This window comes from Phocoena phocoena, chromosome 1, assembly GCF_963924675.1.
Source record: "Phocoena phocoena chromosome 1, mPhoPho1.1, whole genome shotgun sequence".
Classification (NCBI taxonomy): Eukaryota; Metazoa; Chordata; class Mammalia; order Artiodactyla; family Phocoenidae; genus Phocoena; species Phocoena phocoena.
The window spans coordinates 5,908,289-5,979,696 of record NC_089219.1 but is presented as its reverse complement, the minus strand read 5'-3'; the positions used below and the strand labels follow the sequence as shown (position 1 = coordinate 5,979,696).

The window sequence follows — 71,408 nt, the reverse complement described above, 5'->3', positions numbered from 1 at the left end:
GTTGTGATCTAAATACTTTTATGTACACAGTATCATTTATCTACCCTATGGAGCAGGACGTACTGTTATCCCCAGCTCACTAGGTGTTGAGAGGTTAGGAGCGTGCCTGAGTCATACAGCTAGTGATAGAATTGGATTCAAACCCAAATCCTCTGAATGCAGACCCTAAGCTCTTCATCCCTACACCATTTTCCTTCTTCTTCTTTTATCCGGAAGAAAAGAAAATATCTGCTACCAAGGGACTAATTTGGTAGAATGATACCAAGTTATTTTAGAACTAAATCCAAAGAAAGAAGCATCTCTGTTTTCTTGTTTTAATATAACAATTTAACTTTCCATATATGTTGTGTTTGCTGAACTATTCGCTTGTGTCTATGTAAACATACCTCACCTGTGTCAATGGCAATGAAGGAGTGAAATATATTTCTGAAATCTCTTAATGAAGAGTTGACCTTAATATTTTTAATTAATTAATTAATTTGACAAGGGACTAGAGCACACCCTACTGGCCAGCTAGTGGGAAATACAGCATTTACTTGGAAGAAAATGTCATGTTAAAATCTGAAGATAAAAATCAGATTAGTGTTTCAAAGAAATTTGAAAAAATTGTCTCGTAAACATCTATATATTAAATTAGTGTATCTATAGGACACTAAAAAATTTCTAAAGGTTATAAGTTCTAGAAACGGGATAAAACTAGAAATAGATTAACAGCCAATAGCATCAAATGTTGGTTAAGGGAGCATTAAGTAAATGAAAAAGTGGCTCAGTTAAAAACAAACTATACAAATAGCCCTCCAAAACTCATACTAAGCAAAATCAGGTAAGCCCTGGCCCTAACACTTAAACTAGTAGATGGATAAGTTAAAACCAGCCTCTTCAGTCTTTTCCCGGGCTGAGCATACTCCATGTATTTTTTTCTTTCTTTTCTGTTTTCTGTTGTTTATTTTTTTTAGGGGAAAAGCTAAGAAGGGGGAGTAATATCCCTAATTAATATCCCTGGGGAAAATGGAAGTTGTGAAGAAATCTTTTTCTGTGCAACTTTTCAAATGGCTGCTAAATTTGAAAACTCCATGGAGACTTTGATTTGATGAGGCAATTCCCATGGGTGAATCTCGGCTCATATCAGTGCGAGAGTTTAAAGTAATCCACAAAGTTTATTGGAAATACTGTGTAAATATGTGTGTGTGTGTGTACGCCCAGATGTCTCCAAAATATAAAGTGACAATTAAACCAATGATCTTGGTGAAATGCAATTCTTCCATTCTCATGTATTTTTTTATTGCATGCATCTATAAATTGGTTTTTTTAAAAGTGCATAACTACATATACTGTGAATAGAAAAGGCTCTAGGACTAAGAGAGTAATGCAGAAAGTGTCTCACTTTAAAATATGTCTCTATAAACAGAGCCCAAACACAAAAACATCTATAATCAATATGAATAAACACCAAGTTGCGATCCTCTACTACAGTATTCGCATAATATCCAAATAGAAATTTGGAAGTGTCATAAGGCCCTGTCCAGCACATGTGTGCTTACACATGACTTGCAGGGATACTGGGGGAGGACAGAAAGAAACAATGTCCTTAGGAAAGCAGAGACTGTGATCCTAAGGTTTCTGAGCCAGAACCTCCCCCTGTTCTCACTCCAAGTACAGCCTCTTCTTACTCTGAACGAAGGGCAAGTGCAAAGTGACAATCTGGGTCAATGTGAAGTAAGTCTAACATTTCAAATGTTACATTTAGGGTTTTTTAATATTAAATAACAATCAGCCAATATAAATTCCTCGGGAGGTGGCCTCAAAATTAGATGAATTGGGGAGATGTAAAAAAAAACATTGTCTGACTTTAACTTTCTTCCTTACTGGAGATAATTTAAAACATGCTAGATTCAGTACAAAGAGGGTATTTTTTCCCTAAACCTCTAGACTAGTGTTCTAATCTGTTAAAAGTCATGCAATGATCATTTGATAAACACAAAATGCTCATTTGAAGTTGCCTAGCATTTTCCTTTTAAACTGTTCCGCAAATACTCCACAATATTATTGACATGTCAGTGTTATTACAAACTATCATTAGTAGAGTCTTAGATAAAAGATATGTGGGGTATACGTGTTCTCATGTAATTCATCCACAGCTGAGAAAGCCACATTGTATGAGTATTATTGTAAGCAAACTTCAGTAAGCCATCAGCTCTAACTGGTTTTTCCCCCAAAATGAATACATCAAGATGTTTATTTTCCAGGGCCGGGGGGTGGGGTGGGGCGGAAATTTAGGAGTTTGGGATTAAAATATACACGCTAGTGTATATAAAATAGATAACCAACAAGGACCTACTGTATAGCACAGGGAACTACACTCAATATCTTGTAACAAGCCATAATGCAAGAGGACAGAAAAAGAATATATATATTCATATAGATATGTATAACTGAATCACTTAGCTGTCCACCTGAAATTGATACATCATAAATCAACTATATTTCAATAAAATTTTTTAAGATGTTTACTTTGCAAGTTTTAAATAGATCAGAAGAAAAAATCAGATTCATCAAGAATGACTCACGTGATTTTGTGATTTTTTTTTGATAATTTACCGAAACATTAGCCATCATACAGCTCTCAACCCTATACTGAGTATTCTGTTGATCTTCTTTCTCTAAAGAAGGGGTGTGTTTGATGGTTGCTCTGGTGATTATCACTGTTTAATGAATAGGAGAATGTAAAACATGCCAATAAGGCCAAAGCACAAATTACAGCTGTATTGTGGTTACTTGAAATCGTGCAACCAGGGTGCCTTTTGGATGAAACTTGAGCTTGGCTAGGTCCCCATTCAGTAAATGCTGGACTGTGAGGTCTGAAAAGATGTTCTCTGGCAAGTTCTCAGGCTGATCCTTTTTTTTTATACTGATAGTGTATGGGTAAGCCGTAAACATAAATGAAACCAAAATGGGGAAAAAAAAATCTGGATAGATTGTCTGTGAATAAAAAACCTAGTTAATTTGGTAAGAAAATTAGCGATTAGTTGTGACTAATTTTCATCATCCTAAAATACTACTCCATGAATGGCAGTAAGTAAGAAAAGTTAACAGAAAGATGGAATAACTGAGTTCTTAAGTAGCAGAGCAATGAAAATGACCCAAGAAGCCCTGTAGTCCAGAAGGAGCCCATCAGAATGAGGGATAGAGCTCTCTCTGCTAAATGTTTGTTTATCTTGCAAATAAAAGAGAGTTTTGTTTTGTTTTGTTTTTAGTTTGGGTTCCTAAGGCCTTGAATTCAAAATTAAGCCTTTGAATTAAATTTAAAAGAATGTAAGTAAATAATAGGGGAGAAAAGGCAAATCACTTCATGGAGTGTAAAGTTAATAGTTAACCTGATAATGAGGTCGGGAATCTCATTCCATATGTTAAACTACCCCAATTAGGTAGTGCTAAATGTCTAACTATTGGGCATTACTGCTGAAATGCAAGAAGGGCCTCTGAGGAGACCAAAGAGGTCAGCAAGAGGTCTCTGGCCTCTACTCAATAGAGTACCATTCAGGGGATTTCTTCTAGCTAAAACTGGAGGGTTTCTGTCTGTTTGCTTTTTTTCTTACTTTAGTTACTCTTGGTTTGTTATCATTTGTATTATTTATTTTACGGTTAAACTATAAGCCTAAGTTGCATCACCGGCGCCTCGAGAAACCTCCTCCTGCCGGCTTGCTAGTGTTTTGTCCTTGGGCATCAGTGGCTGCCCTGATGCCAAGAGATGTTGAGGTCTGCCTGGGTCTATTAAGTAAACACGAGGTTGGGAAGTCAAGCGGACGCCGTGTTGGGGTGAGGGGGGGCTTCTGGAAGCCCGTGGGCGGCCCTATCCGGGTCAACTGCCACCAGGGCCTGGCCTCCGTTGGCAAACGTGTGGTCAAAGGTGAGGTTGCCGGGCACCCTGCCAGGAAAGGCCCTCACCAATGTGACCTCGCTGCCCCTCGCTGTCTCACACGGTCCCACTCTGCCCTACGCTGTCCCTCAAGGTTCCGATGCCCCACTCTGTCCTTCCTTGTCTTGAGCTGTCCTTGATGTCCCACACTGTCCCACCCTGTCCCGCGCTGTCCCTCCCACGCCGCGGCCCGCGGGCCTCGTGGTGAGCGCGTGGCTGCAAACTGCAGACGCGCCCCCCCACCCTCAGGCCGGCCCAGCAGAAGTTCCGCTTGCCTCCCCTCGGTGCCCTCAGCCCACCCACGCGGCGGCGGCCCGCGGACAGGGGAAGACAAAACCCTCCCTGGGGCTGGAAACGGTGGAAACCCCGCGCGAGGCGCGGTGCCGCCTTTGGGTCGGGCAGGAACCGTGGCCGAGGCCGGGCGGCCCGCACACTTCAGAGGAAGATTCCCTGGAGGGGGTTCTCGGAGCTGGGCAGCGGCCACCCGGATCCGGCAGAGGGGAGGCGCCCTGACCGCGGCGGCCCAGAAACACGGCCCTCGGGAGACAAAGTCTGCGTCCCAGCGGGGCCGCGCGACACTGGCGAACCCCACGCGAGCGCCTGCGGACCCCACGCGAGCGCCTCCGGACCCCACGCGAGCGCCTCCGCCGCGATATCGCCCCTTTAAGCGGCTCGCGCCCGGAATTGGCTGCGCGGGGGAGGTGGGGCGGCGAGCGGCGACGTCACGGCCCCGCCCACTCGCTATATAGTGAGGCGGCGACGGCGGCCGAGTGCGAGTGGGAAACGCTAGTGGGAAACGCTAGTGGGAGCGGGTGGCCGGCGAGCGGCGAGGCGCCTGCGCGGTGTCCGGGCCCCTGAGCCCGCGGCGCTGAGACAGCCGGGACGGACATGCGCGGGAGGGCGCCGTGGGGCAGCCGCGGCTTCGCTGGGGTAAGGGGCCTGCGGGCGGGGGGGGACGGCGCCGCGTCCCTCAGGGCTCCGGGCGGCTCACTACGCGGGGCGGGTCTCCGGGGCGCGGAGAGGGTCGCCTGGCGCAGAGTCTCCAGGGACGGAGGGAGGGGCCGGCCCGGGGCGCCGGGGACGCAGCTCCGGGAGCGGCGAGCCGAGGTCCTGCGTCCGCGGGCTGGCGGCGGCCTCGGGGTCTTTCCTCCTCCCGCTGGGGGCTGCGCTAGTCTGGTCCGCACCGCGCGCCCGCAAGCTCTGTCCTGGGAGCTGCGGGGGGCCGGGATCGGCGCCGGTTCTGACCCGCGGTTCTTATGCCTAGTCTCGGCGACGACGGTCATCCCCAGTCGGTGTTCTTAATTCATCCGAGCAGCCCCGCGCCCTCCCCCCCCCCTCCTCCCAGGAACGTGCTTCTTTGCTGTGAAGGTCCTAAATGCAGCCTCAGATGGAAGGAACTGCAGAATTCTGTGTTCGAAACGACAACAACTTATTGGCCAGTTCTTGTGTGTGTACGTGTGTGTTTATATGTATATCATAGTCTTATACAAATTAGATGACTCCTTTACCAGGATTGATACTGGATTGGTGCTTGCGAAGTCTATATTAAGATTTCGTCATTGCTCGAAAGAAACCAGTGTCTTACCTGATAAAAAAATATGAGTAGAGTGTTAGTCATAAACGTAAGTGCAATCAGAATAGAGACTGTAGCTTTAAAAGAGATGTGTTGGTGACTTTAGGTGCACCTGCAACACAGGTAGGGCAGGACTGGTTTCTAGGCAACTGTCGGGGGTGAAGAAAGGTGAGGTTAAATGCCTTTCCCCCCCACTTCTGGAGAACAAGTGTTCTACAAAGTTTCAGGCTTTTATAAATCTGTTAAGAATGCAACGGGGATACGTTTGTTCAGGAGACTGAAGCATCTAAATAAGTTCACCATATCTAGTTTTGCCTTCTTTTTTTAACTGCATTTCTTTCGTTTTCTTTTTTTTTAAAATCTTTACTGGAATTATATAGTTGTAAGTGAAGTTTTCCTTAAACAAAGGCATTTTGGTACTCATTTCAGAAAATGACCAAATTTTGCTAAGACCAAAATAAAAGAAGTCGGTTCCTTGTTAACAGGCCGACTATGATTGGTTATCAGTATGTTATCAATCAAGCTTTTTTCCAGGTATTAGCAAATTTGAAGAGAAATACATATGGGTTTTAGCATGGAGTTCAGACACTGTTCATCATTGCCTTCACTTCATACAGAGGTTTCCTTTTCAGCTGTGTGTTCTTGTGGACACTCACTGGTAGGTGGGAGAGGTCTGGGAGTAATAATTTATAACCTAACAGATGTTAGACTGTAAACTCCTTAAGGGTAGGAACCCTGCCTTGCACAACTTCTGTCTTATGCAGCTTTGCACATAGTTGATGACTGATAAATAATTGCAGGAAAGCATATTTTACATTTTAAAGCTCAGCAGGATAGGACCAGTCGCTGATAAAGTTCGGGAAGCAAATCTGTTGTTGTTGGTTTTTAATGGCCGTTATGAAATGTCTGAATTATTCATATTTTGGGCAGATAGGGAAAACCACTGTCGTGATGCACTGGGTTTCCTACTTTCGGTTCACAGTCGATTCTAGTTGCTCTTTCTGTGAGATTTAATTATACTGTAGACTTGAGTTTTTGTGTGAAAATAACTGCTGCTCCTCAGAGGAGCCAGATAATATTTCCTTTCTGCTAATAGTAATGGTAGCTTTCAAAAGCAAGTCACCTGGGACTTCCCTGGTGGTCCAGTGGTTAAGACTCCGCACTCCCAATGCAGGGGGCCCGGGTTCTATCCCTGGTCAGGGAGCTAGATCCCGCGTGCATGCTGCAACTAAGAAGCCCGCATGTTGCAACTAAAGATCCCACGTGCCGCAGCTAAGAGCTGGCACAGCCAAAAAAAAAAATCAAGTCACCTAAATTACAGGTGCAATCTAACATGCTTGAAACTGACCTGAATGTCTACATACCGTGAGGTTGCTTTCAAAAGGTGACCAGAGGAGGGGAAAGGTGGTGCCAGGGGTAATTCCAGGAATTGGAATGTCACAGACTCCCGCCACGGAGGGAGTCTGCTCTTAAGCTAAATGCATTTGAGTGGGTACCTCATCATCAGGATTTCTGTAGCATCCTTTGGTGCTGGTGTTTGGCCATGCGTTATAAAAGCTGATCGGGATAACTCACCAGGTAAACGAAATCCAGTTGTGGCATTCTGGCATTATTCGCACAGTATAAACATGCTTTGTAAAGAGAGGTAAAACTGGTGAGTTTTGGGGTTCTGAACATACGTTACTAGCTTAAATACAGAAGTTCGTTTTAAGGTAGGGGGAAGTTAATGTGGGATTCAGATTTCAGAAAAGGAAAAAGGATTCTGTGATTTGGAGTCCTCGTTGATACTTGAATCCAATTCTTGATACCATAAAATTGGGCAGTATTACCGAAAGGCCATTGAATATATTTTTTAAATGTGGGGCTCTGGCTACACGACGTAGCCCTTTTCAACTCCAAAGTGCCGTGATTCAACAAAAGATTACAGTTTAACAGAGGAAACAGTAGGAAGGTCAGGATGAGAAGACATTGTCCAAAAGCTCTTGTTAAAGACCCCCAGAATATGAAACTCGATGAGTCACAGATTGGGATTTGAAAATACTGTTCCTCTCTGCACGGAATGCTCTTCTCCTGACCCTTCTCATGGCTGCCTTTTGTTTCATCGTTTAGATTCAAATTTGAAAAGTCACCTGAGAGAAGCCTTCCCTAGCCACCTGTGTGAACAGGTTCTCCTGCCTCCTTGCCCTCTCCTGTTCTCCGCTCATTCCCTTGGAAGTGACCACAATCGGAAATAGTGCGCTTACCTCTTACCTCTCTCCTCGCTAGACTGAACCTTAGTCAGCACCACCTAGCGTCGTACGTAGTCCAGGATAAGCATCCATCCGATAACTATTCGTGAAAATAATGAAGCCCTGCCCTCTAAAAACCAGTGAGCCAAACGCATGAGCTGAGTTCAGTCTTCTCTGCGCAGCTGACCAGCGCTTGGGTCCTGTCCTTTGTGTCAGTTTCTCCATCTGTAACCAGGAATGTCAGGAGGAGAAACGTGGCTGTCGCCTGAAATGAAGACACTCTAGAAAGGAGAGGTGGTGAAAGTGTACTGGGGAAAATGCTAGATTACAGGGCAGAAGAGCCGCGATGGCCCTTTGCCAACAGGAAGATGCGTAACCTCACTTCATTTCCTCCTCTGCAAAATGGCGACTATAATCCCTGCCTCCTCTTACAGGGATGCCTTGGGGATCAAGTGAGATAACATGTTAGAAAGTGTTTTGTCATCTGTGGACCGCTTTCCAAATACAAGATATTTTATCATTAAATTCTGGATTTTACAATAGAGCCTGATGATCACGCCCCACAGGGATCCATGCTGGGAGTGGATTAAAATGAGGCCCCTTGGGTATACGTAGGGACCCCTTTTTACGGGTGGAGACAGACCCGCGTATATCAAATACCATCTTGTAACGGGTTATATGATGGTGGGGCATCCACGTGTCACTGAAGGTTGATGGTTTCAAAGAACTGTTTGAAGTGGTCACAGAATATCAGACTGATAACCCACCCTTTCCAGAGGATACATAGGACAGACCTGCAAGTAATAACCTGTACAGGAGAAGTTGAGGGAGTTGAAGTATAATAGGAACTTTCATAGGCTAAAGGTTGCCCAAGAAAAAACTATTACCAGGCAGCGAAGCCCCAGGACAGTCTGTCTGAGCCACCCTGAAACCTTGAGCATCGTAGTGGGTCAGATCTTCCCCCGGTTTAATTAAGAGCTTGGAGAGCCGTGTGGTGTGTGGGAAGAGCCTGGCTCAAGTCTGGGCCCCAAGTTCCTTAGCTCTGTGCTTCTGGTTCCTGGGCTGTAAATGAGGGTGGTAATAGGCACCCACCTCCCAGGGTTGTGGAGAGGATTAAATTAGTTAATACACATAAAGCACTTGGAGCAATGCCTGTCAGATAAGTGTCCAGCGAACTAGTTATTATCCTTTCTGGGTTTCTGTTCACTGTAACAACCTCGAATTACCCATTGGGTGACTTAAACGCTCATTAATTAAATTTGAAGTTTTAGACTTGCTTCCTATCATTAGACTATTGTGCTCATTGTCCTTAAAATTTGAATAGAAATCACGTATCTTTCACAATTAGAAATCTACCGTGTGTATGTCTAAAAGGAATAATGTTTTTCCATCCAGTGCGTCTTTGTGTTCAGCTGATGCTAGTGCTGTGTAGGAAGAGGACAAAGGACAAAAGAATCCATTCCTGCTGTGGGGCGTTTCTGCTCTGTCACCAAAGCTGTGTAGGAGACTGAGGGAATCCAGAGGCTGTCGGTGACCACGGTAGTGGAGGAATACGTTTTCTGTTGGCTTGCCATTTCTTAAAATACTTAGCTGGAGAATATTCTGAATTATTTCAGAGCTTAGGTCACCTAGCTTTGACCGCCACAGTGTGAAGATCAAACATTTTCCTGGTTGCCGTGGTTTTTCCCACCTACAAATGGGCCATCATGGGCCAGGTGCAGGGCTGCAGGAGGACAAAACGTCCATCCCCACCACACTGGGCCACATGCACATCTTCACTGAAACCACTGAGTTTAGTTACGTGTTACTAACTTCAGATAACACACTTTTAAGCCATCTGGGCATTTAACGCAGCGGCTGTCGATGCTTCCACAGTAGCGGGGCACTCTCCTACCTTGCTGCCCCTCCTCCCTTCCCCCAGATCATGCCTATTAAAGTGAAATCCGAGAAAAACCCTGAATTAGGGCCTGTGATTTTTGAAGAATCTTCTGCTTTTAGTAAATCGGCTCAGGCCACACAACACTGTAGCGATCATAAACACTGAATGTGTTAGGTGAATGTCAAATAAGTTTTCTCCTTTTATTAACGGAAATTAAAATCCTATAAAAGAGCTAACCTGAGCGTTCAGTGCAGATCGCTTGGCCACCAGTGCTGTAGACACTAATCACAGTAAAAATAGTGAGGTGTGGTTTTGTTTTCTTTGCTTTTTCATTTTCCCGAAGGTGATTATTTTAGGCATCTTCAAAATGAAAGATGAGTTGGTTTACTTGGGGAGGGTCTAAAATCATGGTATTTGTCATGGTCTTAAGTCAGTTTCTTTTCGCAAATTTTGGCTGTGAATATAGTTACCTTATATCTCCCTGGGTATGGAAATAGGTAGGTAGGTAATTGTTATATGCAGCTGAGAAGACCATTTATCACCCTGAATAAACAGAAATCAGGTTCTTAAACCAGATTGAAAGAAGGAAATTACATCACACTTTTAAATAAGGAAGCACTGGGCAGAACTGGATGAGTTGTGTGACAAAAATGTGCCCCTCCCCCTCTCATGGATTGCCTCTGAGATTTATTAATGAGATCTGTAGCCAGGTAAGCCTATCTAGGTTATTGTCTCAAGGTAGCCTGGTTTTTAAAGAATAGTCTCAAAGAGGCTATCCTCAAGCAAAAGGCATGTGGTTTCACCTATTTGATAAAGAATGTGCAACGTGCTTTCGGGTGTAACCCTTTTTTTTTTTTTTTTTTTAAGGAAAATGACCTTAAATTTAGCAGCAAAAACACAGGAGGTGCGTTACCATCCAGAAGAGAGGAGAAGGTGAAGTTCACTGTTTCTAGAAAGCATCCCCTGATTGCTTTAAGTAGACATTTAGTAACAGATGCCAGTTGGTAAGGTTACATTGTTAACCATTTAAGCTTCTAATTTTTTTACCCAGTCTCAAACTGTGCACTTTGGATTTTGGAAATGAATTGAGTGAAAATTCCTTGCTGGCTACCTGTCCTAGGCTTGTTCTGTTATAATTGGGCAATGTCAGCAAATGTTAAGTTTATCCCTTATAACACACCTGTGTTCTTCCCCTTCTTCACTGGTTTGTATTCTAAATTACATAAATCTTTCATGTAATTACTTTTTAAAAAATGAGATGAATATTTTCTCAAAATCCACTTACTAAGTATGTGTCAGAAATGAATGAGGTCAGGATCTGTTGGGGCGGTGGGAGTGCTGTCCTAGAAAGTTAGGCTGATAGAAGGGGACCAGGGGCACAGAATAACCCGAGCCCTGGACATCCTCCTCTGGCTTCTCCCAAGGGAGCGGGTTCATGGAGAGGGTGGCCCTGAAGCAACTGATTCCTAACAGCGATTTGGGGAAAGGAGAAGCAAGAGCTTGAGAAAGGTAGATGGGGGCCTCGTTGTGAAGGCCTTCAATGCCAGACCGAGCAGCTTGCACTGAGCAGCCCTTGAAGACTTGGACGAGGTTGGAGCAGTGGGAGATGAGGAACAGCGATCTGGTGTGCAGGGTGGGTGGGGACTTTCAGACCCAAGGCAGATCTGGACGGAAGGAAGATAGGTTTGAGAAACAGCGTCGAAATAAGCTGTGGACCTTGGCGATTGAAGGTACATCTGCTGTAACTCAGGTTAAAAATGGTGCCTTTCGGAGACGTGTGATCTGCTTAGACTGTGAACTGGTTTGGGAAGGGGGAGGGGATGTGCAGTGGGTGACAGGAGGCTTTTGGTTAGTAAAGTTGGAGATGCCGGGGGACCATCCGACTGGAAAGGTAATCACCAGACAATAGGAAATGCAAAGTGGAGGCTTGCGCCTGGGCTGGACTCGGGTTTCGGGAAGCTGTCAATGTAGAGTTGAAGCCCTAGAGGGGGATGAGAACTCCAGGCAGCGCCGGGTTGTAAGGAGAGAAAGTAAAGGGACAGCCTCAAGAAACAAATGGCTTTAGGGGTTTTGTTTTGTTTTGTTTTCCTTGAATTTAAAAAAAAAAAGTGATGTTAACAGGAAAAAGTAGTTCACACCTGGGATGGGTATTTAACAGCATTTTTGACACAAAGGCTAAAAATTAGTTCATGTATTTTAGAAAAGTTACTATGCCCAAGGTTATTGAGACCCTGGTCTATATACCAGGCTGAGTGGATTCATATTAGCTTTCGTATTGTTTGCATTTCATCACACAATGCCATCTTGGACTTATAAGTCCTGGTTTTCCCACGTAGGTATCTTTTTGCAGCCGTTTTCCTAATGAATTGTAAGGTAGAGCTAGTTTTACAGTTATAAGGGAACAAACTTCGAAACACGGCAGCATCAGTTAAATTTCACTTGAGTGCCGTGTTTCTTTTTGACTCGAGGTTGACCAAATTGATTGACTTTTTTTTTTTTTTTTTTTTTTTTTTTTACAGAGGAGTATACATATTGAATACTTCCAGAGTTTTGAAAGAGGCATAAAAGAATTCCAGGTGGTTGAGTTTACAACCTGAGGAACACACTTTAAAAGTTTGCTTCCAGACCCCCTGCAGGTTCCCTTTTTTGAGTCTACAGTTGGGAGTTATTTTCCAGAAGAAGAGAGCACACAGTGACACTGCCCTGGGAGCTCCCCGTGCGAGCCAGTGGGAAGTTTGGACAGTTTCATAACATGGCCCATTCACAATTCCCCATTGAAATGTAGAGGCAGGTCACCTTCGATGAATGCACAAAGACACTATTGTGGTCACAAGCGAGCTGCCCCAGTGAACACAATTCTTTTTATACTAAAAAAAAAAAATAAATTTTTTTTTTCTTAAGAAAGCTAACAAGGAGGTGATGGAAACAATGACCGAAAAATAACTTTTTCTAGAATGTGTACATAATGTTAAGGGACCACTGAAATGGAAGTCCAGAATTCCGAGGTCATTTCAAGCAGAGGCGATGGTTACACAATCACCCTGTTGAAAGCGAAGATTTAGATGGCATTCGGAGGCCGACCCACAGTAATTACTGGTAGTTCTTGCTGGCCTGCAGACAGGTGAGGGCTGGGCCTTCGCCATCCCCTGCAGCACTTTCCTGTAATCTGGATGGGCGATCTTCAAACGTGTGCTTTCAAACCAGTCAGGGACCATATTCTTCTTCCTATCTGGCCTTTCAGTTTTCTATCGCCACAGATACTGTCCCTGTCGTCCTGCCAGTGCTTGCAGATTGCTTAGAAACAGCACCCTAGACCACCAGGCAGGGACAGAGAGGGTGCGTCTAGCAATTTTTTGCTAAAGATTTTATCTTAAATTTTTCTTAGAGCTTAACTGCATTCAGGGGAAGTAAAAACACATTTGCTTTGTTCCTGATCTTAAAAACCAACCCTCAGGAACGACAAAAAAAGACCTCCCAATAACTTAGATTTCTGAAATGATGGGTTTCCCCCCCCTTCTTAATCACCTATCTTTAGAGACCGATGAAAGAAAGATAAAGCTTGACTATTAGAAATAATATTTTAAACCTGTTGAAATCTCTGCCTAGTATATGAAAACAGCTGACTTCGGGAGAGTAAAAAGCTGAGAAGGGCTGATCGGACGCCGTCCTCCTTTGTCACTGAAGCATTAACTGTCTGCATTCCTTTTTACGTGAAAAAAAATGAATCATAAACATTTGCAGAGTACTTTTTTAGACCCTCAGCTTTAAAAAAAACAAAAAATAAACCCTATGCCTTACATATTGTATACATTCAGTCGATGCTGGCAATACTAATAGATGGCGTTGTACAAACGTTCACTTACTGAGCACCTGCTAACGGTCAGGTGGTGATAATTAATGAGTGGGGCGCAGCCTCTCTCCTGAGCTCACAGTCTTGTAGGGGGTGACGGATTTGACCCTGAAACAAAACTCTGACCTGTGTGCCCCTCCCCCAGCACAGCACCCATCTCACTCGTCTTGTGTCACCCACAGTCCTCAGCACGGCACCCAGCTCTCGGTTTGTGCGAAAATACTTGCCAAGAGGATGAGAAAGCGTTAGAAAGTGTATGTACACGTCGCACAAGGGGTCAATGTGACACGGAGACTTGACAAGTGACGTGCTCACCTTATTCTAAGCAGACATGCGTATCTGAAGACAGGGCAGACGTGGACGCTAAAAACGAATACACCGCGGTAATGAATACGGAAGATGGGGACTGGGGACTCCAGACACATCTGACGAGGGGGCGGAGGGGTCTGAAGGTGAGGAACTGCTGGGTTAAGAAAACTGTGATCCATGCCTCGCAGCTAGGCAGGACAGACATAAATTACTAGGCACTTCACAGGGGAGAATGTGGAGAATGCAGTCTTCAGTTTGCCTTTAAAAGGGAGGATGCTATCCAGGTCTCTGCCGAAGCCAGTCACCGTGCAGAACTTGATTTCCACGGGAGAATGGAAATGAGTATCTTCATATGTAACGAGTTCTTTTTTCTCGCAAAAGTAGTAACTGGAGAATTCGTCTTCCCGGGGCCCACCCCGAGATACAGAATCCAAGTAAATGCTGGGCTTGTGGGGTTGGTTATCAGGGGCCGAGTGTAGACTCTCCTGCTTCATCAAAGCGTTGGGTCTTAGAGAATATTAGCGTTGCAGATTGGAACCCAGTAATTTCTGAAATTACTTGTGTAGCTCGGGGGTCGGGGTGGGATGAGCTCCACTCTCAACACAACCACACTGGAAGGTCCGTGTGTGTGCTCTGGCGGGTGAGGCCGCTGTGTTGTGCCACTGTCAGCGTGCAGGACCTCTGCCTCGGCTGGCAACGGTCTGTTTCCCATTGGCTGAAAGCATCTCACATCCTGGATTAGTACATACCCCGCCCCCCAAAAAAGACTTTTAATGTCTACATTTACGTACCCTCGTGAAAAGTTAAGAGCCAGGTAACGTAAAAATGGAAGAACTGGGCTTCCCTGGTGGCACAGTGGTTGGGAGTCCGCCTGCCGATGCAGGGGACGCGGGTTCGTGCCCCGGTCCGGGAAGATCCCGCATGCCGCGGAGCGGCTGGGCCCGTGAGCCATGGCCGCTGAGCCTGCGCGTCCGGAGCCTGTGCTCCGCGACGGGAGAGGCCACAGCAATGAGAGGCCCGCGTACCGCAAAAAAAAAAAAAAAAAATGGAAGAACTGAGTGGAAGTCGGTCGTGGAACGTTTCTATTCCACAGCCCCCGAAATTCTCTCACCGTGGCGAGTTGCGCGTGTTTCGGGATTGTTCCCTTTACTCTCTCCTCTGTATCCCCTCTAGGAAATGAAAGCCACTGGCTGACCACACATCCCTCCCTGGGCTTCACGAGTTTTAAGACTTCCCAGAATAAGGCACAATGTCCATGGCCGGAGTCGCTGCTCAGGAGATCAGAGTCCCGTTAAAAACCGGGTTTCTGCACGATGGCCAAGCCCTGGGGAGCCTGAAGGCCTGCTGGGGGGGCCGCGGCGAGTTTGAGAAGTAAGTGCAGGACGTGGGGCCGCTGGAGCCTGAGTGTGTGATGTCCGAGTGAGGGCGGGGACGCGATTGCTGCCTGTTTGTCACCAAGGTGTCTGTCCTTTCCTTTCAGCGGCTTTTTGAACATCGACCCCATAACCATGGCCTACAGTCTGAACTCGACGGCGGAGCACCTAACATCCATAGGTATGTGTCCTGAAAGCCCAAGCGCCCCTGGCACTGGGGGAGGAGGGTGGTGGCAGCCCCTCGCGTGAGCTTGGCCTCCAGCGTTATTTGCTAAATGAGGGAACGACCTGAGCTGTTTCCGACAGGAGCCAGTCCCCTAGTGGCGACAGATTCTGAAGCTAAGCGTGTTCTTAGCCGCCTTTGCACCTCAGCCTGAGTCACTGGGACTCCCTCCCCGTGGGGGTGTGAGCTTCTAAAGGCGTCCCAGCGATGAGACATAATAACTTTCAGGAACCCCAGACAGGATCTCTCTTCTTCCTGACGAGCCTCGAATGCCTGTTTGAAAGTGACAAAGCGGTATAAGTGTTGACAAAAACTTAGAAGAGTGTGTGTATGTTAGTCCTTCTAACGTGAACCTGGTGTTCCTTAGATTTTTGCCAAAGGCTGCTTGTCCCATCGCAGGCGAGTCTCTGGCTCGCGGTATCGCAAGGGGCCTGGTGAGGCTCTGTCCTATCTCAGGGCCGCCCTGAGTGTGCTGTGTGGTCCACCTCTCAAAGGGCCAGGTTGGTGCAGGCTGGCACTCGCGTAAGTTACATGCTGCTGGCCTTCTGTGGATTCTGCACACGTCACGGAACCTGTCTGGGGCGTGTGGGCATGCACCGCGCACACGTCCAAGGCAGATAGAAGAGGTCATTTGTTCTTTGAACCAGATCAGGTGCGTTCCCCACCTCCGGGCCCTAATTACGCCCGTGGTGCTTGCCTGGGTGTGCTCGGCGTTCCAGCGGCTGGGTGTTTGGCCAGGAGCGACCCGGCAGAAGGTGGCAGGAGCGCGGGCAGCTGAGGGCGAGCGTGGTCGATCTTGGGTAACCTCTCGGGTTCCTTCCAGGGCGCGCTTCCAGGTCTGCTCCGATGAACGGCAGCCACTTTCCGGAGCACGGCCCCTCCGCCAAGTCTCGCCTGCCCCCTCTCATCATCCCCCCGAGTGAAGGCTGGGGGCAGCAGGAGGAGGGTCGGGTGGCGTGTGGATTGAAGAAGCTGGCAGTGAACGGGGTCTGTGCCTCCACGCCCCCGCTCACCCCCATCAAGACGCCCCCGTCCCTCTTCCCTGGCGTGGCTCCCTGCGAGCGGGGCTCTAGGCCCCTGCCACCACTGCCCATCTCCGAAGACCTCTCCCTGGACGAGACGGACTGCGAGGTCGAGTTCCTGACCAGCTCGGACACGGACTTCCTTCTAGAAGACTGCACGATCTCCGAGTTCAGAGCCGACGGCCCTGGCAGGCGCAGCTTCCGAGGGTGCGGACAGATCAACTATGCGTATTTCGATACCCCGGCCGTCTCGGCCGCGGATCTCAGCCAGGCGCACGACCAGGCTGCCGAGGGTACGAGTGCCAACCCCCCTCTGTCCCAGGCCCACCGGAGACTGAGGAGGTCTCACTCAGGCCCCGCAGGGTCCTTTAACAAGCCGGCCATCAGGATCTCCAGCTACGTGCACAGGGCTTCTCCCAACTCCGATGACGACAAGCCCGAGGTGCCCCCCCGGGTCCCCATCCCTCCCCGGCCGGCCAAGCCGGACTACAGAAGGTGGTCGGCCGAAGTCACTTCCAGCACCTACAGCGACGAGGACAGGCCCCCCAAAGTCCCGCCGAGAGAACCCTTGTCCCGGAGTAACTCCCGCACCCCGAGCCCCAAAAGTCTCCCGTCTTACCTCAACGGGGTCATGCCCCCCACGCAGAGCTTTGCCCCCGACCCCAAGTATGTGAGCAGCAAAGCCCTGCAGAGACAGCACAGCGAGGGGGCCACCGGTAAGGTGCCCTGCATCCTGCCCATCATTGAAAACGGGAAGAAGGTGAGCTCGACCCATTATTACCTGCTCCCCGAGAGGCCGCCCTACCTGGACAAATACGAAAAGTTCTTTAGGGAAGCAGAAGAGACACACGCGAGCACCCCCATCCAGCCCCTCCCTGCCGACGGTGGCGTCTTTTCGGCCCCAGAAAAGCTGGACTTGAGACCAAGAGTGGATCTGGCAGGCCACGTGAAGCGCAGACATTTCTCCTACGTGGTTTCCCCTTAGACCCTGGGTCCTGGCTCAGCAGAGGTGCCGCAGCAGCCAGCGGTTCTCCTGCAGTTCTCCAGCCTGATGGTGGTTCCCAGGAAGACGGGGCAGGTCGCAGGGTCAGAGAGTCGAACTGTCTGTCTTAAAGAGAAGGGTTTAGAGGGTCGTGAGGTGCTGCCTTGCTGAGAATCCCTGACCGTGTTAGTGGTGGAGAAAAGTCTGCTCAAGTCTGTGATTTAAAGATGTGATGCGGGAAGGAAGGATGGGGACATTTCTGTACGTACTCACGTTATGCACCCGTACCTACACTTGTGGTAAAATCGTAGATCCTAGTTGCAAGTTAACCAAGTAGTTGCTATCTTAGAGTAATATATATTTAGAATAATAAAAACTAAAGCTGGAGGATGGCTCCTGATAGACTGAAAATTGAGCACATGGAAGAGAATACAGAATACGGTATTGTTTAGATCAAAATCATTAAAAAAAAAACAAAACAACTATTTCTGCTTACTAAGTTTGAGGATTTCTGGCTCTGAGGCCTGTTCTGTTTTGTCTCATTCATTCATCTCTGCAAGCAGTTTTTCCGTGGAGGGCAGGGCATTCGTTCTTTCCGTGATTTAACCTGCCTCGTTCAAGTCATCCCAAGACCTAAATCCTTTAGGTCTTGCTTTCCGGTCTGTTGAGGGGAGGGATGGCCACATATTTGGTACCGTATTCTCACCTGTCCGTGTCTCACATCTTGAAAAATGGGAAGGTAACAGAATTAGTCAATCATTTTTCCTTACCATTCCTGCTGTATTCTACCCCCCACCCCCACCCCACCCCGAAACACAGGGCGCTCGGGGGGAAAGCAAATTGAACTCTTCGCCAGTGTTGAGGATGTCAGTTGAAGCAGTAATGAAACAGCAATGCGGTTGAGAGGATCTGTGTGGGGACGTGTGTCTTTTTGTTTTGTTTGTTTCTTGTTTTTTTGTCTTGGGTTTTTTTCCCTCCCCTTTTTTAGACTGTATAAATAAACGAATACAACACAAGCTGGCCTTGTGTTGCTGGTTCCTCTTCAGTATTTCCTGGGGATTGTTTGCTTTTTAAGTAAAACACTTCTGACCAACAGCCCAGTATGTCTTAAGAGCAGAGGTCACCTCAGCACCTGCTTTGGAGACTCTCACAGTCGGCTGCTCCGCTCGGAGAGCTCACGTTCCCATTTTCACAAGCTTCGCTGTATTTATCTCGTGTAGGGCCGCACAAAGGAGATGGTGCTCAGTAACAGAAGTACCTTACTGCGATGTTCTTCATATTAAACAAGCTGTTTACAGTTTAAACTGCTGAGTGATGTTATTTGAGTTATTTAAAGCTTATATTTTAGTATGAACTAAATGAAGGTTAAAACATGCTTTAGAAAAATGCACTGATTTCTGCATTTATGTGTACAGTATTGGACAAAGGATTTTATTCATGTTTGTTGCATTATTTTGAATATTGTCTTTTCATTTTAATAAAGTTATAATACTTATTTATGACACCGTGAATAATGTTTCTTGCCTACACTCTTATAAAATTTTGTGTCTCGAGGGAGGGGGAGGAGAGGTGTAAAAAAAAAAATTTGTGTCTCGAGTAATATGACAACATGACCGTTTTTAAGCACAAGGGCAGGTTTTTAAGCAGTCCAACATAGGCTTGAAATTTACCACCATTCCCTAAAATGACAAACGACTTAAGCAATGTACATTTAGGTAGTATACAGACAGTGAAAACGAGCCGTTTGTATGTATCTATAACAATTAAGAAGGTGCATCTGAATTGATGCTGGTTCGTTGCTGTGGAAACAGGTTCCTTCTGGGTAGGGGCATCCCCATCAAAGGGGCTCTAACAGGAAGCAGCCAGCTCTGACATGGACCTGATGTGACGCACTTTGAGTTTGAGGACTAGGTCTGGGTTGCCCTGGGCCCTTGGGGAGGCTCTGCTTCTTGCTTGATGCAAGGCCACCAAAGGAAGCCCAGCCTGCCCTGGCTTCTCACTGAGTCATAGGTTTGGGAGGCAGGAGGAGGCTGGGATGCCGTCGGGGAGGGTGCCTGTCCGGTGTCGCCTGGTCCTTTGCCTGTTCACCTCCCTTTCCTCTGCCCTGTCGCTGAAATCCAGCTGCCTGCCGTCCCCCGCCCCCGGCCCTCGACACTCCCCAGCTTCCTGGGTGACGGCAAAGCTCTCCATGACTTTAACTGCACCCCTGCCTGTGCTTAGTTCCTTCCAGAGTAAGGAGTCAGGACTCGGAAATGGAATATCTGGGCTGAAAGTCCAGCTCCAGCTCTTTCTAATGACGTGTTGGGCAGATTCTTCGAAATCTCTGTACCTCAGTGTTCTCATTGGTAAAACCGGGGGAGAGGGTGACAACTACGATCTGTGACAACTGCGTATAAACCAGTAGCTGGTACACAGTGAGGGCCCCGTCTGTGGATTGATTTCATCCTCACCCCACAAGTTGGGCGTTATTTCTGGCAATTGACAGATGAAGAAATGGGTTTGAGGAGTTCCTTCAACAGACGTTTGTTGAATAACTACCAAGTGCTAGATCCTCGGAAAACACACCCAGGCCCTTACGGAATTTGAAGCAGTACCTAGTGACCATTTGTGATAAACGCTGGAAAGGAATGAACAGTGGTGGTGACAGAATGACAAAAGGGCCCCCACCTCTCTGAGGTGATGAGATCTGAAGGGAGGGAATCTGAGCCGAAGGAAGCACAGTGAACTGGGAGGCCCAGGACGGGGACCGCAAGGCTGGAGGGAAGCTGGGCATTCGCCAGGGGCCGGAAGTTACCCAGCGAGAGCGACAACGGGGAAGGGTAGCGGATGCCACTCAAAGGTCTAAGCAGGGGATGGATGGGATGGGATGTGTTTCGAGAAGACCAAGGGCTGTTGCATGCAGAACGGATTGGAAAGGGGGAGGCTTCAGAACAGAGGCTGTCAGAACTGAGATCCGAGTGTCCGGCGGTGGAGACGGAGAAACACTGGCTTTGAAGATACTTGGAGGCAGAAATAGCAGGTGGTGATCTCAGGTGGGAGGCAGACCCAGGTGTGTGGCCCGGGCCGCTGTGCCTGTCCCCCGGGGGCTCCTGATCACGGCACTGACACCGCACCATGTGCAGGTCGTAGTTTGTGCCTGTTTTTCCCACTCCACTGCCTTTTCTTTGTACTGTGGTCAAGACCATCTTTAATTCATTGCGTACTTGCTTCCCTCTCACCTTCCTGTTGTTCCTTGATTTTGCGAGACTATTATCTTTTCCTGTTTCTTCCTGGCCGGCGCCACTAGTGACCAGAACGCTATCCATAGCACCGCTTGCCAACTCAGTCCTTGGCCAGCACACAGAGCAGATGGAATTCTAAGCGCTCCCCTGGCCCAGGGCAGCCCTGGGCCTGTTCTCTTAGTGTTGATAAGACCGTTACGGGCGAGGAGACAGCCGGCTCTCAGCTGCCACTGAATGCACTGTTGAGTCCTCACTTAAAGACGGGCCTTACCTAGTTAACAAAGCTCTGGCCTAAAGTCGGGAAGTGCAGGCTCATCTCAACCTCCCACGTCCTCCAGGAAGGATTCCCTGAGCGTCCCTTCCCCATCAACGGGAGACCACAGCAGAGCAGGGCCCAGCCCTATGCAAACAGAAGGAATTTATTATGAGGGACCGTTTCATGGCAGAAAGCAGAAGCTAAGTTCAAGAGGACTCCTTTGTTAAGTCAACCCAAAATCTGGATAATATTAAATTCCAAGCCTCTTTAGGCTGCGATAATCAAGTATGCCTTGCCGATCTTACTAAATTCCACATTCTAATGGAAGTTTAATCTTGTTTATGCGTTGCTTATTTCTCTTTAGGTCTCAAGGGATGTCTTAACTGTGTTATGAAAAGATCTTTTAAAAGGGTGTTTCTTCAATGCTAGGGGCCCTAGTCAAAACAACAGAGCCACAGATTTTTCTAGAGCAATTCATAGTCGGAGAAAAGAGAACTACATCCACCTACTGGTTTAAGAATCAAAATATATATTAAGCTATTCTCTATTTTAGTTCTTTTTTAAAAATTTTTATTCATTTTATTTTTTGGCTGTACTGCATGGCTTGCGGGATCTTAGTTCCCCAACCAGGGATCGAAACCCATGTCCCCTGCAGTGGAAACACGGAGTCTTAACCACTGGACCGCCAGGGAAGTCCCTCTATTTTAGTTCTTAATTTCATCACATAATTTATTATATTAGGGTATATGGAGACATTTTCTTAAAAATAAGCTCCTAGCATGGTTATTTCATACATAGCTTTGTTTTTGTTTTTGACTTTTCGTTTTGAGATTAATTATAGATTCAAAAGTTTCAAAAACAGTACAGAGAGGTCCCCTGTACCCATTACTCAGATTTCCCCGATGATAACATATAATCATAGTCCATAATCAAAGCCAGGAAATTGACATTGCCACAACACACACACACACACACACACATATATACAGTATTTTATTCAGCAATAGTTACTATCAAAATGGACTTAGGGCCTACTTTGTAAAATTAACTTAGAAATTCATTTCAGCATTCTGTTAGGCATTTTGTGAAAAGCTAATAAAACTTTAAAACTATGTTGCCGTGTAAAAATATCTACATTATGGTAACAGCAACTGAGAAGATAAAACTGACTCAGGTTGGTTCTGACCTGCCAAGATTTTCCACAAGATTAATTTGCATTAGCTCTAGTAAGGATGTTACTTCAAACTTTGAGGATTCTTGAATGATTTTTCCTTTAAAGGCCTTCGGATAGACAGACTGAGGTTCCACACCTTTGAATCTGAATCGTGTAACAAACCAGGAGGCAAACTGTGAATTTCCAATCCAGTACTAAAGCTTGGGAGTGGGGGGCATGGTGGTGGTATGGATTCTTGTTTTTAAGAAAATAAGCTTAGGTCAAACTAAGATACACTCAGAGACTGGTTTGCTTTGCAGACTAGACCATTTGAAAAACGTTCTGACCCTTTTCCTCTCCACATTTGAATCATACACCTTTTAAGAGAAGTTTTGGTGTTTTATTTGGAAAGTAGAGAGAGGAGAGAATAGGGCAGAAGGTTCAAGTGTATCCGAAATCAGCTAGCCTGATTGTACTAAGCGAAACAATGTAACTGAAGCATGTCTAATGCAATCTGAGGGTGTGAATTTTCATGCTTGCTTTTCACTTGAATGTATCAAACTTCAAGATACTTCTACCTAAGCAGCCCAGATGTGTTACTAGAGCATGTTTAGACAGGCTCAACTCGGCTTTCACGTGATCTGCCCAGAATTCAGTGGCAAAGGTAGGTATAGTGTTTACGTTTTCCAGCACCTGCAGAAATGCTTTCACATCAGAGCAGCCCTTGACGGCCCTTTGCTTCTCAGGCCCATGGCCACCTGGCAGGGCCGCAGGTGGGGTTTGGGATGGAGAGGGGGCTGGGGATGGTTGGGAAGGTTTTCCCTGCCTAGAAAGAGAGCTGCTGGCAGGCCATTGGGCTTACACGTGCCTCCACTATGCCGTCATCCTTCACCCTGCGATCCCATCAAATGGCCTGGAACCCAAAGCAAGCCCACCCGTAGCAAGTTCTCTAAAACAGCATCCATGATGGCATGTAAATCTTCTCTTCCTCCCTCCCCCAACCAAAGTAAAAGGGGGAACCGAGGGGTTATAACCAAGGGACTGGTCCTTGGGAACGTACGAGCATTCGTCATCTTGAACTCTGTGCCCCGATGGGAAAAGGCAGCGCCTTCATTCCTTGGAAATAACTTTGGATCCATGTCAAATAAACATCTTAATCACATGCTTCTTGCATGTTTCTTCATTTCGCAGTTATGAGGGATTAGCCCAGCGCCTCCCCTGGGACCGCGTGACTTTTGTACACTCCCCTCTTGTGTAAGGCTGGATGAGTCTGTCTGTCAGGCCTGAGCTCTGAGTGGCCCTGGGCTCAGCACACAGGAAGCTGTATTTTGCCTGTGCCAACTCCTCGGCCGTGCTGAGGTTCTTGCAGGCACTAGTGTCCTGTACACAGTTTTCTACCTAGTAACCAATCACAGCTCTTGGCTAAGCAGAAGCCGGGGCCGGATCCTGAGGTTCAGGGAGACCTGGGAGCCCCGCTCAGCGCACCCACAGCAGCCCACATGCATGATAAGACCTGTCTGCGTATCGCCCCGGCCTGGGAGGCTCTAATTACACGTCTGGGGCTCGCAGGAGCCCAGGTGGCCCGGCTCACAAGATCCCAGAACTGTGAAGATAGCGCGGGCACAGTTCTCACTGCCTGGGCAGCCAGATCAGGGAGGCTTCTCTGAGCCCCGTGCGTCATTTCAATACGAATTATGACAACCGCCTTCCAAAGACAACAGTCCATTTACCCAGGCGGCTCTTCTGCAAGCACTGCCACAATTTTATCCTCCCATCAAGGTTTCAGGCTCTACCTTCCTGGTCTTTCCAGCTCAACTTTCCACCTGCCCCCTTACTGGCACAGCAGAAAACTGCTGGGCATCGCGGCAGAGTCAGTGCAAAAAAGCACAATATCGAGGCCCCAGGCAGCCGTGTTCCCCCCACTCAAGGTAGCTTTGGCCTGAGAGGTGGCTCGCGGATGCCACTTTGACTGATTGAACCTGTTCCTGCATTTCCCTGACCGTGTTAACAGTCACCAGTTATCAGAAACGTGCCCTTTGCCAGTGGCGATGCTGGGCACACGGAGATCTTGCGTGAAGCTACCAGCATCTGCCTTACAACCAAGCGACCTGGTTCAAAAGAAAAGATGCTTGGGACTTCCCTGACGGTCCAGTGGTTGGGACTCCGTTCTTCCACTGCGGGGGGTGGGGGTGGGGGGTGGGGGGCGGCGGGTTCGATCGCTGGTTGGGGAACTAGGATCCTGCATGCCGCGTGGTATGGCCAAAAAAAAAAAGAAGAAAAGAAAAAGGACACTTGTACGGAGCCGCGCGAGAAAGTCACCGTCACTGGGACCAAAATCCTGATTTGGCACACGTCAGAGGCTCATTGAGGAAAGAAAGGTGTGTCATGGGAGCAGGTAACACAACAGGTGTTCAACCTGTCATCAGTCAGCTGTGTGGGAGGATTTTGTGGACAGCAGCCAGAAATCTGTTTTTATTTTTGTTTTCGAGGCTAGTTTTTTTTTTTTTCTTCCAAGCTTACTGGATGCTGAATCGGTTCAGTTTTTTCCTTTTGCAAGAATCCGCACACTTTAACGGTAATAGGTTGGCACTTATTTGGTTACTGATGAGGATCTTACAAAGAAATTGATTTACCAAACTGAAATTGTCATTTTTTATAGTTGATTTAGATGTGGTACATATATACAATGGAATATTAGCCATTAAAAAGAACAAGACAATGCCATTTGCAGCAACGTGGATGGACTTAGAGATTATCATACCGAGTGAAGTAAGTCAGACAGACTAAGACAGGTACCATATGACATCACGTATATGTGGAATCTAAAACAAAAGGCTACAAATGAATTTATCTACAAAACAGAATTAGAGTTACAGATGTAGAAAATAAATTTATGGTTACCGGTGGGTAAGGGGGGGAGGGATAAACTGGAAGATTGGGATTGACACATATACACTACTATATATAAAATAGACAACTAATAGAACCTCTAGTGTAGCACAGGGAACTCTACTCAATACTCTGTAATGACCTATATGGGAAAAGAATCTTAAAAAGAGTGGATATATGTATACGTATAACTGATTCACTTTGCTGTACACTTGAAATCCTCATTTTCTTTCTTTTTTTAAAAAAAATTTATTTATTTTTGGCTGCATTGGGTCTTTGTTGCTGCGCGTGGGCTTTCTCTAGTTGCGGCGAGTGGGGGCTACTCTTTGTTGCGGGCTTCTCATTGCAGTGGCTTCTCTTGTTGCAGAACATGGGTTCTAGGCGCATGGGCTTCAGTAGTTGTGGCACTCGGGCTTCCGTAGTTGTGGCTTGCAGGCTTTAGAGCGCAGGCTCAGTAGTTGTGGCGTGCGGGCTTCGTTGCTCTGCAGCATGTGGGATCTTCCCGGACCAGGGCTCGAACCCGTGTGCCCTGCATTGACAGGTGGATTCTCAACCACTGCGCCCCCAGGGAAGCCCCAAATCCTCATTTTCAATGTTTTCCTCTAAAACCTGAAGTATCATCAGTCTATAGACATCTTCTATTCATGTCTTTTTTTTTTTTCTTAAATCATATTCTTAATGGTTCTATGTATTCAGTAATCCTAAAAAGACAGCTTTCTGGATACAGAGTTTTCTCTGAACAGCCTTACAGGCAAAAAGAGGTGTTACCGTCCCACCCAGCGTGCATTATAATTCTGTCGTTGCTTAATCCCCACCCAAATGCCCATTTCCAGCTATACAAACTCATATTATTCTTTCTGAATCATACATACGTGCCACACCCTGAGTTGCACGTAAAACCTTGCTGTGTTATTTCTACATCACTGTGTCCTGACGCGAGCTGTGGCTGACTTAGAAGCCCTTGTATATTTTTCTGGACTCATTTATCACCTCAATTCCCCGTAACTGGTTCTAGGTGGCAATTTCATGGAAAGGTTTTCTTCTGAAATTCTGTAGCCTAATGTTGAGGATATGTTTTCAACCCCTCTCCTGGTTGCTAATCCTGATGTCAGCAGATCTTTCTCCTTTAAGTTTGAACCTCAGCCAGGACAAGAGACACAGTATTATTCAGAGGGGTGCAGAGCCCCTACCCTGTGGTCCACAGCCAGGAATGTGATGCAGGCGCATACCCATCCATGGCCCAACGCAGGTGGGCCTCCTGCCTCCCTGGTAAACATATCCTGGAGTCCCCTGAAGTCAAGAATAAACCTGGGACCTCCCTGGCGGTCCAGTGGTGAGGACTCCGCGCTCCCACTGCCGTGGGCCTGGGTTCAGTCCCTGGCTGGGGAACTAAGATCCCGCAAGCCACGCGGTGAGGCCCGCCCCCCCGCCAGAAAAAAAAACACACAAAAAAACTGTAAGTAAAAACCCAAAATGTCTATTGGCATACCGGACTGTTTCAGGAATTCATGAAAGATACAGAGTAGATAGGTGTGGTTTGATGGAGAAATAGGATCAAAGGAAAAGGAAGCCTAAAATATTCACAGGCAGTGACTTCTGTGAAAGCAGTCCAAGAGTTCTGAGAAAGTTCTGTGTTTATGGAAATGGAACAGGAAGCAGCCCTGGGGCAGTAGTCAGGGTGATTATCTGGAGAACCACTTTCGGAGTATCCGCTGGCTAGCGGCTCCCACTCCCTTCCCTGTACTAAACCCGTGCCAGTGAGTGTCTGCCTCCAGGCTAGAGCATTAGTGTCCAAGAGACAGGCAAGGCCCCAGGCAGCAGGAAGTCTCTAGGTGGGATGGAAAGCCCTTCCCGATGAAGAGGAACCATCCCCACTGCACACCCTGTCAGAAGCACAGACCCTCCTCTTCCAAGCACATGTGATCAGAGCCTGGATCCACAGACAGCAGAATTGGGGGTTTTCAAACACAAATAGGAGCATAAGATTAAAAATCACCAAACATTTGAAAACCAATGAATGTCAAGAAGAGCACACAACTCTATAAACAGAGACCAGCACCCATGCAAAGATTTCACAAAGTAAACAGATGTGAAAATAATCCTCAGACACAATATTACAAGACACAAAACCAAGGTATTATGGGAAAAGTCCGAGGAACAGCAAATGAGGAGAAAAGTAAAGAGGCATTTAGAATCTGAGGAGACAGGAATAGAGAGTGCCATGAAAGAAATAATTAAAACATAATGGAAGAAAATTTCCCAGATCTGAAGAAAGATACAGGTCTTCACATGGAAAGGGCCCTCGGGTGACAAAATGACTTACTTGGAAATAAGACACACCCTTACACATTTCCCAAAACTTCAGAATACCAAGAGAAAAACAAAAACAAAAAACAACACCGTTTCCAAAGGAAAATAAGCATAAAATTACCCTCAAAGAAGTAAGAATTATATGAGCCCCAGCAACATAGGACGCTGGTGGAAAATGGAGCAATGTCATCAAGGTTCTAAGAAAAAATGACTTTGAACCCAGAGTCCTTTACTCAGCCAAATTAGCATTCACGTGAAAGGTCACAGCTAAATACTTGGGGCATATAAACCTCAGGAAGTCTGTCACTCTCAGATTTGCTCCCTGAAGGAATTTCTCAAGGATTGCCACATAGCAAGACACAAAGAATCCAAGAAGGAGGTAGCTATGGTATCCAATGGGCAGTGGCAAACAGAGCAGCCATTACAGCTTATAGTGAAGTTTAAATAGTTTTTATGCATAGCTAAAAAATGAATAATAATAGAGAACTAAGATCCCGGATTAATTCAAGGAAAAGGAGAATGAGAAGGGAAGTGAAAACAGACTCAGGTTTTGGTCTTTTTGGAGGAGAGGATAGAACTGATTAATTCTGGATATTATTGAATACTATTAGTGTACATTAAAAATCTAGAGGAGGGGCTTCCCTGGAGGTCCAGTGGGTAAGACTCTACGCTCCCAATGCAGGGGGCCCAGGTTTGATCCCTGGTCGGGGAACTAGGTCCTGCACGCATGCCGCAACTAAGAAGTCCGCATTCCGCAACTAAAAGATCCCACGTGCCGCAACTAAGACCCGGCACAGCCTAAATAAATAAATAAGAAGTGTCAGGCTCCCTAGGAAACCATTAAAAATGAAGCTGTAAAATATAGAGAGTGGCATGGGAATTAAAAAAAAAAAATCTAGAGGATAGGAGACGATTTCTGAAGTAGGTTCCCGCTTCTCCATTCTTTGCCCACTGAATAAAGCTTGTGCTGTTCCAGTCTCAAAAGAAAAAAATCTAGAGGGTAAGTTCCACCTCAGGTAATAGCACAGAAGCTACTGAGAGTTAGAAACTCGGGAAAAACATCAAAAACAACTAGGTGAAGGCACAGTGCCCTAGACGGAAGGAATCTCGGGGTGGTCCACCTCATCTTACAGGGCTGAAAAGACAGAAGCTGGATTTAAGGGCTGCCAGAGTAGCTGGGAATTGAGGGAGGGCAGATCCTGAAAGGAGGAAGCCCCCAGATCTCTGTAAAAATACCCCTTCAAGCCTGGGCTGACTGCTGAACCAGGTATGTACGGGTCATGCCTCCAAGGAGCCCAGTTGAAAGTGCCAAGTGGAGAGGCAGAGGACCGAGCAGAGATTTCAGGAGCTGCCCGACTGCAGACTCAGAGTTTGGAATTCAAGTCCACCCTAGTTCGAGGTGTTTGGCTTTATACTAAAACCCCAGAAAGGCCATGTTTTAGAAGTGAGGCCCACATCCCGCACTGAGGGCAAAACTGAAACAAACATACCCTAACAAAGCCTAGAACTAAGCTGCCACAGGACCAAGTTTATCTGCCAGTAATTTAACGGCCTTCTAGAACAAAGTTCATCACTTTTCAGAGGAAGTTGACAGAAACTATGTGTCTGTCATAACGTATCACCCATAATGTTCAGTGTACGATCAGAATTTATGAGACACGCAAAGAAGCAGGAGACTGCATCCCATAATCAAGAGAAAAAAGCAGACCCACAGAAAAGCCAGACACTAGAATTAGCGAAGACTCAAAAATAATTATTATAAATATGTTAAAGATTTGACAGGAAAAGATGGATATAATGGGTGAAGGTATAGGGATGACTTTTTAGGAGCAATACAGAAACACTAAAAAAGAGCCAAATGGAAATCTTAGACCTGAAAAATGCTGTATCTGAAAGAAAAAATTTTAGGAGATTGAAAGCTGATTGGATACTGCAAAAGAAAGGATCGTAATGTGAACATAAAAACAGGTAAGTAGAAGGTATTCAAACTACAGCACAAAAAGAAAATCGATTGGAAAATTGTCCCAAGTGGGATGGTAGAAGTTGGCTGTACACCTTCTAAAACACTTGAAGAAAAAGAAAATGAAACTTTAAGAGAATGGGCAATCCAAGAAATGGTAAGAGGAGAAATTTAATATGAAAAATCAGGGTAAAAAGCGAACATAAAATAAGATAGCAAGAATAAGTCAAAACATTCCAGTAATCACAAAAGGGGTATGAATTAAATTCCCATTTCCACTCTTTGGCAGAAATTGCAGCAATATCTTTTTAGATCCATCTCCTAGAGAAATGGAAATAAAAACAAAAATAAACAAATGGGACCTAATTAAACTTGAGCTTTTGCTCAGCAAAGGAAACCATAAATAAAACAAAAAGATAACCTACAGAATGGGAGAAAATATTTGCAAATGATGCAACCAACAAGGGATTAATTTCCAAAATATACAAGGAGCTCATACAGCTCAATAACAAAAAAACAAACAACCCAATAAAAAATGGGCAGAAGACCGAAACAGACATTTCTCCAAAGAAATCACACAGATAGGGCTTCCCTGGTGCGCAGTGGTTGAGAGTCTGCCTACCGATGCAGGGGACACGGGTTCGTGTCCCGGTCCGGAAAGATCCCACATGCCACGAAGCGGCTGGGTCCGTGAGCCATGGCCACTGAGCCTGCGTGTCCGGAGCCTGTGCTCCGCAACGGGAGAGGCCACAACAGTGAGAGGCCCGCGTACGGAAAATAAAAGAAAGAAAGAAAAGAAAAGAAAAAAAGAAATCACACAGATAGCCAACAGGTACATGAAAAAATGCTCAACATCACTAATTATTAGAGAAATGCAAATCAAAACTACAATGAGGTATCACCTCACTCTGGTCAGAATGGCCATCAGCAAAAAGTCTACAAATAATAAATGCTGGAGAAGGTGTAGAGAAAGAGGAGCCCTCTCGCACTGCTGGTGGGAATGTAAATTGGTGCAGCCACTATGGAGAACAGTATGGAGGTTCCTTAAAAAACTGAAAATAGAGCTATCATATGATTCTGCAATCCCACTCCTGGGCATATATCTGAAGAAGACTATAATTAGAAAAAATGCATGCACTCCAAAGTTCATTGCAGCACTATTTACAATAGCCAAGACATGGAAGCAACTTAAATGTCCACTGACAGATGACAGATGAATGGATAAAGAAGATGTGAGATATATACACACACACACATACACACATACATACATACATACATACATACATACATACATACACACAATGGAATATTATTCAGCCATAAAAAAGAATGAAATAGTGCCATTTGCAGCAACATGGATAGACATAGATATCATCACACAAAATGAAGTAAGCCAGACAAAGACAAATATATGATATTGCTTATATATGGAATCTAAAAAAAAAAAGATACAAATGAACTTATTTACAAAACAGAAATAGACCCACAGACATAGAAAACAAATGTATGGTTACCAAAGGGGAAAGGGGGGTAGGGATAAATTAGGAGGTTGGGATTAACGTATACACACTACTCTATATAAAATAGATAGCCAACAAGGACAGGGAACTCTACCCCATATTTTGTAATAACCTACAAGAGAAAAGAATCTGAAAAATAATATATACGTATGTAGATATGTATGTATAACTGAATCACTGTGCTGTACACCTGAAACTAATAGGACATTGTAAATCAACCACACTTCAATAAAATAAAATTTATGTAAACAACAGCAAAAAAGATGAAGGTGACATTAAAAATAGAGACTTTCAGATCAACGACAACCAAATTGATATGTAATTCACAGAAGATGCACGTAAAAAGAAAGTTATATGTTAGTTGGAACTGCTTTTGAATACAAATAACAGAAACACCAACTACAGTGGCTAACAGTGGGTTTATTTTTCTTGTAGAAGTCTGGAAGCGTGTGGCTGCTGGTGTTGGTTAGTCAGTGTAGGGGTGGCATCTCAGCAGTTCTCCTGGCCCTTTCTTCATGGTCACAGAATGGCTGCCAAGGCTTTAGGCATTACATCCACATGGAAAGCAGGAATGGGAAAAAAACAACACTGGTCACATGGCTTCCTCTTTCAGGAAAAGCAAAAACCTTCCCAGAGTTCTCAACAGACTTCTGCTGGTGTGTCAGTAATCAAAACTGTTGTCAGGGCTTCCCTGGTGGCACAGTGGTTGAGAGTCCACCTGCCGATGCAGGGCACACGGGTTCGTGCCCCGGTCCGGGAAGATCCCACATGCTGAGGAGCGGCTGGGCCCGTGAGCCATGGCCGCTGAGCCTGCGCGCCCGGAGCCTGTGCTTGGCAGCGGGAGAGGCCACAACAGTGAGAGGCCCGCGTACCGCAAAAAAAACAAAAAACAAAAAACTGTTGTCAGCTGGCAAGAGGGGAGGTCACCCCAGCTTATTTAGTAAAGGCAGACAAGAGATAAGGGATTTTGAAATGAATGTTCTGTAGCCAGTGAATAGTGTCTCACACAGGTTCAAAATACAGGGATGGAAAAGATACACTAGGCACAGGCCGACAAAAGGGTAACAAGAACTGAGAGGCTGCAGAGCGGTGAGAAGCTACCCAGTAGCTCTGAGCAGGTCATGATCAATGGACTCAGCACACTTTTCAACTCCTGTATTGTAGAGGCTGGAACGTAAAAGCCTAATTTCTGATGCACTTTTGCAGCTAGATTCTAGACATGAATTAGGTTCTCCCAACTGCATGGGCCTGCATGAGATTTGGTAGCTGGAATTGAGGCCAACACTGTCGTTCTGCTGGCAACCAAGGTCATGACGAGGAGTGTAAAAGATTGGCAGTGGCCAGACTCAGCATTTCAGGGTTTTATCAGCAGCTTTGTGGGTAGATATGGTCATTATGGTAACAGCGGCAGCAGCAGTGGCCTCCTAACTCTGGCTTCCTTATGCCTGAGTCAAAACTACATTGATGTGGTCTTCAGCTCAACAGTTCCAGGGGAGGTTTCCTGATTTACCACACCTCCAGTTTTTCCAGTGATTTTATAAGCACCTAATTCCCTGTTTTAAACCCCTTTCTGCTTAAAGTACACTGAGTGGTTTCTATTTCCTGCACTGAACTCTGAAACTGGTAACACACACAACCACTCAGGTCTTAGAATGATAGGGCCCCTCAGGTGACTTTCAGAAGTAGTGTAAACCCTCTCTGGGAAGAGCTCAAACTCAGTCTGAACCTCAAAGAATCCTATAGAATTAACAATAAAATAAAGGAAAATGAACACTTCCCAAGCAAAAACCACAAAACACACAGGGAAACAAAGCACCATAAACAAAAACAGCAGGAACCACAGACAGCAGAGACAGAACTGCAAAGCCTTTGGATTTGAGAATTATCAGACACACACTGCTATATTTAAAATAGATAACCAGTGAGGACCGACTGTAGAGCACAGGGAACTCTGCTCAATACTGTGTAACAACCTAAGTGGGAAAAGAATTTGAAAAAGAATAGTTACATGTATATGTGTAACTGAATCACTTTGCTGTACACCTGAAACTAACACAACATTGTTAACCAACTATACTCCAATATAAAATAAAAATTTTTTAAAAAACATAAAAAACACATGTTTTGTATATTTAAATAAATAAACATGTACATACAACAAATAGATTTGAAAAAGAATAAAACATTTTAAAGTAAAATTAATATGTAACAGGGCTTCCCTGGTGGCGCAGTGGTTGAGAGTCCGCCTGCCCATGCAGGGGACACGGGTTCGTGCCCCGGTCCGGGAGGATCCCACATGCTGCAGAGCAGCTGGGCCCGTGGGCCACGGCCGCTGAGCCTGCGCGTCCGGAGCCTGTGCTCCGCAACGGGAGAGGCCACAACAGTGAGGGGCCTGCGTACCGCAAAAAAAAACAAAAAAGCAAAGAAACCTAAACAAAACAAAACAAAAAAATGGAAAAAGAGAGGTCAAGAGATATGAAACATAATAAAAGGAGGTAAATTACATTATCTGGAAGGAGAGACAAGAGGGAATGAGGAAGAAGCAATATTTGAAAAGATAATGGATGAGAATTTGCCAGAATTGTTGAAATATACCAAGGCTCAAATCCAGAAATTCTAATAAATCCCAGCAGATTAAAAGGAAAGAAGGAAGGAAGGAAGGAAATAAATCCACAAATCATGGATTTGCAGTGCAAAACACCAGAGGAAAGGAAAAGTTTTAGAAGCAGCCAAAGCAAGAGAAAAAAAAAAAAAATCACCTACAAAGGAATAACAATTAGATGACTAAATTCTCAGCTGCAACAATGGGAGTCAGAAGAAAAATGCTAGTTAAAAGAAAACATTGTTGGGGACCTCCCTGGTGGTCTAGTGGTTGAGATTCCGCACTTCCACTGCAGGGGGCGGGTGTTTGGGGAACTAAGATCCTGCATGCCGCGTGGTGTGGCCAAAAAAAACCACCATTGTTGGGCCAGATTTTTAAAAAAATAATTCTTCTCTATGCTATTCACAAGAAGTGCTTCCAAAACATAAGGACACTAAAAATTTGAAAATATAGAAAAAGGTAAACCACTAAGTAGTGGCCAAGAGAAGGCTGAAATAGCTTATTAAACATCAGACAAAGGCTTCCCTGGTGGCGCAGTGGTTGAGAATCTGCCTGCTAATGCAGGGGACACGGGTTCGAGCCCTGGTCTGGGAGGATCCCACATGCCGCGGAGCAACTAAGCCCGTGAGCCACAACTACTGAGCCTCTGCGTCTGGAGCCTGTGCTCCGCAACAAGAGAGGCCGCGATAGTGAGAGGCCCGCGCACCATGATGAAGAATGGCCCCCGCCTGCCACAACTAGAGAAAGCCCTCGCACAGAAACGAAGACCCAACACAGCAAAAGTAAATAAATAAATTAATAAACAGAAACAGAAAATTATCAAAAAAAAAAATCAGACAAAGTAGACATTAAAGCAAAGAGCAATAAAGAGGACTACTACACAGTGATTTTTTTTAAATCCAGTTTACCAGGAGATAACAATTCTGAACTTATATGTATCTAATAATATAGCCTCAAGATATACAAAGCAAATATTTACGCATCTAGGAGAAGAAACTGACAAAGCCACCATTACGGTGGGAAAGTTGAACAGACTTCTCTCAGTAACTGACATATCAAGCATATAAGAAATAGGTACGGACAGAGAAGATGTGACAGTTAAGCACAGTTAAGACACTTGATGTAATGAATATATAAACATTGCACCCAGCAACTAAAGAACAGATGTTTTTACTGAAGTAAGTATAGTTGATTTACAATGTTTCAGGTGTACAGCAAAGTTATTAAGAATATATATATATACTCTTTCAGATTCTTTCCCAAGAATAGACTTTTTTTTTTTTTTTTTTTTTGCGGTACGCGGGCCTCTCACTGCTGTGGCCTCTCCCGTTGCGGAGCACAGGCTCCGGACGCGCAGGCTCAGCGGCCACGGCTCACGGGCTTAGTTGCTCCGCGGCATGTGGGATCCTCCCGGACCGGGGCACGAACCCGTGTCCCCTGCATCGGCAGGCGGACTCTCAACCACTGCGCCACCAGGGAAGCCCAAGAATAGACATTTTAAAACTAAACTTTTAACTGAATGAGAACATAAATAGAGAAGAGAACACAGATCAAAACTATATGACTCGACAGTCCTCGCGGAGAGTCGCCGCGGTTTCTTGCTTCAACAGTGCTTGGACGGAACCCGGCGCTCGTCCCCCGCTCCGGCCGGCCGCTCAGAGCCAGCCCTCGCCACCACCTCACGGCGTCCTCCGACCGCCCCAAGGTCCCCGCCGCTGTCGTTACAGCGCCGCGCAGCCACCGCCACCGTTTCACCTCAGCCGCCCGCCATGACGACCGCGTCCCCCTCGCAGGTGCGCCAGAACTACCACCAGGACTCGGAGGCTGCCATCAACCACCAGATCAACCTGGAGCTCCACGCGTCCTACGTCTACCTGTCCATGTCGTACTATTTTGACCGCGATGATGTGGCTTTGAAGAACTTGGCCAAATACTTTCTTCCCCAATCTCGTGAGGAGAGGGAACATGCTGAGAATCTGATGAAGCTGCAGAACCAACGGGGTGGCCGAATCTTCCTTCAGGATATCAAGAAACCAGACCGTGATGACTGGGAGAATGGGCTGAATGCAATGGAATGTGCGCTACACTTGGAAAAAAGTGTGACTCAGTCACTACTGGAACTGCACCAACTGGCCACGGAGAAAAATGACCCCCATTGGTGTGACTTCATTGAGACTCATTATCTGAACGAGCAGGTGAAATCCATTAAAGAATTGGGTGATCACGTAACCAACTTGCGCACGATGGGGGCCCCCGAATCTGGCATGGCACAGTATCTCTTGGACAAGCACACCCTGGGAAATAGTGATAATGAGAGCTAAGCCTTAGCCTGGCTTCCCGTAGCCACAGGGGTGACTTCCCCGGTCACAAAGGCAGTGCATGCATGTTTGGGTTACCTTACCTTTTCTGTAAGTTGTACCAAAATATCTACGAGTCCTTTCCTTAGTACCATTCCTTCAAATAAAGTAATTTGGTACCCCCCCCCAAAATATATATATATGACTCAACGATTTCTCACAAAGTGGACACACTGCAGATCCAGGACTTGGATTAAATCAGGAAATGGAAACTTACAGCACCCCAGAACCCCCTTTCTTGCTGCTCTGCCCCACCCCCAGTCACAATTCATGCTATAGGTAACCATCATCCTGGCTTCTAACACCACAGATTAATTTTGTCCCTTTTTACTTTATATAAGTGGAATCATATAGTAGTACTCTTTTGTATCTCTTTGGCTCAATATTATATTTGTGAGATTTAAGCATGTAGAAATGTCTTCTTTGTTCTTCCATTATATGAATAAACCACAAGATGTTTATCTCTTGTTTCACTGGCGGATGTTTAGATAGTTTCCTCCTCACAGCTAATACAAATGATGCTGAGATGAACATTCCTGGACATGTCTTTGGATGATCATGTGTACACATTTCTGCTGAGTAGTTCGAGCTCACGTTTAGTTATTATGCAGATACTGCCAAAAAATTTCCCCAAATGGTTGTAGCAATTTGTATTCCCACCAGCATCGTGAGTGTTCCAGGTGCTCCCCCATCATCCATGCTCAATATTACCCTACTGTCTTCATCTTAGCCATTCTGATGGGTGTGAGAAGACCCATTCTTCTCCATCACACATGAAATATTTACAAAACTGACCAAATGGTAAGGTTCAACAAAATTCAAAAGACTGTTACCCTACAGACCAGGCTCTCTGACCACGTTACAATTAAGTTGGAAATCAATAGCAAAATTATAGCTGGATAAATTGAAAAAAAAGATGCAAGCACTCGGAAATAATCAGAACCAAATGCTAACACAAACTGACATCAATATATATATATTTTTTAAAAAGTAGAGCCTTGAATGTTTATATTAGAAAAGAAGAAAATCTCAAAAGTAGGGAGCCAAGCATCTAAGTGTAGAGGTTGAAAAGTCTGGAAAGAGTAAGAAATTTCTGAAAAGTAGGGAGAATGTAAAATAGAAAGTATTATCAAAGCCAAAAGTTGATTCTTTGAAAAGACTAATTAAATAGACAAATCCCTTGCGTGATTATTAGTCAAAGAAAATAAAAGGAGAAAGCACAAAAAAACAATAAGAATGAAAAGAGGGACACGATTCCAGGTGGCTGCCAAGATTAAAAACATTCTAAGCGATTATAAACCAGTTTATGCCAATAAATTTGCAAACTTAAGTAATGAAGATAAAGTCCTAGACAAATACAACTTTACCAAAACCATCTCAGGAAGATAAAAGAACCTGACTAATCCTATTGCCTGCAAAGAATTTGAAGGGCGGTTCCTCAAGCAGTTAAACGTAGAGTGACTGAACCCATAGAAAACCCAGTAATTCCATGCTCTAAAATGGTTCATATTATGTTATATGAATTTCAGCTCAGTTAAAACAGAAATCTCACCACAAAGAAAACACTGGGTCTAGATTGATTTAGAGGGAAATTTCATCAAACATTCAAAGAATATGTAAGTTTAATCCTTCACAAATGATTCTATAGAAAAGAAAAAAATGGGGGTGGGGGCGGATATTCCCCAACTCAAATTATGACCTTAGCACAAGCTTGATACCAAAATTGTACAAGAAAGGAAACTTCCAGTTCAACCTTACACGTGAGATGCAAAAAAATCCTAAAATAAATACTTAGCAAACAGAATCTGGTAATGAATAAAAAAGATAAAACATGATGACTAAGTTGGGTTTATCTAGGCATGCAAGAGATTAGTAGATTAGAAAATCTACTAATTTAATTCACCACATTAACAGATCAAAGGACAAAAACCTTTAATGATCTCAACTGCTGTGGGAAAAGCATTTAATAAATTTCAACATCCATTCATGACACAAATTTAGCACGCAAAGAATGGAAGTGTATTTCCTTACCTAATAAAGAATATGATGACGGCAGGCAGAATAATGCTCCCACCCACCACCCCCCCTCCCCTAAAGATGTCCCTGTTCTAATCTCCAGAACCTAGAGGTTACCATTAATGGCAAAAGAGACTCTGAGGATATGATTAAGGCTCAGGACCTCAAAATGGGAGATAATTTTGGGTTATCGCGGTGGGCCCAAACCAGTCATACAAATCCTTAAAAGTGGAGAAACTTTGCTGGCTGCAGTCAGTCAGAGAGGGCCATGTGAGCACAGAAGAACAGTCAGGGAGATGCTGTGCTGCTGGCTTTGAGGATGGAGGACTGGGCCACGAGCCTAGGACTGCAGGGGGCCTCTAGAAGCTGGAAAAGGCAAAGAGATAGATTCTCCTCTAGCGTTTCCAGAAGGAAACACACACCAGCCCACACCTTGATTTTAGCCCAGTGAGACCAGTGTCAGAGGTCTGACCTTCAGAACTGTAAGATAATATACTTGTGTTGTTAAACCACTAAAATTGTGGTAATTTGTTACAACAATAGAAACCTAATAACAACATAACAACAACAAAAGAACTCTACAGTAGGGCTTCCCTGGTGGCACAGTGGTTGAGAGTCTGCCTGCCGATGCAGGGGACACGGGTTCGTGCCCCGGTCCGGGAAGATCCTACATGCCGCAGAGCAGCTGGGCCCGTGAGCCATGGCCGCTGAGTCTGTGCGTCTGGAGCCTGTGCTCCACAATGGGAGAGGCCACAACAGTGAGAGGCCCACGTACCGCAAAAAAAAAAAAAAAAAAATCTAGTACCACTTAAGATGGCTATTGTTACCACCTGAATTTAGAATTTTACTAAATTCAGATCCTAACCAGGATAGAATGGCAAGATAAAGCCAAACATCTAAGGACTGGAAAGAGAGAAATAAATTGTCATTCTTTGCTGATGATGTGAATGTCTACATAAAAAATTCTGTATAATTTATAGCTAATTATTTATAGCTAGTTATATTAGAATAAGAGAGTTTAAAAGCCTGAGTACATGATCAATATATAAAAGTATCTGCATTTCTATATGCCAGCAACAATCTGAAAACATTTTTTCAAAGGTATTTACATATCAGAAGAAAGAAAGACAGAAAGAATGAAAGGAAAAAAGAGAGGAGGAAAAAGAAGAAGGGGGGAGGGGGAAGGGAAGGGAGAAAGATTTAAAGAATCTAACAAAAGATGTGCAAGCTCTTGATAGAGAAATCAGAAAAGTTTATTAAAGACAGGTATTAAAGAAGACACAAAAAGGTAGAGAGTATACTCTGTTCTTAGTTAAGAAGGATCAACATCAGAAAGACGTCAACTTTCCCTAAATTGCTCTACAAATTCAATCAAAAATTGAAAAATCAAAAAATCCCAATGGTATGTTTTGTGAGACGTGATAAGCTGATTCTAATATTTATCTGGAAGAGCCAAGGCTACGAATTGCCAAGGGACTTCTGAAGATGTTGGGAGAATTACCTCCACCAGGTAAAGAAATTAGCCTGTGTGGTACCGATGCAGACACAGACCAATAGATTGATGAAACAGAATAGAGCCCCTAAACAAAGATAAACGCTATGGAAATCTGAGTTAGGACAGAACTAGAATTGCAGATTAGTGGGGAAAAGATGGACCATTCACCAACTGGTGCTGGGACAACTAATTAACCATTTGGAACAAAGAGAAATCAGATCCATACCTCACACATACACAAAGTTAATTCCAGATGGCTTAAAGGCTTACAGGTGGAATGCAAAACTGTAAAAAATTTAGTAGACAATACAAGTGGACATCTTTACAATCTTGAGATAGAAAAGAGTTTAGCACAAACTATAAAGACAAACATTGAGATTCTACTATATTAAAATTAAGAATTTCTGTTTATCAGAGATGCCATAAAGAATGAAAAGGCTACTCAGCCATAAATAAAAGAATGAAATAATGCCATTTGCAGCAACATGGATGGACGTAGAGATCATCACAGTAAGTGAAGTAAGTCAGAGAAAGACAAATATCATGACTTCACTTATATGTGGAAACTAAAAAATGATACAAATGAACTAATTTACAGAACAGAAATAGACTCACAGGCATAGAAAGCAATCTTATGGTTACCAAAGGGGGAGTCTGAGATGAACAGATACAAACTACTATACATAAAATAGATTAACAATAAGGACCTACTATATAGCACAGGGAACTATATTCAATATCTTGTAATAACCTATAAAGGAAAAGAATCTGATACATATAACTGAATCACTTTGCTGTATGCCTGAAGCTAACAGAACATTGTAAACCAACTATACTTCATTAAAAAAAAAAAAATCTTAAAAAAAAAAAGTGAAAAGGCAAGCCACAATCCAGAAGATATTTGCAAAACAAATAAATAACAGGGTTTTTTTCTTCTTTATTTAAACTAAAATCAAAAGCAGTTCACTCATTTCTCCCAATTTCTTCTCATATAAATGATAGTGATTAATATTCAGAATGTATAAAAAATTCCTACAAATCAAAAAGATGAAAACCCAACGGGAAAATGAGCAAACGAGAGTCATTACACAGAAGAAACCATAAGAAAAATGCTTCCTGAGTTACCAGGAAAATGCAAATTAAAGCCTCAAGGAGATACCATTTCACACCCACCAAATTGGCAATAACTTAAGAGTTGGACAGTAGCTAATGGTGACAGGATATGAAGCAACAGTCATTCTTATTCACCGCTCGTGGAGAATAAATTCCCCGAACTGTTTGGGAAGTGGCTTAGCGTGTCCTAGCGCAAGACTTCTTAACCTGGGGCACGTGGTTAGAGTTCAGGGGGCGTCTGTGTGCTCGAATGGGAAAAAAAGTATGTCTGTGTTGTCACTAATCTCTAACTGAAACTTGCTATTTCCTTCCATTAGGAACCAAACCTTTGTGTTACTAGCACTGTACCTGTGACTTGTACCAACCAAGAGAATACAGATTTTGTGTATCACATTGAATTTGTTGCAGATATCTCAAAATACCGTTTCTGCTCACCAGAACTTCGAAATTATGGTCGCTGCTAGACCAATGGCTAAATATGACCATTTAATGGTAGGAGGACATGTATAGCTTTATCACAAATCTGTATTTTTAACATTTTGAAAACTATATTCCAATACGATTGGTTTCCCTTGTCATCCAATGTATTTTATGTATTTTAAAATGTTATTCTAAAAAGTCATCCAAGACTTCACTACTGTACCAAAGGGGTCCATGAAACAAAAAAGCAAATACTAAAATAAGTGGTCCTTAACAAAATGTCTACCCTGGAGAAACTCTTGCCCATATGCATCAGGAGATACGAGCAAAACCCTGGGAGACTGGAAAGGGCCCAAACGCTCACCAGCAATACAATGGATACATTGTAGAATGCAGTACAATTAAAGTTTTTAAAAAGTGCTTGTAGACTCGGGTGGCACTGAGCTAGATGTCTCATGGGCTAATGACATAGTATTATCCACAATCCAGAGGCAGTTTACTCTGTCGTAAGTAGGCTGAGCGTCCCGTCATTCTTGGATGATGGAAGGAGCATAACCAAGTATTAAAAGAGAGGGTGAGTTCATTCTTGCTTGCAAACTTGTCCATTATTCTTGCATTGATTCGCTGCTTAAGGCAAACCAAGGGGATGGTCTAAGGCTCTAAGGCATGACTATCAGTTTCTGCCTCATCATCCTTTACCTGCCTCTCACCTGGCAAGTTATCCCTAACAAGATTGCCACCTTATCTCCCTACATCCCCAGGGCTAGTCATTCAGCAAGGCTAATGGGAGAGAGACTGCTTTTTGTGTAACTGACCACACATCACGTTGGGGGCCTGAGGCTCAAGGCAGGTGGGCCCCAAGACCTCCCCACAACAGGCTGGAGTGGGGTCGGGGCTGGAGGGACAAGCCCTCAGGACGCAGGAATTCAGGACTGACACCGGTTACATTCCATGTGTCTTTTAAAACAAAGCACAACTCGCTCTTCAGTAAACTCTGTGAAATATTATTCTCCCCTTGAACAAAGAAACCTTTACGGCATACTCACTTTTGCTTGGCTTTTAAGAAAACCTCTCAAGCAAAGCTGTGACATCGACCGAGGCCCAGCATCCCGATCCTGGGCGGGATTCCGTCACCGCCAACCCAAAGTCTGTGTCTGCATATGGCTCCTCTGTTACCCGCAACTTTTTTCTTTTTTAAGACAATGAACTTTCCACTCTAATATTATTTTTAATCCAAGGAAAAATCTCCAAGAGCAGGCTGAATTCAAAAACAAAACAACAAAAAATAAACTTTTTAAAAGAGAAAACCCGAGAATGTGATCACACGCAGAACTGAAAAAGCAAAATAAAGCAGCTGAGTTGTGAGGCCCGGAGCGGGGATCGCATCTGATCTGACGATGGATAGCCGCTGGCCCAGGACTTGGGGAACCTGAAATAGCCCCTGCGGGCTGCAGGAAGCAAAGATGGTGATGCTGATGGCAATGGTGATAATGATGGTGATGGCAATCCTGCCACAGCGCCTGGCCTCAAGAGAGCCCTGGCCCTCTGGCCCTGGGTGCCTTGAGGCTGGAGCTGGGGTCTGGGGGGAGGGGCTAGCTCCAGGATCCCACGCTAGGAGCCAGCAGGGTGTGTCCAGCCCAGATACTCCTCAGCCCCTTCCTGTGCACCTCACTGACTCTGACCTCACACGCGAGGGGAGAATGTCAGTGGCCCTGACCCCCTGCTGCTCCTCGGGCACCCAGGTCCCCTGACCAAGGGCAAAGGCAGGGAGTTGTTTTTTGTTTTTTTTTTTTAAAAAGCAAAACTATGAGATGATTGCTCAGGAAAATTGAATGTTCTCCTCATTCCTTAGGGAAGCAACAGCCTAGAATATAGAACACACAACCAGACTCTAAGACGATAGAGTCGGCTACACTAAAATCATACTTTACATCTAATGTTTCACAGTTTAAGAAATGTACTTCCCCCCTTCATGGCTGCCTCTGATCTTCGGACAACCCTACAGCACAGGACCGAGAGACGACAATTTTCTCTTCTTTTTACAACGGATGCCAATGGCCACTTTGTCAGGACGTTGGGAGAATTGAGTTGCATGATGTAGCCAGCACGTAGATCTCCGCATGCTGGCAGAGAAAAGGTTCTCTAAGATAACAATCAGTGAAAAAGCAGGGGGAGAACAGTGACATATGTAATGACTCCGTCTGCATCCAGTGTGAAAGGTTAGCCACCCAGCTTGACGCTCGGTCCGCCCTGGACCCTCCCTGTTGTACTACTTAGCCCCTGGGAAACAACCGCCCTAAGCCCCCCCTTCATTTATTCATCAGGCTTTCACCAGACACCGGTCACAATCACTAACTCTTTGGAAGAGCAGTTTGGCCGTCCCTTCCCTGGGGCAACAGTGACCCCCTGGCTAGCCGAGCCTGGCCACCTCTGCCCAGTGCCGGGAAAGCCACGGCCCTGACCTGCTCACACGGGCTGGGCTCCGGGTAAGAGATTTGACTTCCAGACCCCATCTCCTCCCTAACTCTGCAAGCGGCCTTGGGCAGACACCGGAGCTCCAGAAGCCACAGCTACTGTCGCAAAGGTGAGAGTGAAGGAAATGATGCCCAAAGTGGGGTGACCCCTGGGTGAGGAGGCCCGTCTAGCTGGATGGGCCACACACTTAAAACTCCAAGTCCAGGTCACTTTGAAATGTAGCCAGCCGCCCCCCTCCTTCAGTTCCCAAGTTCTCTTTGTCGGCACCACTGTCCTGCACCCCCTGCCCCCCTACTTCCTAGAAGGAAGAGAGCAGGTGTGTTTAGCATAGGAAAGAAGCCGGCAGATTGACAGGGTGTAGGCTTTTAGATGCTATCGATCTGCCTGAAGCCAGTAATTCTTGACCTGGCCAGAAAAGGTCTAAGGTTTAGATAAAGCAGGTCCTGGAGCCCCTGCCCCAAACACTGTCGGGGGAGGGGGGGGGGCGGAATCTTCGCTAAGCCTGGAGTCTGATAAACTGAGTCTCTTAAAAATGCTCTTTCCTTTTTGTCCATCTGGAATCACCTTTCCCTGCCGCCCCAAAGGCACAAAAATTCAAAGAGCTAATCTCTCGAATAGTTCCCTTCCTGCAGATCAAATTCCAGGGAGCTCAATCAGAGGTAGGGGCTGCTAGTAAGATACGCCATGACTTGTCTCTCTTTCTTTTTCTTAATTTTTATTTTTTGGCAGCGCAGCACGCGGGATCCCAGTTCCCCAACCAGGGATCGAACCTGCACCCCCTGCAGTGGAAGCGCAGGGTCCTAACCGCCAGGGAAGTCACGCAGGAATTTTTACTGTTCACTCTTAACGATGAATTACTTAAACGTCAGTAAACCGGGACTTTCAAAGTAACAGGTTTTGAGTTTTTCTTTCTTTATTGAAAGTGTGTTTTATAGACCTCTTGAATTCATCAATCTGCACTCCAAATTCACCCTTCCTACCCCACGGGCTCCTTCTCCAGCTCAGGACACAAGATCTCCATTTGACCTTGTGTTCAAGTTGGAAACATGGGAATGGCCTTCTCACCCACATGGGCGCCCACCTCTGGGGTCCTCCCCCCTGCTCCCCATGGGGTCCCCTCTCAACAGAGAACCTCTGAACCGAGAGAGATCAGGGTCCTCCTCCAGGGCTCCCCATCTAGGTGCCAGCTAGCTCTCCAACCCCACCCCCAGCCAGCCGCCCTCCACACCCCATTGATCCTGCCCCAGGGCCTTTACTCTTCCTGTTTCTTCTTCCTGGAATGCTCTTAGCAGACCTGCCTTACTCAACACCAGATCTCTCCAGGTTTCCCCTCAGGTCCCTTTTCACAGAGGTCTCCTATATACACCCTCCCCATCGCTGCCCCCTTACCTTGCTTCTCTTCATAGAACGTAGATGTTTTCCAATCTCTCCCAATCCCACGTATTAGCTCTAAGAAGACAGACTGTGTCTCCCAACGGCTCTTGCAGCACCAGGAATGGGCTGGGCACAGAGCAGGTCCAGCACAGCCAACGGCTGCTGAAGGGGCAAACCTGACCTTTCCTCAGGTCTCGGCTGAAACCTCACCTCAGAGGCCCCCCACCCCTCATGCAGTCTCTCCTGTTCCCCCCCCCCCGCCCCCCCGCATCCTCTTTACACCATCAGTGCTTATCAAAACCTGCAATTCCGTTTGCATTTTTCATCAGTAACATCTGCCTTGCCTTCTGGTTCAGGGGTAGGCAAACTGCAGCCCGAGGGTCCAACCCCCACTGCTGCCTGGTTTGATAAAGGTTTTGATGCACGGCCATCCTGCCTGCCTGGTGGAGTGGCTGCGGCTGCTTTTGTGCTACTAGGACAGAGCTGAGTAGTTGCGACAGAAACCTCACAGCCCACACGTCTAAAGGGCCAGGAGGGAGGGAAGGAGGAACAGGAGGGAGGGGGGAAGGAGAGACGGGGGTGGGGTGGGGCGCAAGGGGGGACAGGCAGCAAAGCACACTGGTGGTACGGCAGTTTTACTCAGCGGCTCGGCCCTCCACCTTCAGGAGCCTGCCCACTACCTCGTTCCTCTGTGTCCCATCAGTCACTCATAAATAGTGAAACAAAAAAGCCACGGGGATTTGTTGGCTCCTGTTCGCAAGTCCAGGCGTTGCCTGCTTCAGGGGCAGATGGATCTTGGGTCAAGCACGTTCTGAGCTTTCCGCCGGTCGTGCTGGAGGCCACGTTCGGCCAGGCCTTCTTCCTCCAGGTTCACTGCCAGCCCTCCTGACCACCCAGCAGAGAACCCCAGCGGGCAGGGCGCAGGCCCCGGCACTGAACCCCACTGGCTGACGGTCCCACCTGGGTCAGGGTGCGTCAGGCTTTGACTGGCTGGGCCTGGGCTGTGTGCCCAGCCCTGGTGTGCATCCCACCCACTGCACACGGGAGCCGGGCGGCTCGTGGGGTGAAACAGCCAGGTACTGTTACCCAAGGAAGGGAGGGCAGGCTAGGCCAGCCTTGGGAAGTTTTCAATTCCACCTCAGGACTCTTCTCTGCAATGGGAGACGAGGGATTAGCTTACAAAAATTCACCAGTGCAGCCAACTTCGTTGGTATCTTTTACTCGCACATTAGAGATACAGTTAATGGACGGGAGAGAAGTCACAAGCCTTTTCAATCTCTGTTTTATGCTTTTCCTCCCTGCTGTGTAAAATGCGTTTCCTACTCATTTATTTCAGCGGCTGTATCAATAGTTAAGAGCTGCAAACGAAGCTGACAATCACTTGGTTTCACACGAGAAAACAGAGACCAGAAGTGAAAGAGGGAGCCATCAGTAGTTTTGCTAAATGCCCCATTTATTCTGCAATCAAGGTTCAGAAATGTGGGGACACAAGTGCAGGTTGAGGAATCTCTGTGCAGCCGTCACGTCACAGCCACACTTGAGGGGGGATGGTGATGACGGCGTCTCTGCACAGTAATCCCACTTCTTTTGTTTAAAGCGAACACGGTGAGGATGGATTACCCATCACCAAACCTCTCTGCTCTAATCTTTAAGAACCAGCGGGGCCTTCACTTGTTCGGCCACCTCCTTGCCGGCCAGCGCCTCGACAATCGCCAGGGCAAACTCGAAGCTGGTTCCCGGCCCCCGGCTGGTGACGATCAGGCCGTCCCTTTCCACGCGGTTCTCTGAGTAGCTGTAATGATCTTCGAAATAAAAACAAAAAAGGGTTATGTCCCAGTGGGCTACGCTGGACAGCAAGGAACGCCACTCAGCAGTCCCATTCCCTTGCAGCACTACTACTGGTCTCAAGAAAATCAAAACAAGAACAAGCAAAAACCCCCAGGACAACGAGGTGGCCAGTCCCTCGCGACCCTCCGGCACTCCCAGCTCTCGGCGCACGGCGGGAAGATACCGAGGCTGCCACGCACAGCACAGAGCAGGAGGCGCCACCAGCCGCTGAGATGAAGTGTGTGAACACATGTGACTTCAACGCAGCTGCAGCAGCCATCGTACGTGTGAGGGGGATGCAGAGTGAATGCTAAGCATTCACGTTTCTATTCCACAACACACGCAAGTGTCAATTCTGTGAAGTGAGGGGGAGAGAATACGCACTCGAAAGTATGACTGCAGGAGTTCAGGAAATGCCACCCCAAAATAGGCTGCTTTGCTTTACTGATTATTTTGAGCTAAAAGCACTTGAAAAACAGCACAGGCAGGGAGAGGGAGTGGCTTCTTCGGAATCTCCTTTCCTGCCTAAAGACAGATCATCCGGAAGGAACTCAGAAATCCCCTCCCGGGAGTCTCATCAACCAGGAGAGAAAACTAGAAGTTGACACCACACCCAGACAAACTTTGTCACAACTACTATTCCTCCCATCTACTCTTCGAAGGGTCCCTTCAACTTTCCTAAAAGCCAATTACGCTCCCCTGAGAGGCCTACCTCCCCGTCTCCTTTCTCTATTAAGATGGTATTTAAGCCAGAATTCTAAACCATCTCAGGGAGTTACTCCCTTTTCCCTGGGTATCTCCCATGTATACATGTTAAACTTGTTTTTCTCTGGTCAATCTGTTTTTTTTTTTCAGGGGTCTCAACTAAGAACTCAGAAGGGTAGAGGGAAAATTACTTTTCCTTCTCTACAAAATGCTGGAGGAAAGGGGGATGAGGGTGAACTGGTGTTGAAGGTAGAAACTACCTGTGATACAGACCACCTAGGTAACGCACACACACGCACTCTGCTGCCTCAAAATCAAACAAGCACAAGCTACACATAAGGGATCGGGAGCGGAGGGAGGCGCAGAGGAGGGACCACTCACTCGTCAGGGGTTATTCTCCTCTGTGGCCCCAGATGGCTGTATTTTTGCAAATGTGGTAAGAAATGTGCTTCTCCTATATTCCCAGGAAGTAAACGACACTACCTCCGGGCAAGCCTCAGGGCACAAAGCTGGGATGCCCCGCACCAGCCCCCACAGCTCTCACCCTCCACGCCAGGCAGGCGTCAGCAGACCCTTCCTCCACGCGCGCGCGCGCACGCAGCACCACCGCCCCATGCAGCCTGCCCCACTGCCCTCTCGTGCCGGGAGCTGCTGCCGGCCCCACGGGGGGCCTGGGCTGCTCCCTCTGCCCAGGAAGCTTTTCTCAGCAACTTGCTCTTTCAATTTCAGCATGAGCTCCAAGCCCTCGGAGAGGGCACCTGTGAGCCCTCTCTAAACCAGGTCCCTCAGGTCACTCCATCACAGCGCCCTCCCAGCGCCGAGGAAACAATACGTCTCCTGTTTACTGTCTATTCTGTAAAACGCTGAGCCTTCACCTGCCCGTCTGGCCCAGGGTATTAATGGCACCAAGGAGGTGCCCCCGAGGACCAGGTAAATGAAAGAATGAATGAATGTTCCTCCGCCTGCTGCCTTATCGCGGGACCTCTGCGTCCAGCCTCCCTTCTGGCTGCCCTTCCCTCCACACTCAGCACCACCAAAGGGGGAACCTTTCCAAAGCACAAATCAGAGCACACCCAGTTCCCCCAGGAGAAGCCTTCGCCAACTTTCTCCAGCACCTTGAGGTGACCCTGAACTCCATGTCACGGTGCACAAACCCCGGGGCCTGGCCTGCGCACAGAGACTGGACCAGAAGGAACCAGAGGGGAGACGGAAAAGAAGCCGCATCCAGGTGGGAGCAAACGGTGACATGGATGGGACAGCGGCAACGGAGAGGAAATGAAGGTCTGAGATGTACCTTGGAGATAAAATGCCCAGGCCTTGGGGAAAGACTCGATGTGGAGAGACATCAAGGATGACTCCCAGTCGCCTGTCCTGGGCAACTGGGTGGGCGGGTGGTGGCACCACTCAGTGACGTGGGACACGAAGGACAGAGGGTCCTCTGTGAGATCCTGCCACGCCCAGTCCCTGCAGGGAGAGCCAGGCACACACCGCCTCTGAACCCCTCCCCTCCCCCATGCTCAGTGCAGACCTCCTGCCAGTCCCCCCCCCCCCCCCCCCCCCCCCCCCGCAGAACACCTGAGGACGTGGCTCTATCTTGTTCCCTTTTCTGTTCCCAGAGCCTAAGGAAGAGCTCAGGAAATGCCTGTTCAGTGAACACATACAGAAAAACGTCTCCAGTCCAGTGGTTAAGAATCCACCTTCCAATGCAGGGGACATGTGTTTGACCCCTGGCCGGGGAACTAAGATCCCACATGCCGTGGGGCAACTAAGCCCGCGCGCCGCAACTACTGAGCCTGCGCACTGCAACTAAGACCCAACGCAGCCAAAAAAAAAAGAAAAGAAAAGAAAAGAAGTCTCCTGAGCAAGATGCTTCCGCTGCGTTAACAAGCTTCAGAAACCACGTCCTGATGCTCGTGTCCTTCCAAAGTGGATGAATAACACCTGCAGTGATTGATGTCTTCCCAAACCTCATTAAAAATCACGTCACCCACTGAAACAACTGACTACAGTATGTGAAACATTTCCTAGTTACACTTTTTTAGAAGAAAAGTGGATCCCTGGTTTGAGGGCGAGAGGTTTTCCTAATCTAACCTCATTTCCTGATGGTTAAAGATCATTTTAAATGCTGAACTAGGAAACCGGCTGGGCTGGGTCTCCTGGAGCTGAGACGGACAGGTCAGCGGGAGGCACGGCTCTCAATGGTTCACTTAACAACCTCTTTGTGGGTAAAGTATTACAAATACAGCCTAAACTGGTTAAAGATGTTTAAAGGTTCCATGGTTCTAAGAATCTCAACCAGAAAGAGCAAAAGGTCTACTTACGGACCACCTCCACCTAGTGGAGACAATGAAGAAAACTCCCCGCGCACCAGCCAATTCCCGGCCAACCCGCAGGAGGCATTCATTCCGTTAACTTTAAGCAAACACCCCAAAGCCTCTCTCAAAGCCCAGAGATCAAACACCTGGGGAGGCCAGGGGCCAGGGGGCAGCAACGAACGGCAGCTTTTACCTGTACACCCCTCACCTACGTGGTCTGGGCGCCACAGGTGGAGGAGTCGCCACAGAGACGGGGCATCCCAGAGAGCCCGAGATATTTACTATCTGGCCCTTCAAGGAAAAGCCGCCGACCCCTGAGCACAGCAGTTCTGGGTTCAAATCCAGGTCTGCCATCCAGTAGCTGTCTGACCCCTCTGAGCCTCCTTTTTCTCTTCTGTAAAATGGGGATGATACCAACCTAAGAGGATGATCATGGGAACCCAGCCGAACCAAACGCGAGCAGAAAGTGGTGGTGTCACTACCGCAGACATGGCCAGGCAAGGGCAGCCTGTTCACTGTGGCGTCCCCAGCACTCAGCACACAGCCAGGCCTACTGATCTTAACACGACGTTCACCACGAGGACGAGACAGAGGGCCTCCCGGAGGAGACACCCAGGAAGCGATTACAGCTCCACCTCTCAGAATGTTCTGAAGGGGCAGAAACTGCAAACATTTTTCTCTTACAAGAGGACTTACGTGTAAGAGGACAGAATGCAATGCTGGTAACTTAGGCGTGTGGGGGGCCTCACCAGGACAGAGGCGCCCGAGAGTTAACAATCTTATCTTTTTCTAGTTCTGATCAGCCTCAACTTCCTGAGGCGTTACAAGGAAAGAGCCACAAAGATACACGTGCAGATAACGGGGAACATGTTCCACTCCTTCTTCCATCTCATGTGTCATAACTACTAAAGGAAGCCCGATTCTGTTCTTTCTAACCCTCCAAAACCCCTCCATTAGCTCAAAGTAAATTAAATCCCTACACTAAAAATTCCCAGAAACCAGAGCCTTTAAAAGAAAAGATCAATTTTCACAAAGATGGTTTTACTGACAACTTAGTATCTTTCTGCCAACTAAACTCATAGGTTTTCCAAGAAAATACTACTTTGGATCAGATTTAAGAATACACAGAATCTGCAACACCGAGCGTGAACCCGGACATAAACTACGGACTCTGGGTGACGATGACACGGCAGCGCGGGTTCATCGACTGCAGCAAAGGCACCGTCTGGTGGGGGAAACAAAGCTGACGGTGAGGGGGATGGGGTGGGGTACTGGGGGTTTAGGGAACCGCTGTACTTTTTTGCTTAATTTTGCTGTGAACATAACACTCCTCTAAAAAATAAGGTCTATTAATCTTTTTAAAAAGGCAGTGAATGAAAAATGCATCACTTTACTTTGCGATGAAAGCATTAACATAAGAAAAAATGTACTTGCCCTACTTTTAGTTCAGAATAAGTCCAGAGCAGAACAGAGATAGACAAGAAAATCCATCAGTCGCGCGGCTGTTTTCAAATCCGCTTTTGATACCATTAGTCTTTTATTTTTTTTCCAACATCTTTATTGGAGTATAATTGCTCTACAACGGTGTGTTAGTTTCTGCTGTATAACAAAGTGAATCAGCTGTACGTGTACATATATCCCCATATCTCCTCCCTCTTGCGTCTCCCTCCCACCCTCCCTAACTATTAGTCTTTTTATTTAGCCACTGGTTTTTGGTTGGTGGGTGTTTTAAACAGAGCCGGTCACTCGGTCTCCCTGCTGGCTGAACGCCAGTCGAACCACTTTTGCCTTCTAAGTGGGAATCTGTGATTCCCTGCACTTATCCACACCAGCGTGATTTTCCTCTCTCTCTGCATGTTCCAGGGTCTCTGCCTCCCTGTGATATGCACTCCAGGGACAGAGGAAGATACCACCTGACAAAAGACACTACCTGGCTGGTGCTCTGAATGTCACGCTGAGAAGCGGCGGCTACACAGCTGTACGTCCAGGAGCTTGGTTACATTGTTTTGCTGTTAATTACACACTGCCTCATATTTTTAAGTCTGATGCACATCTCTGCAAGCTGTTAACTCTTGGAGGGCAGAGACAATGACGTGCTTTTTAAAAATAATCTCCAAGGGACAAGCAACAGTATGAGAATTTTTTTAAAAGTTGATCAATTATAGGTTATACTATTAGGTTAAAAAAGCAAGCTGTAGGATGTACTTACTAGATCTCATGTGAGTAACAATATTAAACTGCAAGGAATAATGAGTATGTGCAGAGAAAGTTCTAGAGTTTCACAGGAAAACTTAATAGAAGTTAAATGTGAAAAGTAGAAAGGTGCTGGGGAAGTTAGAGAGAAGAGAAACACTTCCTTTTACTTCACCCCTTTCTGTACTGTTTGCATTTTTTTTTTTACCATGAATAGAAATTGTTTTCATAAAAATAAATGAATGAAAGTTAAACATCTAGCTGATATTTATAAAAGAAGCCCATGAGCGAAGGAACAGGCCTGCCTGCCACCCGGGCCTCCTCTGGAAGAAGAGAGCAATGTCCATTTTACTTTCGACTGTGGGCAAAAGGGCACATTCTGAAATCGCTATCAAGGTTTAAAATTTACCCTCAGGCCGCTGGCAAAGTATTGAGTAAAAATACTCGTTAAATTGGCATTTTGCGCCACTCCGAGCCAGGCCGGCCTTTGGCTCAGCGCCTGCGTTCCCGTTAGGGTGCATGTCTGCAGACCCACACCGTCAGGGGGCGCACACGTAGACACCCACACCATTAGCCCGTCTCTCTCACTGAAACACTTGCAAAGAAAGTGAGGAACACATCACACCCCAACCCACAGAGAATCCCTACGTACTACTGTCTACCAAGTGGGAGACAATGCTATAGCACAGCTTTCTGAGTAGGTCTTTTGGCACATTACAATATAAGCATGTACTTACTTCCGTCCATCATTTTGTCTTTAGCAAGTGGGTGTGTTGTAACTTTGCTTCCAAAACCTATTTCATGAGCCAACAGAGCCGTAGGTCCTAAAAAGAAGATAAATAAAAAGCCTTAAATGTAGACACAGAAAAACCCATGTTTTAAAAATCGCAGCAGCAAAACTGTTCTTCAAAATCAGGGGCTCTTACCTAAAATATGCTTACGATTCTGAAACTAAACACTTCTTAGTATGAGAGGTAAAGTATGTTTATAATAAACCATCTGCTGAGCACATGCGGCAAAAACGCACGAACTTAAAACACGTCAATAACCATTTAATCAAAAATATCTACTTTTATAGCTGAGGAGCAAACAGATAAATAGAACATGCCCCCTCGAGGGACAGGCTGCAAGTGTAACAGGGTACAAAGGAGGGGGAGACCATGGAGGGCAAAACGTCCTGCCTTACCCTTTGCACATGGAAGATTTAGTTACATATTAAAGGCAACTAATACTCTCTGAACCCCTGGGCTTGACTGCTATTGTAGAGACTAGTTTTATTTTTCTACTTGAGAATGAAAAATTAGCACTCATCCGTCTGTCTATCCAAATGTATCAGGTGGTAGGATTATTAAAATGAATGGGACATTGTCCCAGCCCCGAAGGAGACACCTGTGAAATGCCCACGTCTGAGATACAAAGGCACTGGCGTTTCTGTCTTACAACGACGCACTTAAGAACCCTGCGCAAATGCCCCCTGTGGTCCTCTACATGCTCCCTCTTAAAATGAAGGTTAAAAAAAAATATACCGCTGCTAACTTGAGATTTTTATGAATGGTCAACTTCACTGATAATCACAAGCGTATTTTGTAGGGTCACAGTCCTCAAATAGGGACTAAGACAAAAAAGTCCCTATTTGTTATCTTAAAACTTTTAGAAAAGTAGTTTTTCTACCTTTTTCCTCTAAGCCACCAGAAAGTAACAGAAGAAAAACTTTCTAAGGCCTAATGTCACACCTAGAAAAACTTCAGAAGAGCACCGTGGCCTTCTAAATGGTTAGGGCACTGTGGTTAACATCCCAGGACGGACTCTGCACACTTTAACTCCAGCAAACCCAAGCACTTGCTCTCATGACCTTTCGTTTTACAGCACCGTTCCAAGGATAAAGTGGTTATATAACGGACCTACCTACAGGCTACTCAGATCTTACCTGCTACTAACAGGAAGATCAAACAAATGATACGTAATTACATAAGCTTTCTGTCTTAACGTCAGGTGTCAGTTTCATACCAAGTCCTCACTTATATCTTAACTGGAGGGCCTCTTAAATATACTTGACGCCCCCTTCCTCCTTACTTGTATGCTGCATACGAGAGCTATGTTTGGTAGCAAATCCTAAGAGTGTGTAAAAATTGAGTAATTATCTCAATTTTTATTTGATGTACTCATGAATTACCTTTAATTCTTATTTTGTAAGATTTTAAGAAAAAATAATTTCCTACATCATATATTTTAAAGCAAATTTCAAGCGAGGACTGATCGTACATGAGGACAGCAGGTCATACAGTGAGCGAGGAATTTTTAGGCCGCTCCCTCCAGGTGATAAAATGGCTGCCTATAACATCAATAGCTGTACGGTAAGCTCATAATTACTGCTTGCCGGGGCTTCAGAATCCTAGCTGCAAAACTCGAGGGGACACTTAACTGCTCCTACTACTTGAGATTCCGGTGGATGAAATGTGGCCGAGTCTGCAACAGGGGTCCAGCTCTGAGCAGGGAGCAGAAGGTTCAGGGAACAGAGAGGGTCCAGTGGACAGAATCGCCTTGGGAGGCCCAGAGGCGAAAGCCAACAGCGCCACCGTGTGGTGATGTACAGAGGGAACAGCACGCCCGGCAACCGCCCCCAGCTTGCACCTGCAGCCCAGCGCTCGCCCGCAGCCTGCTCGTCACCTCCAGGCTTCCTTCCCCTGCCCCACCCAGAGTGAATCTCGTTTTCTTTTCTTCTCAAGGCAGCCTCCCTTCCAATTTCTGTCTCTCCCATTCACTCCACATTAGGGGTTAAGTTAACATTCCTTCAGTTCAATAAACTGTTCCCAATTCCTAACTGCGACATTTAAGAATCATCTTGTTCTCATCTGCTGATTTAAACACCCGAATCTCTCCCATCACTCGTCCCAACCTCGCTGCAATCTCCTCCACACGCCATCACGCTTCTCCTACTTTGTGCAGCACCCAGAGGGGCAGTGCAGGACATTCAACAGGACAACAGGTCACTAGCTCCGTTCACTTTACAATGTGGATGTAAATGACGACAAGGCCTGTGTGTCTTAGCAGCGTGGGATTCAAGTCTGCCTGAACACAACACCCTGAACCAGACATGGCTGATAATTCTGCTACTTTGGTGACACAAAAGGACAAACTGATATGCGGTTTTTACTTGCAACACAGTCCTAAGAGGACAAACCCAGCCCAAACCCTTCCTTTCTTCCTTTAGGTAAAGCACTAAAAATGAGGCAGAGGGGAGGGTCAGCACGTGGGGAGGGGGGGTGGACTAAGCCCTTGCACGAATGACAGCACCTCTGTCTTCCTCCACAAGGAGGGCTGCAGCGTCCTTCAGCAGACAGAAATCCCCGAGCCCCAAGGGCAGGTCAGAGGTCAGTGCTGACCGGAACCCAAGGACGGGGCTTGCCAGGTGGTTGCCCCTCAGTCCTTCCCGGTCTTTAATGCAGAGGTTCTCAAACATGTAAAGGGGTCTTAGGACCCCTCTAGCTATTATACGAGTTACATTTATCAGTATCTGCCATGCTAGAAATTAAAACTGGGACAGGTTTACAACATAAGAATACTCGAGCACACAAGCCATGCCTGAATGATGACATCGTCATACTCTGATGGCACTCTCGTGAGAATAAGAAGGAAAAAGGCAAATAATGTGTTCATAGTATCTGCTCTGCCCTTACGAACCCTCTGAAAAAACTCCAAGAACCACTGCTGTAATGCAGTCCCCAGATCCCCGGCCTATGACTTCTTTTAAAAAGTCTATTGTATTGAAGAAAATATCAACACATCATTTTAATTAACCGTCCATACATTCATCTCTTTATTTGCTCTTTTTCTTTTTTTTTTTTTTTTTTTTTGCGGTACGCAGGCCTCTCACTGTCGTGGCCTCTCCCGTTGCGGAGCACAGGCTCCGGACGCGCAGGCTCAGCGGCCATGGCCCACGGGCCCAGCCTCTCCGCGGCATGTGGGATCTTCCCGGACCGGGGCACGAACCCGTGTCCCCTGCATCGGCAGGCAGACTCTCAACCACTGCGCCACCAGGGAAGCCCCTATTTGCTCTTTTTGACAAACATTTAATGAAGACCTATGAATAAGGAAAGCACCTGCCAAAATCACACTATGAAAAAAATGCAAGATGGCAGAATATCATCTGATATTAGAGCAAGAAGGATGGACTTTAAAATGGTATCAAAAACCAAAGTATTACTAGGTTTCAAAGATGTGGAGACATCGACAAAGCACCAACAGCCTTACTCTAAATTAAGTGGCAGAGAATACAGTACCTAAGACCCAGCTCTCAACACTGGGGACCAGGCAGGAAGCCCCCCAGGGCAAGCACACGTCAGAGCTCTGACGCTGGCCCAATTCTTGCTGACCCTGTGCGGGCAGAAGTACTTCCTGGCATGGGGATTTGTCGTAACAAGCTGTTTACTGAGTGCCAGAGGGGCCACGTTCTCCTCCAGGTCCACCAAACAGGGAAAACACTAAGTTTCACAGAACGTAGACCAAAGGCAGGGAGAGGCAGAAAACGGAACTGTAGTAATTTCTGAGATGACATCAGCCTCATGCCCCAAACGAAATACACCGATACAGATGCCCTTCACGCCTCAGGAAGGGGAAGAAGTACTGGGAACACGATCTTCTAACTAAAGACGACCCCGTCACGTATTTTTTGAAGAAAGCCAACAACACACTTGAACACAGGACGGCTCTGTACTTACCCGCACAGATGGCGGCGATGAGGCCCTTCCTCTTTTCTTGTTCCTTCAGTATCTCCTTCACAGCAGAGGACTAGTCAAAGAAAACCAAAAACACAGCAAGTTGTCATTAAGCTGCAGCCAGTCTCTGGCTGGTAACTCTGGCAGAATCTGATTTTAGCTTAAACCACAAGGTCTTCAATCTATTTTTCAACAATACTGCTAAATCATCAATGCGTAGTGTTCCTACATCCTTAAACCCAATCAAGGCATTTATTATAAGAAAAAGGTACCCTTTTCTTAAAGATGTTTCAAGGTAAGAAAAGCAATTTCCCTTGGGCATATTAACCCTTGCCATTTTGTACTCTAGGGAGAAAGACACAGAAGGGAGGAAATGTGCTGTTCTGGGTGTTTTCCGACAGCAAAGTAGGGAGCGGAGCTCAGCAGCCCCAAATGTCTGATTCCACCTGCCTCATGAGCTTCTGTGTGCCCTGCCCCTGCCACCTCTCTCTCTTCTTCTTCCTGCAGGCTAACTCTTCACACAAGACAAAAAGAAGCAGCAGCGGCTTCTTTTATGCCATTTTTCATTCAAGCTGGCAGCTCCAGCCCCCTGCAACCTCCCTAACCCCGATGGTTGAGCAGACAGCCAATCTCTTATCTTTCTAGGCTTAACCCTTCTCACAAGCACAAAATTAATCATTCTGCTGCGGCTGGGGGAAAAAAACAAGCAGTCTTACATCTGAACTGCGTTCACAGCATCTGTTCGTAACTGTTTCACCAATTCCGCTTACTTCTATAGTAAATGTTATCAGAAACTTTTTTTAAAAATTAAGCTAGAACAGCACTTTGTTAATTTCACCTTTTCCTAATCTATTCACAGCCTCCTTCCTGAAATATTTTAGCAGCAAACCCAGCAGAATACGAGAGGCTGAAGCCCCCCAGCTTTACCTGGGATAAATTCTGTGCGCCCAGACCACCTCCTGGCATAACCACCACATCGTAAGGTCCCTGTAACAGTTCAAAAATGAAAAAGGACGTGAAGATGTTTCACTTGAAGTGTGCGTTAAACAGGAACACTTTCACATCAGAGCAAAACGCTGTTCACAGAAAAACAGTTAAATTAGGGGTTTCTCTATAATGGGATACTGTAACTAGTAAAAACTGCAGAAAATCTGTATACAGTAACATGAAACGATGTCCATGCTGCAGAACTGCAGGCGTTATCATGATCTCATTCCTGTACAAAGAATAAATATACACACGCATGTAGATGCATGTGTGTACACACCTCTCAGTGCCCCCACATACATGTGTACAGTATACAGACACTCATGGACAAAGGAGATCGCCAACTGAGGCAGGGTGGGGGGAGGGCAAGAACAGGAAAGGGACACTTAGCGTTTGACTCTGCGTTTGTCTATACCGCGTGAATTGTTTTCAACAAGAATGTACATAGTAATAAATAACTAAAAACAAAACAAACTCTAAAAGGCACAAAAAGTTTTTCTTAACCTTATGAAAAATGGAACTTGGAGGATAAAAATGAGGTAACATTTTAGTATTCCAGATACCAAAACACCCTAGAAGTCTAATGATTTCAAACTTGCTGAAGTTACAAATAGAAATTGGTTTAATACAGTATCTTAAATTGTTAAAAGCTTTAAAAATTTAGTCATTAAGCAAATGAAATGAAAATTTACATTTTTAGTCCAACATATACTATTTAGAGTTACTTTTAAAGACTGTAAAATGTCCTATGTTGTTTGAAAACCAAGCAAAACTTAGAACAATATTTGTGAAGTACAGAATTTTTTCCACTCCTTTTGGAAACTGAACTAAACACTAAATAGACACAAGATGTCACCTGTTCTAAAATACCCAGACGCCACAGGACAAAAAGGAACAGGGAAGGAATATTTACTCCTACTCTCTCATTTTTAACCTGCTATTTAGAAAATTTCACCAATTTATGTGAAATACCAATATTCTTACACTCCACAGTCTAGCAAATAAATCTGAAATATCTGGATCTATTAGAAAGGAATACATTTTTTTCTATGCATTTGAGAGTGAGGCATAGGGAAATCAGGCTCCAGGTTCCCCAGGAGGGCAGAGATGGCCGTCCATGAGAGGGCTCTGCTTGCTTTTCTGCCACAGCTCTGCTCCAACAGGGTACAGCCTACACTCCTGTCACACCGGGCCCTGAAGCCTGAGCCCGGTGAAACCGTGTGCAAAGCTGTCTGGTATACGTAGCGGGGGGCATGCTTCTGAGGAAAGGGACCACAGCTCTTGACAGATTCCTGGAAGTGTTGGTCCCCCTCAAAAGGAAGAACCGCAATAATGAAAAAGTGACCAATTTCTGGGGACCTCTTACCCCTCCCTTAATCCGACCACAAATCAAGTATGAGTTGTTCCATGTAACATGAATCACACAACCACGTCTGTGTCACTGATAAAGGAAAGATAAGAAGTAGCTTTCAAGTAAAGAGTAAAAAATGAATGGGAAATGTCCACTTGACTCTTTTATATTAAGTAACATAATTATAAGCAGAGGACAGGCTGCCTGTATGAGCCAGAACACTGATGAAAGGGTCCCACCCATCCACCCACACTGAGCACACGTGGTTATCAGGGACCTGCCAGGTTCCGTGGATACACAGTGGAAAAAGGCAAAGTCCTTCACTTCCCAGGGCTTAGTTTAGTGCCGAAGACGTCCAAGCAAAGTAACTTTCTTAAAATAAGTCTGTGCTAACAACAGTCTTAGATGTAGCCAAGAGACAGTTCAAGAAACTGATAAAGAAGCCAGAGGAAGGAATAATTCCAAGTATATGGAACAAACCTGTTTTTTTGCATCTTCTAGACTGGCATCAGGACAAATGACAACATCTCGGCTACACTGTACCGGGTCTTTTCCAGTCAGACCTGCAATGGTGACCTTAATCTGAGAGAAAGACATCATCACGATATTTAAGAACACTGAAACATAAATTTAGAGTAACATTTCCACAGCTGCCCTGTGTTTTAAAATAACTGGGCAGGAAATACTGCAACCAAACCATGCTGACCTTAGGCTATTAGGATGGCTAAATATATTTAATCACTAGGTCTGTCCCACTTTGCCTGGAACAGTATGAATTAAAGATGCTGTCCCAGCACCCTGTCTGCTTAGCGTCCTTTCTCCCACAAGTGTTCTGGTTTAGGTGATAAATTATATGATCATCCTAGCAATAATCCACCTGGCAAAGTTGCTGCTGCCATTTAACCCTCCTGGTATTTTCTTCAGGTAGAAAACAAGTTAAAACAACGAAGTGCTACTCCGCCTTGCAAAAATTTACAAAGTTGACAAAACTGGAAAAAATGGGAATTTTCCTCACTGCTGGTGGGCCCACATCGTAGTACTTTGGATAGTCATCTGACAAGATCTAGTAACATCAACCACGCAACTAGCAATTCCTTTTAGGCATAGAGCCTAGGAAAACTGCTAAACCTGTGAACAACGAAACCTGAACAAGAATAGTACAGTATTAGAATGCTGTGAAACAGTGTAATAAAGGAATGGGTAGACTGGCATATCCCTACAGTGCAGTACTTAGCAGCAGGTTTATTGTCTTTTATTTGACCATGCCACGCGCGGCATGCGGGATCTTAGTTCCCCAACCAGCGACCGAACCCGTGCCCCCTGCAGGGGAAGCACGGAGTCCTAACCACTGGACCGCCAGGGAATTCTCTACGCAGTACTTTTAAATAAACAAACTGGATCTATACTTTTACTACAACGTGGGCACTTTATTTTATTGATTGTTTCTGTGCCTCAGTTCCTTCAACTGTAAAATGAGAATGGCAATAATTCATAAGGTTATAAAATTTAAAAAAGTTTATATAAGTGCTTAGAATGATACCTACCACTCAGTAAATGCTATTTAAGTATTCACTATGGTTATATGTGGTTTATACCACAGACATGCAAAATGAGAACCACCCTCTAATGCTACTTTAAAGACACGCATACGTCACTGTGAGGACGCCAGTTACCTCTGGGGCAAGAAAGGGAAAGGGATTAGGGAAATTTACAAAGAGGGCTTTGCAATGCCTTCTTCCTTTAAAGCACCTGTTCTTCAAGGCACAGGTCAGAAAAAAATATAGCAAAATGTTAACAAGCAGTCAATGTGCACAGTAGATAAACAGGTGGAATCAGTCCCTGTACTGCCGTGTCTGTCTGAAATACTTCATAAAGTACATGGAACATTACTTTATTCAAAATGACTTATAAAAATCCAAAACTGTTTTAAAAGAGAGGAGGGCTAGAAAACTTTGGGGGACATACTCCAGCTCGTCTCATGACATCGACAGGGATGACCGTCTCCATCTCCTCTGCTCCTGTAGCCAGGATGACCAGAGCTCTTTTTGAAGCCATTTTGATGTTGGATTTTTTAAAGATGTAACTGAAAAAAAGAAAAAAAAAAAAAAAGATTTTCGAAAAACTTTCACTGCGACTCTGTAAGAGCCAACAACTTCAATCTTAGGAACATTTTTAAGGAGAGTAACTAAGTGCCTCCTAGGGAAAAGGTTTTGATACACAAACACAACTGAACATGAAAAATGCATTTTAGATTAACGCTGGTTTTCACAGCATTTCAACTGATGTTTTTTGAGATGAAAACTCAGTAAGGTTGCCAACACGCTGGTATTGTTTAGATTTTCTTTTATCGTGTTTTTAAAAATCAAATTTCTAGTAATATATTGCAAATGTAAATTTTCCAAGACACAAGTACATGGGTCTTTCATTTCACACGACGCGGGGGAGGTACAAAGTCGTCTTTTTTCAAGTACTATTTCACAGAGAAACGACAAAACTTTATTACCTGGGTGAGAAACGAAATACACTCTTTAGCAATTAGCTCCTGAGATTTTTGGAGGGGATTTTTTTTTTAGTTCCAATAACTGCACTAAAAATTCGGGGGAGGTTAACAGTGTTAAATATTTGAACACACTTTTTTTTTTTTAAATAACGGAGAAAAATGGTAATTCCCCCTCACTACGCTCAATGCAGCTAGATTCTCTCTTTGCACTTAGCAAACGCCGTTGTAAACGACGGCTGCTAAGCCAGGGTCTGAATAGTTCTTAGCCTGTTCTCTTTCCGCAGAGTTTGTCTTCCGTGAACTGATCTAGGTAAAACGATGCTAACACACACAGGATTAACTAGCTCCCAGCTGGTGGGAGGCTATGCACGCAAATTCCGGCAGCTTTAGCGTTGCTACTACGCTGGCGGCCTAACGGCGTCCTCTGCTTATGTCAGAAGGCCGCCCACTCCTCAAACGCTGCGAGACGCCGGCCAGGTCCGCGCCGCCTCCGGGAACCCCCGAAGGTCCAGCGGGCGGCCGGCGCGCCCTCGCCGCCCGCGGCGCCACGGCCTGCGCACACGCCGGGTTCCCCAAGACGCCGACCTGAACCTCGCCTCTCTTCCCAGGGACGCGGAGACTCGGCCCGTTCCAGCGGCACCTCTACCCGGAGGACGACAGAGGCAGAACGGGACTAACCCAGGACGCACGCACGCGCGCCGCCACGCTCCGGTCTCAGCCCCTCACTGCGCAGGCGCGCGCCGTCCGGCTTCTCATTGCCCCTCACTGCGCAGACGCGCGCCGTCCGGCCCGGCTCCTCAGCCTCGCACTGCGCAGACGCACGTCGCTCGCATCACGTTACGTCACATCCGGCCGAACCCACCCTGGAGAACGGGTGGGAGGCGCCTACCCTTCTGCGTGGAGATCGTGCTCCTGGGGTTGATTCCATTTGGAACAACCGGCACCGCGGGAAGCCCGTGGACTCACGTATCCTGCCGAAATCTCCCACATCCGAGGCACGGTCCGACGTGCCCCCGGCTCACGCTGAATTTAACCCGTTTTTTGTTTTTTTTTTCCCGCAGCCCATACGTTTTTTGCTGTGCCGGTCTGGAGAGTGCGTCGGCTTCATTTAAATACTCATTTTCACAAAATATCAGTAGAATTGTTCCTTTCACGCTTCATCTGTGCACTTAGGGCTCCCTCTGCATTGTTCCTGTTTCCTGGAGCGCCTTCCCTCGTCGCCCCCGCTTTATTAGGACTCTTCAGGGTCTCCCTGCCCTCTGTCACCCGATACCCTGTGACTAACTTGGTTACGGAGGCTAATTTCAGGTGTATTCGTTTCTCAAAATAGTATTTTTTAAAGATTCCAAAGCTGCTTCTGCATCCACAGAATTAGGGAGGGAGCTGAGCACGTAAATCAGGCACGTCTAGGTGTACTTACGAGATATTGTAGGGCTTCCCTGGTGGTGCAGTGGTTGAGAGTCCGCCTGCTAATACAGGGGACACGGGTTCGTCCCCCGGTCCGGGAAGATCCCATATGCTGCGGAGCGGCTGGGCCCGTGAGCCATGGCCGCTGAGCCTACGCGTAAAAAAAAAAAAAAAAAAAAAAAAAGCGATACTGCAGGTCGGGTCCCCCACCACCATAGTGAAGCGACACGCTCGAGTTTTTTGGTGTTCCAGTGCAAATAAAAGTTATATTAACACAATACTGTAGTCTGTTAAGCGCGCAATAGCATTACGTCCAAAAAGAGTATATGCTTTTATATATATATATATATATATTCCTAAAATATGCTAACCATCACCTGAGCCTTCATGGATTCCCAATCTTTTTGCTGATGAAAGGGTTTTGCTGGTGGAGCCTGGGATGTGGATGGCTGCTGACTGAATAGGGTGATGCTTGCTGAAGGTTGGGGCGGCTGTAGCAATTTCTTAAACTAAAACAATGAAAATATATCAATTGACTCTTCTTTTCATGAAGGATCTCTCTACAGCATGCAGTGCTGTTTGGTAGCATTTTACCAAATGCTTTAGAACTTTTTAAGATTGGAGTCAGCCCTCTCAAGTCTTGCCACTGCTTTGTCGGGTAAGTTGATGTCATATTCTGAATCCTTTGTTGTCATTTCAATAATTTCAGAGCATCTTCACCATTAGTAGATTCCAGCTCAAGAAACCACTTACTTAGTGCATCCACAAGAAGTAACATTTCATCTCCTTAAGGTAAAGTTTGATCATGAAATCGCAGCAACTGAGTTACATCTTCAGGTTCCACTTTTAATTCTGGGAGAATTACCAAAATGTGCCACAGACACGAAGGGAGCGAGCGCTGTTGGAAAAATGGCGCTGGTAGACTTGCTTGATGCAGGGTTGCCACCGACTCTATTTGTAAAAATTGAAATGTCTACGAAGCACAATAAAGTGAAGTGCCATAAAATGAAGTATGTCTGTATTTGATTAATTAATTTATTGAAATTACAATCTTGTGAAAATGCACAAAGGAAACCTAAATCAAAATGGGCTGGGGAAACCATGAAGGGAGGGTTCTAACACACGTATCACTCACTGCATCTTACAGGCCCCAGGGAAAGAAAGAAAATTTCCTTCTGACACAGCAACAAGCTGCCTGTAATTGCAGCCAGTAAAAAACCCGCCACAGCCCTCCCCAGTTTCCTTCAAAATCTAGTAAAAACTGACCTTCCGTTGGCCCCCTTGAACTTGCCTGTGGTTTTCACCATAGTTGGCTTGTCCTGAATTGTAATTCCTCTGCTCTTCCCAAGTACACTCATCTTGGCTAGCTAAAGGTCTTACTATTTTATTTGTTTTAAGGTCAACAATCTCAAATTATGTTTTTAAAAGTCTGGTTAGTGATACTTTTACTGGTTTCAGAATCCAAAATGATATGGTTACACTGAACAGACAACTCCTATCCGGGTCCCCATCCAGTTCCATTCCCACCTCCTAGGTAACAGTGTTCTTAGTTTCTTGGGCATCCTTCCACTATTTATGCATGCACAAGCAAATACCAATATATACTATTATTTTCCTTCTTTCGCATAGAAATGTAGCAGACTCTATATTGTTCTGCACTTCCCTACCTGCTGCCACTACCATATTAAGAATATCTTGAAGATTTTCCATATCAAGAAGTTCCTCATTTTTTTTCCCCACGGATAAATAGTATGCCATTGTGGACACGTTTCGTAGATTATTTACTGGTGCCCTATCGTTAACACTTAGGTTATTTCCAGTCGTTCTCTGCCAAAAGCACTGCATTGACTGACCATGTTCATATGTCCTACTTGTGCAAGGATAACTGGAGGGTAAATTCCCAGAAGTGGGAAATAAATCTGAGCAACTCCGTACAAGCTGAATCACTTAGCATTCTCACCATTAATGTATGAGATCAAACAGTATTTTTAAATGTCAGTGTTTTTAAAGTTTTGATTTAGATATTAAAAACCTGTTTCTTAAAAAAAAAAAAAAAAACCTGTTTCTTTTCAAGAAATAACACGCCATTTTTATTTGCAGAACACTCGCATATATTTCATGTTATCCCTACAATGGTGGTGACTGGTTTTTATTTACTTTTTAAAAATTGTAACTATATTAATTTATGCGGCACAGCACTCGTGCAAAAAATGTAAGCGCCTCCAGTCATTTTGCATTTTAAGAAGAAAATGTTTGGGGAGTTCTGGAATGACTTCACCTTTGGCTCTTTGTGAAGAAAGCAGGCAAAAGTTGCCCCCTTTTAATTTTGAAGGGGTGTGGGAAATAGAGACAAAGAAGGAGAGGAGACAAGTGGTCAGACACACTTCAAGAACAAAGGAAGGGACTTTCCTGGTGGCGCAGTGGTTAAGAATCCACCTGCCGATGCAGGGGACGTGGGTTCAAGCCCTGGTCTGGGAAGATCCCACGTGCCGTGGAGCAACCAAGCCCGAGAGCCACAACTACTGAGCCTGTGTGCTACAACTACTGAAGCCTGCGCATCTAGAGCCCGAGCACCGCAACGAAGAGTAGCTCTTCGTTGCAGTTTCTCACTGCAGCTAGAGAAAGCCTGCACACAGCAATGAAGACCCAATGCAGCCAAAAAAAAAAAAAAAAATTCGTTTTAAAAAAAAAGAACCAAGGAGGAATTTAGGTGGATGGAAGGAAAACTAAGAGAAGACAGGCTGTTTTCCTCTAGAGCCCATGGTAAACTCTTGTAAGGAGACAACCATACCGGTGGCCTGCCACAGCATGAGACAACCAGGACAGAATAAAAATGGCAAGACAAAGGTTCAGTAAAAGAGAGAGAGAAAGAATCTGAGTTAACACTGCTGGGACATCTGCATCACCATCAGGAGCTGAAATGGACCTGAGTCAGTGTGAATTTTTGCCAAATGAACACGTCACGTACAGTTTTAAAAACCCAAATTATTACTTAGGGTAGATTGGATTATTTTTCAGAAATATTTCCTCTTTCCTCTCCACCTGCGGCCCCTTGACTTTGGGTTTGTCCTTGCTTTGTCTAACAGACATGACCTGATCAAAGCCTTGAAAAGCACTGACCTGAGGATTAGGTTTGCTCGCTTGTACTTTTTTTTTTTTTTTTTTTTTTGCGGTACGCGGGCCTCTCACTGTTGTGGCCTCTCCCGTTGCGGAGCACAGGCTCCGGACGCGCAGGCTCAGCGGCCATGGCTCACGGGCCCAGCCGCTCCGCAGCATGTGGGATCTTCCCGGACCGGGGCACGAACCCGTGCCCCCTGCATCGGCAGGCGAACTCTCAACCACTGCGCCACCAGGGAAGCCCATCGCTTGTACTTTTGCCTTGCCATAGGAAGAGACTGCCCCCCAGGGAACAGAATGCGGTACCCAGATTTGTTGCACAGTGATAGCCCACTGATGACTGCCTTCAAAGGCTCATCAGGAAAAAACAGCAGCCTTCTGACTCCGTCCTTCATACTCCTCAGCCCTGCTCTCCAGAGGCAAATATTTTCAGCTCTTTAAATGATTTCTTCTGGTAATTATCTCAATTTTAAAACAATACGCTAATACCGTTATTTCTCACATGTTGATTTTAGACATTATATATAGACTTCCTGGCAGGTATTAACATAGTTTTCATTTCACAGATGCAGAGGTTGAGGTCCAGAGGGGTGAAGTGACTGTATAAGGTCCTGCAGAGTCTTGGTCCAATTCAGATATTCTGATGCCAGATTTCACACTCTACCCACCATAGACTCTATCAATATTACTTATTAATAAGTCAGCAACTCAACACTCTTTCAACCTTAGAGTTCATACCTATTTCTCATCACACATTTACAAAACTAAGCCAAAAATTAAACCATTTACCAAAAAACCTTGCTGTAGTACTGGAAATGAAGACATCCCTTAGTTCAGTCCCTTTTTCCAGGTAGAACAATGCCATCCTATCCACTGCATTTTTAATTCAACATTTGACAAGTCTTTAGGCATTCGAGCAAGTACATACTAAAGGACTCTCCCTGTTTTCAAGGAGCTTAAAATTGTCAGTTTCTTGCAGCTGTTGAAACATTTATTTAAGAGATCTTGAGCTGCCTTGTGGAGCTCACAATCCAACAGTGGAGAAATGGTGTTGCTAATGTTAGTGAAGGACTTTAGGATGTGCCACCTCCAAGTATGCCACTTTAGCATATCGATTATTTTGAGTTAAAGGCATATGAAAAACAATCAGTACTCTGATTCCCATTTTTCCTTCCCCAAAGCAAATGATGCTCTTACGTAGGAACTGCCCTCCCTATACCAAGAAGAAAGAAACATTCTTATCACCAGAGAGGGAGAAGGGTCTGTTAGAATTTGTACAAAGAGACTTTGTTAAAATAACTCTCAACTTCCTCTAATTTCCCCCATTTTCTTCTACTTTCCCACAATTCCCACTTTTTGCTCAACCCAGTGTATATACACCTAGGTTTTATTTCTTCTTTGGGTCTTCAATTCCTTACAAAATCTCCCAGGTCATGGTAAAGTTTATATTAATTTGCATGCTTTTTCTAAATCTTAATGTCAATTTAATTATCAGGTCCAGCCAGAGGCCTTAAGAAGGTAAAGTTTTTGCGGCCCCTACATTAGCCAACAGCCAACCATGGCCTTTCTGATACTGGTTCTACAAAGCAACTTCCTGGAAGTAGCCATATCACAATAAATAGCAAAGAAACTGCTGCGAGGTTATTTATTATTTTTTCACGGGTCACTTATATCTTGCTTAATAACACTCATTTTCTATGAATGTATCCTTTTATTTCATTGATAGCACTTATTCAGCATTTTCTTTTGTTTACTTATTTATTATGTCTCCCTTTAATCCTGTGAACGCCATGATAGGACCTTCCTGTCTTGGTCACTGCTGAATCCCTAGCATCTATTGCAGCCTCTGGCACATAGCAGGTGTTCGATAAATTCTTGCAGGTGTTATCCTGATTGCACCCTATAAGACGTTCCTTCCTTTCCTTGACTATGGCTATAGATTAATACTTTACATTTGTAGAATACTGAAGTTCACGATGTGATTTCAACCAATTTCTTGTTCCTATTTTAATCTTATTTCCGACGTCATTTTATTTTCACCTGCTTTCTCTTCACTGAAAGGCGGGGGGGGGTGTGTGGAAGCTCTAATTGCAGTTACTGGGCATAAAGAACCCATTTGTGGCATCAAATAAATGTATTTTTTCAATATCCAGTAAAGGCTGGGTTCAGGGCACTCCCTAGAGAGGTCCGACAGGAACTGCGAATTTCCCCTACGAGCCCCCAAAAGGTTAGGCTGGCGAGACCGGAGAAGAGTGGGCGAGCCCTGACATTTGAAGCAGCGCTGGCTCAAAGGGGGAAATTCTGACACCGAAGTCTGTGAGGGCCCGAAAGATGCCTTCGCCTCTGCTCCCACCCCGTGTGAAAAGCCCCCCAGCCGTGGGCCACGACGCACAACTCCCACGGCCAGACGAGCGCCGGAAACGGACCGGCTGACCCGCAGTGATGTCAGACCCACTTCCGTCGGCCGGGTCGTGCTGCGCCTGGATTGGTCGAGCCGCACCGCAGTGGGAGGGTCGGGGCGGGTCGGGCTCGAGGAGGCGGGGGCGGCGCGCGGCTCCGGATCCTGCGGTGTTGGGACGCTGCCTGCGTTCATGGCAGCCTCTAGCCGCTGCCCGACGTGACCCCTCAGGTCCCCTCCTTGCGGGCGGCAAGAACGGGCTCTGAACCACGCGGTCAGTCACGTTGGGGTCGCTGCCCCTTAACGACCTTGCGGACTTCCGGGGAAGGTTGCGCTCTGGGAGGGGGAGGCAGGAAATCGACGCTCCCCACCTCCTCGTCCCACATTGTCTCCGCTGGCCGATTGGTGGCAGAGGGCGGTGGGTGCGCGAGGGAACGACGACCTTGACCCTGTCCCCGGTCTCTGGAGCCATGGGTGTTTTGAAGAATCAAAACCCAGGCTCTGCAGCATCCTATGTATTCATCACCCCATTGATAACTTATTGGAAAACCTGCAGAGCCCTGTGGGAAAACAAGGCTCTGCCGTGGGCTCCGTTTTTTGTTTCTCATTTTTCTCCCGGAAAACAGCTGCTGCTCTGCTCTGCTCTTACTGGCACCTTATTTCTGGAAGTAGAGTAAGATCTGATTAGGGTTTCAATATGGGTTATCAAAGCTTTAAAAAACCCTTTTTAGTTGTAAAATGTGAATAGTAATGCCTGTCCATAGCTTGGTGAGGCCCTAGATCTCTCTTACCTAAAACGCTAAGCTCAAAGGAATTGAAATGTTGAGTCCCTTTTTGTTATTTCCTGTTGTAGTTCTTTAATTCTGCTTCAGTAATGTCTTCATATAATCCAGGAGCTATGCCAACGTTTCTCTCAACGTGCAAAGTAATCAACATTCCACCCAACAACACACATTTGAACCTAGCAGAACTTTTCTGACTCCCTACCTGTTGACTGCATCTTGTATCCCTTTCTTTTCTTGAGGCCCACGTACTCCACAGATTGTTAAACTGCGGCTGCACCAGGGTGAGAACCTGGAGACCTTCTGCATGTCTGCAACATTCTATGGATCTGTGGACTCCAGCAGTGTGCTGCTATGTAGGGGATTAAAATCAATAGGTTTGCCAAGGACGTTCAAATCCCTCCACACTGTGGTTCAAACCTCTTTTCTGCCTGATCTTCCACATTCTGACCTCTTACTCTCCCTCGCTCACTTTATCTGTTCCTTGAACATACCCTGTACTTGCCTTCTTCATGCTTCCACATAGCAGTTCCCTCTTAACTGGAATGCCCCTATGCTTCTGTACCATACTTTCAATGCATTATCCATCCTGCAAAACCCAGTCGCAGTGCCAATCCCTCCAGGAAACTTTCTCTATATTCCCATAGTACTTTGTCCTCCTAATATAGAATCTATAAGGCTGTGTGGCCTTATTTAATGTGTATAAACTTCTTCCTCCCTCTCTCGGTTGTAAAAGCTATTGGGATGGTTCCTTATCTTTCTATGCCTCACAAAACAGCAAAACTCATTCAAGAAGCACGTATTGAGGGCCTGTCATGTGCACAGTCCTACTCTGGGTGCCATGAACACAGCAGTGAAAAAACAATGTCCTCCAAAGGAGATGGAGAATGACAGGGAATAGAGAGTGGTCAAGGAAGGCTTTTTTTTTTTTTTTTTTTTCCTGAGGAGGAAACCTGAGTAAGATGAAGTCATATAGAAAGCAGGAGGAAGAGATTGTACATGAGGGAGCAGTGTAAAGGCCCTGAAGCAGAAGTGTGTTTAGTATGTTAAAAAACAGCAAGGGAGTCAGACCAGAGGGGAGTGGTGGGACTCAAAGCAGGAGAAGGTAGGGGATTAGATCATGACACACTTACATTAGACATTCAAGAAATGCTTGTTGGATTGAATTTATTAAATCGATAAGGGATGGAGAATAACGACAGTAACAAGGAAACTTGGAGATGGCTTGGATGGGATAGACCCAGTAGGCATATATAAAGTATTCACAGTTTGCACACACATACATTGGAACTGTTATTTAGTGCGGCGACATTTCACTGAAAAAAATCTTAGTGAAAACCAATGGTTAATGCAGGGATCTTCCATTAGAATGGAAACCCAGAAGACGAGGAGGTAGATTTCTTGGAGGAAGAAATGGATTGACATCACTCCAGTGAGAATTATTTGGTAGATAATACCGATTGCTCTTAAAAAGTTCGGAGGGGGCTTCCCTGGTGGCGCAGTTGTTGAGAGTCCGCCTGCCGATGCAGGGGGACGTGGGTTCGTGCCCTGGTCCGGGGAGATCCCACATGCCGAGGAGCGGCTGGGCCCATGAGCCATGGCCGCTGAGCCTGCGCGTCCGGAGCCTGTGCTCCGCAACGGGAGAGGCCACAACAGTGAGAGGCCCACGTACTGCAAAAAAAAAAAAAAAAAAAGTTCGGAGGGAATGCGCTTTTGATTTATTTATTTATTTATTGGCCATGCTGCGCGGTTTGCAGGATCTTAGTTCCCTGACCAGGGACTGAACCCATACCCTTGGCAATGAAAGCATGGAGTCCTAACTACTGGACCACTAGGGAATATTACTCAGCCATAAAAAAGAACAAAATATAATAATAATGTCATTTGCAGAAACGTGGGCCGACCTAGAGATTGTCATACTGAGTGAAATAAGTCAGACAGAGAAAGATCTATGATATCACATGTGGAATCTAAAAAAATGATACAAATTAACTTATGTAGAAAACAGAAATAGAGTCACAGATGTAGAAAACAAATTTATGGTTACCAGGGAGAAGGGGGGGAGGGATAAACTGGGAGATTGGGATGGACATATGTACATTACTATACATAAAATAGATAACTAATAAGGACCTACTGTATGGCACAGGGAACTCCTCAATACTCTGCAATGATCTGTATGGAAAAAGAATCTATTAAAGAGTGGATATCTGTGTATGTTTAATTCATTCATTTTGTTGTATAGCAGAAACTAACACAACATTTTTTTGTTCTTTGGCTGTGTTGGGTCTTTGTTGCTTGCGCGGGCTTTCTCTTTGGGGCGAGCGGGGGCTACTCTTTGTTGGGGTGTGCAGGCTTCTCATTGTGGAGGCTTCTCTTTGTTGTGGAGCTCGGGCTCTAGGCATGCGGGCTTCAGTAGTTGTGGCACACGGGCTCAGTATTTGTGGCTCGTGGGCTCTAGAGTGCAGGCTCAGTAGTTGTGGCCCACAGTCTTAGTTGCTCCGCGGCATGTGGGATCTTTCCAGACCAGGGATCGAACCCGTGTCCCCTGCATCGGCAGGTGGATTCTTGACCCCTGTGCCACCAGAGAAG

At 45.7% G+C, this 71,408-nt stretch overlaps 2 protein-coding genes and 1 pseudogene across 3 annotated transcripts; 2 read left to right on the top strand and 1 right to left on the bottom strand.

Moving 5' to 3' along the window:
- Positions 1-15,004: 15,004 nt before the first annotated feature.
- Positions 15,005-17,358, top strand: ERRFI1 (ERBB receptor feedback inhibitor 1). The gene is made up of 3 exons (XM_065896997.1): positions 15,005-15,126; positions 15,236-15,309; positions 16,175-17,358. Exons 1-3 carry the CDS (start codon positions 15,005-15,007, stop codon positions 17,356-17,358), a joined length of 1,380 nt encoding a protein of 459 aa, XP_065753069.1.
- Positions 17,359-35,038: 17,680 nt separating this feature from the next.
- LOC136128909 (ferritin heavy chain pseudogene) lies at positions 35,039-35,590 on the top strand (annotated as a pseudogene). The gene has a single exon (XR_010656265.1). The product of XR_010656265.1 is annotated as a ferritin heavy chain pseudogene (transcript).
- Positions 35,591-46,146: 10,556 nt separating this feature from the next.
- Positions 46,147-61,701, bottom strand: PARK7 (Parkinsonism associated deglycase). Its single transcript, XM_065882919.1, has 7 exons — positions 61,698-61,701; positions 60,578-60,695; positions 59,093-59,194; positions 57,202-57,261; positions 56,278-56,347; positions 52,297-52,383; positions 46,147-46,321 (listed from the first exon to the last, which is right to left on the bottom strand). Exons 2-7 carry the CDS (start codon positions 60,665-60,667, stop codon positions 46,161-46,163), a joined length of 570 nt encoding a protein of 189 aa, XP_065738991.1. The 5' UTR covers positions 60,668-60,695; positions 61,698-61,701; the 3' UTR covers positions 46,147-46,160.
- Positions 61,702-71,408: the final 9,707 nt, after the last annotated feature.

Excerpts from the sequence above, each read along its gene's own strand:
- ERRFI1 (XM_065896997.1), top strand. The coding sequence starts at position 15,005 with ATGTCCATGGCCGGAGTCGCTGCTCAGGAGATCAGAGTCCCGTTAAAA. Across the intron at positions 15,127-15,235 it reads GGCCGCGGCGAGTTTGAGAA|CGGCTTTTTGAACATCGACC; the intron begins GTAAGTGCAGGA and ends CTTTCCTTTCAG. Across the intron at positions 15,310-16,174 it reads GGAGCACCTAACATCCATAG|GGCGCGCTTCCAGGTCTGCT; the intron begins GTATGTGTCCTG and ends GGTTCCTTCCAG.
- PARK7 (XM_065882919.1), bottom strand. The coding sequence starts at position 60,667 with ATGGCTTCAAAAAGAGCTCTGGTCATCCTGGCTACAGGAGCAGAGGAG. Across the intron at positions 57,262-59,092 it reads TAGAAGATGCAAAAAAACAG|GGACCTTACGATGTGGTGGT; the intron begins GTTTGTTCCATA and ends GAACTGTTACAG. Across the intron at positions 46,322-52,296 it reads AGACAAAATGATGGACGGAA|ATCATTACAGCTACTCAGAG; the intron begins GTAAGTACATGC and ends TTTATTTCGAAG.